Source organism: Pholis gunnellus, assembly GCF_910591455.1.
Source record: "Pholis gunnellus genome assembly, chromosome: 9".
Lineage (NCBI taxonomy): Eukaryota > Metazoa > Chordata > Actinopteri > Perciformes > Pholidae > Pholis > Pholis gunnellus.
The window spans coordinates 14,454,205-14,526,293 of record NC_136535.1 but is presented as its reverse complement, the minus strand read 5'-3'; the positions used below and the strand labels follow the sequence as shown (position 1 = coordinate 14,526,293).

Sequence of the window (72,089 nt, the reverse complement as noted above, 5' to 3'; positions counted from 1 at the left end):
CAAACTCATAACATAACTTTATGAGAGTGTGTGTGCATGAATTGTACATACAGGAGCCCCAGCGTGCTGAAGAGATACTGACCGAGTGGCGTAGGCTGGCTTGACTTCATGTGGGTTTCTGCGGTCGGACCAGAAGATCAGCAGCCGGTCAAACAGAGGTTCGATGTTGGCTACCACATTTTTGCCTTCAGGGTAGATCTGCAGCAACCCTCCTTGTTTCTAGAAAGGGCACATATACACAAAGCACACGACACGGTCAAACAAGTCACACAGACATTTCCTCCTATCATAAGGTGTGTTTCTCGCTCTTTCCCTCTGACATGTACTCATGTTTCTAAAGTTTTTTAAATGAATAATTTTCAAAACGTAATTAATATTGATCTGATAAATGATGCACCTTGACGTCCCAGTTCTTGTTGAGATAGTAGATACATGTGATGCAGCGTCCGTCACCGTTCGGGTTGTCAACATGGCGGACGTAACCCGCTCCATTCCCTGGGTAACAAGCAACCATAGCCTGAAACAGAAGAAATGGAATTGTCAGCTGTGTTCTCCCACCATCAACAAAAACACAGTAGCAAAAAAAAAAAAGAATCATCAATCTGGTTGAGATGGCTGTGATTTAAAAAGGAACAGTGTGTAGCATTTAAGGGGATCTATTGACAAAAAATGCCCAGAACAGACAAAGCAAACACCGGCCATTCAAGTTTTCACGTCGGACACCATAGTTCTCCGACACGCTTGGCACACGGGAAGTTTCAGTTGGTTGCAATCTGCAACCAAACCCTACACACTGCTCCTTTAAGGTACCTGTTCTCCCTCACCGTGTGGCTCTCCCACTGCTCCACCGTAAACTGTTTACCAGATGTACCATTTGCATACTTAACACAATATCCCACGATGTCATTTGTGATAAACGCACACGCCAGTCCAGAGAGGGAGACGGAGCAGAGAAACGCGTCACGAGTTCGGCTGTTGTTTCTCAGCTACAAAATGATCTGCAGATAGAGTATACACGTTCAAACAATGGTCTCGCGCCGGTATTTCCCCTGCCTGGTGTCTATGTGTTGGGAGGCTGTGAAGCAGGAGAGCTCCGCTTTCTCTGGGGGGAGTCTGAGGGAACTAAGACCTGCGTGAGAGCTCCTCAGTCAATGTGCATTCCAGACCAGAGCCACTACAGGACCATATACTGACAATGCACTGCACCCGGGTGAAATTGAGCTGAGCCCGTGTCACTATCAGTTCATGTATTCAGGCCGGAGTGTCAGTCTTTTCCTGCTCTGGTGAGACAGAGAAGGACCATGTGATTCACGGACTGACATCAGCCTATGTTGGCAGAGAGAGAGATTCTAGGTCATGATAGTTGGCAGCTTGTCGAGTAATAACCTCTCTTTTATCTCTCCGGGCTGACTATAAAAGAAGATACTGTCACTGTCTTGACTTATAACGTTCTGCACGGGAAGCAAAAGTTACAATATGAGGAGTCACTGCATCACTTCAGCTCTGTTCTGGGACACTATCATTCATGACTAACAGGCTCTGCACTGCTGCAGTATCGATTTAACTCGCCCCGACGCTATCATTCCCGCTGTTGTAATACAGTGGGAGAGTCTCAACCCTGAGGACATCAGACAGCGCTCACATAGATTATCCAAGACAAATGCACCTGTTCTTGTGATGTTTGTGAAACTCAAATAAAAAGGGACGTTTTGTCTAGGTGGTGGTTTTGCACACTGCCCTCCCCCCTCCTCCCCCTCCCGCGGTGTTTCTCTCTCTCATTCACAGCCAACTGAGTTTGGTTGTGTGGCGTGTGACTCTGTTCAGCCGCCCATTGTCGTCTTTCATTACTGACCAACGCTCGCAGTCAGAGCTCGTTAACCTCCGGAACCTTTGGCTCACATGTGCACGTAACTCATTTATGAAATTGAATACAAACTAGTGCAGTGCCCATTCAAGGCGTGGAGCGCATGCCGGGGGCCGATTGCTTGGCCCCAGGAAGTGCCGTTTTCAGCGTTCTTGAGGACCGCTCATCATTCAATGACTCCAGGGAAACGAAGACGAGTTCGGTTGCAATGTTTATCCAGTATATCCAGCGTCCAACAGCACACAGTGAACGTGAACAGTCAATGAGTCGCGGCCTGTGAAGGCCCACTGCGGACGACATGCTCGACTCAGTCGGCAGAGCCCTGAAGCCCTGCTGCCCCCGCCGTTACACAGAGTGACAGTGCTTGTTTATTCAACGTTATTCGTGTCTAAAAAGCAACAACTGCACCAACACTGCACATCCCTGGTTCCCCAGCAGTACACCCGCCAAGAGAGAAGCAGTGTAGATGAATGGCTCTCAAGATATGCGAAGGACATGCACACAAATGCACAGATTCCTTGCTTTGCTTTATAGTTAGATAAACCATGTTCAAGGATGTATTTTCTCTGTACATATTATGAGGATGAGTTTATGGTGGGCATGTATTCAAAGACGGGTGTTTTTTCCCAGTTTACAGCTTTTATCAAACTGGTAACTGTCGTTAAGTACAATTAACATGATGTAATATGCCACAACAGACAGCTCAGCTCTAGCCTTCAGCATAAACACACAGACACAGACACACAAACACACAAACAATGTCTACATCAAAGCTTGCACAGATTCAGTCAGACAGCGTGACACGGCACGTCTCGATCCTAATCTGTCATTTCTGTCCTCCTCGCTCCTTCGTCTCCTCCGCTCACGGATCTGTGCCCACAGCGGGTTAAAGTCTAATTGGCACCAACCACCTGTCTGCCAGGCACCATCGTTAATGGCCTAATGGCATCACTGTGTACATACTCAGAATGCCAAGGTGACGGCTGGGCGGGCAGAACAGGCTGGCACACTGCGACGATCATCAGCACCGAGCAGAATTTTATACAAATGTGGATAAATTAAACTTTGTCACTCCCAGCTTCTGTCTGTGCTGTACTTCCTGGCTCATATCATGGCCCATTAATAAGCAAGAGTCACCTCTTAGTTACTGCTTTTATAGGCCGGATAATGGTTATAGTAACCTTTGATCCAAGTGAGTGCCACTCTTACACTTAACATCTGCTAACATCTGCTAATGTGCCCAGGCTCTTAACAGATTTATGGTTGGACCGGTTTAGAGAACTGATCTGTGTGTGTGTGTGTGTGTGTGTGTGTGTGTGTGTGTGTGTGTGTATATATGTGCGTATGTTTTGAAGGTTGGTAATGTCCGTAGATTGGAAGTGTATTGTTTGCACTGATACATGAGAAAAAAGGTTTAAGTACTTGAAAGTTGCTCCCATTTCAGAAATATTCAACTGTAATCTAATTTTCATATTATGTTCGGAAAAAATGTGCTCAGCCCCTATGAGTCAATTCTGCCATGGCCCCAATTGCACTCGTTATGCATGAGTCACCTCTGAACATTAGCATGGAGAAACGCAGAGTGTGTGTGTGTGTGTGTGTGTGTGCGTGTGTGGGTGAATACATCTTATACTAATGCTAACCTGTCTAAAGTGTGAAGTGCATTTTAAGGCTGTAACTAACGATTATTTTCATTATTGATTATTCTGATGATTATTTCTCAATTGATCAGAATAGTTTTTTTTATCAGAAAATAGTGAAAAATGTTTATTAGAATTTTAAATGGCTACTACATTTAAACAGAAACAGAAAGATACAACAAAATAAGAGAGAAAAGCAGGTGGGGCCAGATAATCTTTTACATTTTCTACCAATCGACTAACTGAGTAATCTACTAATTGTTAATGCATTTAGACTGTAAAAATCACAACAAATTATACTTTAAAACACCAACTGGACTACTCAATTCAACCAATTTTTCATTGAAATGTTTATTGACACTAATGTCCCAAAATGCCATGAGCAACGAATATTGAGAAATTATTGTATTAAAACGATACACGAGAAACTCAATTACGAAACGTCATCGATGCAAATTCTTTGCATCAAGTCTTTGTTCCAACCCCCGGCAACACAAACTGTGGGACGCGGCAGGAGGAGAACTAGTTAACGTTAGCTGTTAGCAGCCGGTGGGCAGCACAGTCCTGCTTGACAAAATCACAGAGCTAACAACTACAATTAAAGGAGGTCCCATTGAGTTATATTGTCATGAGTTCAAGCTCCGCTCAGTTAAAATACAACGTTATCAAGGTGTGTTCCAATGTAATCTTGTCTTTGGCAAGAAACTTGAATAAATACAGCTATTTGAAGGAGATGTGTTCACAACAACACAAAACATATATAAGAGAGGAAATTAGGGCCTGTTTAACTTCCTAACACTAGCTCTAAGCGGCCCATAATATATATGCGTTATAGTGTGTTGGTACTGCACCAAAGAAATAGCCAAATAAACACAAATGATGTCAGTAATACAATCTTGGAAACACATATTAACTGGTAATGATATGATGGGTCTTAATTTATCTGAACTCAGACTAAACTAATACCAAAAGGTCTCTCTATCCATCATCCGTCCTTCTATAGAAGCTAGGTCTGTAGCTGCATTGTGTGCGTTAGCATATGACTCCTAGCTCCTGCCTGCATGGTGACACAGCCGAGCTCTAGGAGGGGCATCCGAGGACAAGCTGCTGCAGCAGACATTCTCATTATGCCGATCTTCTGCTGCATCGCCCCGTTCAACGCTACCCTCCCACTCCTTGCTCCATACCCTACCCCCCCCCCCCTCCCCCCCTCCTCCACCCTCACTTCCAGACTATCCCCTCCCCTTCATGTCTCCTTCCCTGCACAGAGTTTCGTCTCTTCCCCACAATACAAGACTTTTCCACCTTCGCCGTTTTAAATGAATTACCATTGCATTGTTGACGCCGTAATCCCTCCTACTCACAGCTGCTGACTAACAGGAATCAGGGTACAGAGGTCATTGCAGCAGTATTTTAGGCATTGCCAGCCCCTCTTCCTCTTCTTCTTCTTCTCTACATCTTTTTCATACACAATGCAGAGCTCCACTCTGTATGGGCCTGTTACCAAGGTAACGGCTGGGAAATATTTGGTCTAAGTGGCAAACAGGGCGGTTGATAAGATGAAGGAGAGAGGGAGTAAAGGACAGGAAATGGGAAAGGAGGTCAGAATTAAAGACAGGAACAAAAACGAAGGAGCGGGCAGAAGAAAAGGTTTTGGGGATAAGGAGAAAAACACGCAGTGACCTTCTATGTGGATGTACTTTCTCTCCCCTGCAGTCCATCATTGTATCTATTGCTACACTGTATCCTCCACTCCTCTACAGGAACACCAGCTAGGACATTTTGTACTGTGTGCAGCATTTCACTTTTTTACCACACTAAGGCTAAACGGAGAGATCTGGCCAGGGAACAGTTTGGCAATAGATCAACACACATTCAATCCTGATAAGCGTCTGGAAGGTATAGACAGACAACAGTGCAATCTAAAAAAAGTTGGCAACCATCAATACAAATTTGGCAACCGCAGAATCATCTGCCCGCGTTTTAAAATCCTGTTCAAGGCCCAAGAGACCACTTCTTCACCTCATTTAAGTATGACGAATAGCCGCAATCAAAAGGACACAAAGCTCGAGTGTTTCACGAAGCCGTCCTCTTCTTCAGGACAAGCAGGTGGATCGAGGCAACGGCTTTGATGCGTTGTTGATTGCAAGGATTGAATCCACTTCAGTCACGAAAGGATGCTCGAAGCGTCAAGAGATAAAAGAGGGCTTTTGTATCTTTCGCTAAGAAAAACAGTATTTGTGCACAGTACAATGCTACTCAGCTGAAGACAGAAGTTCCAAGTATTTTGCGTTTGAAAAGTCTTGATCTTGAAAAATGAGACCCGTTCGTTGTAGTCCCTTATCTTTCCGGTTTTGCTGTCATTGTGTCACAGGCTAGGCATGGATCTGACTTGAACAAAACTCATTCAGCCCATATTCAAGAGAGCAGAAGCTGCTGGTGTGAGGAAGGCCCAGCCAGTTGCTGTTTAAACACTACCTCGAGCAGACGTGCACTGAGGGCAAGATGCTATTATGTATATGCATTAAATGTGAGTGATGTATCTGTATGCATGTTTGTAGAAGATTTACTCAACACTCTTGTTTATGACTACAACACTGTTGTTGTTTGCTGTTGGTGATCCCTGCACTACTGTTTTTTACCTAGCTAGTTAATTTAATTTAAATACCTTTCTATTTTATTGTATATACTGTGCATTTTTTATTTTCTTTAAATATATTATATTCTGCTCTGTTATCTTATTGTATTGTATATCTTTCATCTTTTATGTTTACTCTGTAACTTCGCTTGCTGCTGCTACAAACACATTTCCCCCTGGGGATGAATAAAGTATACATCCATCTATCTATCTATCTATAGCTCAATTGATTATGCACACACTGCCCGAGGGACCTATTGTTAGCGTGCATGCAACAGCCTTCCCAGAATTTCCCCTTGAGGTGCATTAACATTGCGTCTACTTTTCAGATCGGATCAGACACGGTATTCATGAAGAGCCCTCCTGGATTTATTTTCTGCATGGGACATAACCACAGTTTGACCGGGTTTTACCTGCGTTAAACTTCTAGTTACAGAATACAGAGAGACCGTTTTCTCCATGTTACAGGGGAAAATATTAGCGAGATTGGGGAGCAAATAGATTCAGGATGGAGGATAAAAAAACGCGCTTCTGTCAGAGCGGCTCACCGACTTTACTGGTGTCGGTTAACCCAGGACTACGTCACTACAGTAAGTTTAGAGGTTTCTCTGTCCTGCACACAATGTCCATGACTGTGTGCAGGACAGAGAAAACGACTAACTGCCAGGTCATGTGGACTCTGATTAAATAGAAGAATTAAAAAACGTCATACGCTGCTGTTTAGTCCAGTCTCTGTCTTAGGTGGTGTGCGGCTGCATCTGTGCATGGCATTTGAAAAATAGCAATGGAGAGGAGAAGCTGGGGGCATGCAGTGTAGTCACGGTTAAAGAAAAGAAAACATGCGGCTCACCTGGCATGAGATATGACATAAAGGAAATAAACAAACGCACAAAAGCTTCAGCGCCATGTCTGCGTAGGGGGAAAGTTGTCTTCAAAGACAGAGATATAGTGATGGCAGAGGAGATACAGTGAGATTTTTTTTCATCTGGGTACTGGTACGAAGGCATGGACAGGCCCTAAACCCAGAGACATGGCCAGTTTAGGGAGAAGGCTCTCGGCCCGCAGCCCCCGGTATCAAGCTTGTATGCGCTAGAAACACAGCAGGGCCCATCCGGACATCCTACCTGACGCTCAGCGCACTCCCCCACTGTGATGTGTGTGGGTGTGTGTGTGTGTGTGTGTGTGTGTTTGCCTGCCTGCATTAGAGAAGCAGAGATAAAAACGGAGCAGACGTGACACAACCAACCATTTGCTCAAAATTGGTGATGGTGATGTCACCAGACTGACTGGCATGTTTGTAACTTGTGTTTTCTCCGGCACGAAGATGGAAAAACTGCCCCGACTTCCTCTCACCTGACCCCACCCTGTCCCTCCTCTCACCTTAGTGCGTCCATTGATGACACAGTCCCCCAGCTGTCCATTGGCAGCGCTGTGCATGACGGCCTCGTCGATGTAAGCCATCAGCGCCCCGATGGTCTCAGATCCGGGCTCTCGTCCCTCCACCCAGGCGATCTGGTCGCCCCGGATGTTCCGAGAGGGAATGCCCTTCTGGCTCACCAGCTGCCCGCCCCGAAATTTCCCGCTGCGGTTTAGGACTTCTACCTCCTCCAGCACCCTGCCGCCCAGCTGGGGGCCCAGGAAGTTGTCCTTCACACAGATGCCATAGTATTTCATGCAGGGGACGATGTACTGCTGGGCTATGTGATCTGCTGACCAGCCAGCCCCCGCGGGAGACGGCGGGGTCAGGATGCAGTGAGCCTCGATGGGGGACGTCTGGCTGGGTGCAGCTGGTGGGCCTGAGGAGGCCACTTTATGTTCGTTGTGCTGGTTAGTGTGAGGGGTGATGGGAGATTGGGCAGTGACACAGTGCACGTGATTGATAGTCATTTGGTTGGAACCGTTGCTACAGTTGACTGTGTCCCAGAGCGGGGCGACTGCTTGGGCCACTCTGGAGGCCTCTGAAGATTTGTGAGCAACAATTCCATCTGTCAGCCTTCTCCGCTTAAAGTCCGACTCGCCCGAAGCAAAAACCTGGTCAACAGAACTTCCCAACCCCAATGACCCCATTATGAGACCATTAAGAGTCCCTGACCCCGTGTCCCAGTTCTCCCCACCTCTCCGTTTCTGTTGTTGCGCCTGTCTGGCTTTCAGGTCACCATTGATCCTCCTCATCAGTAAAGGGCACTTCTCATGAGCTGTCCGGTCCCCGTTCTCCATCAGACAGGCTCTGCTGGTGAGGGGGTACATGGGGCCACCTGTAACCCCCGCCAAACCCTTCACTTGCGTCGGGTAGCCGTTCGGCGTGTGAGCCAAAGCGTTTGCGTGGCTCCCCTCCACGGTGGCAGATGGAGACACCACCCCGCCGTTGTAGAGCGGCACGCCGGTTTTGGGCTGCTTCGTCGGGGTTGTGATTGCAGCGGAGTCGGTCTGAGAGGCCAGACCGGAGAGCAACTCCGCGGCCGTTGGACTCCCAACCGGCGCCGCGCAGAAGCCGTTGAGCCCCATGTCCGCTCGATACGTGTGGTGAGTCTCCGCCGCTCCGAAGACGATCTGCTGGCCGCTCGTCCTTCTCTCCCGCGAGGCTGAAACGGCGACGGATCCGCGGAGAGAGCTTGGGTTTAAAAGGTCCGCGTGTCCCAAGCTCTCCATTTCACCTCGTCATCTGCTGGATGCGCACATATCTCACGTCCTCGCTTCATTTTCTAGCCGAGCCGCTGCTTTCTCCGATGGAGGGAATATTTGTCACAGCCGTTTGAAGTTTCATGTCAAAGTCCTCTTGCATTTATTTCACCAATCATGCTGCTGATTAATACCCTCAAGTGGAACACTTGTGTGTGTCCGTCGTATAGACATTTTGAGGCCGTGCAGGACATCTGTGGAGAGTAAAATGATACACTTTAAGCCTATTAATAGCACAGCGCAGACCACTTGTGAGGTGAAGTAAATACATCTAGTATTTATATGGTGCAACATTCATTGGCTACAGGCCCAGTGAAAACTAAACAACAACAACAACATAACTGAGTTAAGTGCATGTCTTCTCTACGTTATTTATTACAGATATCCCAGCTGTTAATTCAAGTCATTTACACTGAAATCAGACTGAAGTTAGAAATGTGTCAACAAATACAACATTCTTCTGTAGCCTAAACTTCTGCTGTGAAACACCTATTAAAAGTCACATTCCGTCTGTCCGCTATTGATGACCAACTTTGCTGCCTTGTGATCCTTAAAATTAAGCGTCAACATCAAATTATTCAGTCAGTTGAAACACAAATTTCAGAGTGTAACATATATCCGATGTGCTGCTGTGATGTCAAAAAACAGCATGTCCAATTTCACATCACTTCAGTCCACAGCTTACCTACGGCAGCTTGCAATGCAAATCCACAGTGAAGCGTACGTGACAGTCTGAGAGTACGCATGTTATTTCCGGGATTGTCTTGCCCGCGTGCTCCCCATCCAATTTTGTTGTCCGTTATAAATAAAACCCAGAGGCGGCCTGACACATTAAACTCAACCGAGGCACGGCTCGAGTCACACGAGGTGCCTCACCCACCCCCTCAAAAAGGGCTCTCTGTTGTATCGGCGAGTTGCCCCACTTTCTGCCTGTCACCCACAACCCTCCTCCTCCTCCTCCTCCTCCTCCCACAGCACGCTCGCGCGCGCGCTCTCTCTCTCTCTCTCGCTCTCTCTCTCTCTTTAAATAAATCAAAGTTAACACAAAGGTCTTCCCTACCAGCATGTTTATGCGAATAAGACATTAAATGTAATATATTAAAGTGTGATCATTATAAAGGCAACACCTATAGCCTAACCATGGCAATGCAGTCCCTTACAATAAATGTTACTTTTATTTGCAGTAGTAGAGTCCTGCAGTGAAAATGTTTCTTAAAGTTAGTATTATTAGCAAAACATGGTTTGTCAAAAAATGGACCCTGTGAAGGTTGTGCATATTTTATCACGGGATTGCATGTATAGGCTACATTGTATTGTAATTGGTCGAGATGGAGCCGGTTTGTACAAAGTAACAAATTAATGTGGTTAAGTAGAAAGTATACTTTTACCTCTGAATAGCAGAATAGAATTGTGAAAAATGTAATTTGCCTGGGAACAAGACGTGAGCTCTGTGTTTTATTCGTTCTGGCAGATGCATTTGCGATTTGGTCTTGCGATGTCAAGCTAGCGTTCAATGTGACGCATCAAGCGAAGCACAAGTACCTCAAATGTATACTTAAGTACAGTACATGAGAAAATGTATTTAGAAATTTGGGAATGTCTGACAAATCAAGATACTTCCTCACACTGAAGCACAAATCCTGTTAATCCAATAGCGCACTAAATCAGTCCTGTGTATTGTTTTTCCGCGCTTCCCATAATGGCCTTAATACAACAGAGCTGTTAAAAGGATGACACAACAACCTATTTATAGGGACAGTTGAGCAAAAATCATAACCAGTTAACAAACTTCTATTGTCTCACAATATAGACAGCCACATTGCCCAGTTCGTTAGGATGTATTTATCAGAGGACAGCCACAGTCAGCTGTTATATAGTTTGTAGCCATTTATATCCGTATATTAGGACTGAATGAGTTTGACTGACTGAATGCACTCTGGCACTAAACTCTAGGCTTTAACTTTGCCTATACAATTGACATTATTGTCCACCTGTTCGTTTGTGTAACATGAAATGAGGTAATGTGCTGTAATAAAGCCAGGCCTGGGTTTAGGGTGGTGGATTTAGTGCGTCATCCTGAGGGATTACAGACATAGTGTATTGACACAACACTGGCACGCCACATCCATTTGGTGCTTTCAGTGCAGCCCCGTCTCAGCCTACAGACGGACCAGTCACGTGAAGCCATGATGGAGGCCCACCGTACCACTCAGCATACAAGTATGCTGTCTTTGTCAATGCAAATATGGCACGTTTATCAAAATGCAGATTGAGATCATCTTCACTGTACACATGTACTGTACACATCAAGATGTATACATGCATAACAATGTGCATTATAATTAATTACATGCATGCTCATGTTTACTTGCTGTATGTAAAAACACAGTGAGTTGCTATTAGGTAAACTCATAAATTCGTAAATTAATAGTTTGAATTTTGGGAAATGCGTTGATTTGCTTTCTTACAAAGATGTAGGCACCAGAGACTGATTGAACCACCAGTGGAGGACGTCACTGCATTTAGCCAGGAGACAGTTGGACAAAAGCAAAAAATGACATTTCAGTTTTTGTATACAGTAAATTTTATGAGATCAAACTTGTTAATTAGTGAGCTTTACCTTTCGACAGAGCTATTTGTCTTTGTTTCCAGTCTTTGTGCTAAGCTAATCGACTGTGTCAAATTGCTTCAAATTTACGGAATTGTAACATTTCACTCCTTGTTTTTGAGACGAAAACATTTTCTGTTTGTGTTACAGAGATTACAACTACAGAATTTCATTGCAGACACTTGTAACTAGTTGGTAACACATTGTGATTGACTGGCTTAAAAGAGCTCCAAGAAACAGACATAAAATGTAAAAAATGTTGCCCCATGAGTCCATCAGAGTGGTATTAGCTACTCATCTCATTCTAAGCAAAAAAGCAAAAAAGTGTATTTCCTAAAATGTGGTACTTTTCCTTCACGTGGAGGAGGATAAAGGACACAGATTATAGTGAAGCTAATGAGAAGATGGGGTTAAATGTGTTTATAACAGACCCATCAGGCTTTGGGTCGATTGTGTCTGACCGCTTGTGGAGTCATTGAACTCAACATCAAAGTACAAAGAACACTTTACTGTAACTTTAGATTGTATTGTACAACTGAGGGTTGCCTCTGTGAAATAGGTAAAAAGATCATCTCTTGGTCAAGCTCCTGATCATAACTAGATGATATAACAGCAGGAGAATTTTCATACTGCTGTAATCAGAGCTGTAAACAGCATAACAGAGCACAATAAATATATATTAACAAATATATGACAAAGTCAAATCAGCTGGTGAAGGTTTGTTGGCATGGTACATTTTTGACAAAATGGAATACAGTTTAAATTTCCGGCCCTTCGAAGTTAACGGAGTGAACTAACGCTCGAAATCACACAGGAAACTAACAATGATTCCTCAGTACGAAAAAGCTGCCACACAGTATACATACTAACATGAACAATAACAATGATTGTCTTCAGGCAATAGGGAACTTGTTTGGGAAATGTTTCGTCTGTGGTCAGTAGATCGTGTTTCTGATAATTATCTCTGCCACATGACTACAACAGGTAACCTTAATGAAGGCTGCATCACCATGCAAGTCAAACAAGGCTCATTTGATTGGGTATGTGCAGCATGCACTGTATGTTTTAGTGTCGCTGATTTTTGTTGGTGTTGACAATGAGGAAAAAAGCAAGATGTGACCAGGAAGGTTAGTGTGATAGTAGTTGACCCTGATGAAGAGCGGAGAAACGAGGAAAGGTAGTTTACTTAAAGGAAACAAAGACACATTTTACCACCAATGTCAGAATGAGTTCATTCTCAAGTCCTACAGCTTACACGATGGGTAAAGTTGACAAGAAATCCCTCCAAGTTTTACCACTGCCAAGTGACGAGGGCAGTCGGATATTCCTGTAAGAATGACACCATTGTTTTCATAGCAATGAGAGATGAATGATGATTCAATATTTGGCTTTGACTGTAGTGAAGAACATACCAAGTTCCTGCAGTGCCCAAGGTAGTGTTTGAACAGCCCCACAGCATATGACATGCCTTGCATGGAGGTCAACATGATTTCATCAGACATAGGTGGTGATATATAACACGCGCATACAAGCACACACAAACCATTAGCCCGCGATCCAACAATGTAACGGACATAAGAGTTATAGTCAGAGAAAACAAGTCGCCTCAATATAAATCAGGGCTCCCACAGACAAAAGCTGTACCATAATAAAAGGAAAAAACAAGCACCTGCAGCATTAAATAACCCCGACAGCTTCCCGTCCTGTATCCTGTAGTGTTGGTACATTATGGTACTTTTCCTCAAAATAACTCACAATGCACAGGTTACATAATGAAAAATGATATCAACGGTATATACCCGTGTATTCGTAAAACGTATTTAGTTCATTTGAAATGTGTACTCTTGTATGCAGTTGACTCAGTTGTTCAGCAGTAACGTCTCTCCTTTAATTAATGTCGGTAAATCATTTATCTGCTGACCAGTTAACACTTGAATTCAACACTTGTTTGTCCCGGGGACTGAAAAACAGTGTACTCTTTGCCAAGGTCAGTGCTCCCAACACAGCTGGCTGCAATCCACTAGACTGCGTAACGCAGTAGTGCAGCTCTGCACGTATACACATCTCCTCCTCCTCTTCTCAATCCCTCTCTCTATCTGTCCTTCTCTCTCTCTTTCCTCTTTCCTGTCGACGCTGCAGGACTCAAGGAGAGAGGATAACAAGGAGTTAACGGTCAAGGCCTATGAGTAGATTTCTTTGCTGTGCTTTCTGAGTTTTTAAAAGGCCAATATGGCTTAAAAACATTTGGTGTAAATGTATGTTTTTTCCTGTAACTGTTATTGTAAACAAAATATTTAAATTCTCAATATATTTTACTTGAATCGTACGGGTTTTTTATGGTTTTTGTACATGATACACAGGGATGAGGTTAACTGTGAACTGTGTGAAAGCAAACAGTGAAGGAAGGATGGCGTTTAAGACAATAATGGGATCAAAAATGGAGCTGAAAAAAGACAGATTTGGTGTGAGATTAGAAAATCTGAGATGTGAATATGAAGTATTAAAGCTCTACAAAATGGTTTCAATCCAGAATTATATCACTATGCCCATAACATTTTAAAAAAGAAATAAAATCAATCAAAACATATGTAAAAAAGCATCATGATGACAAAGCCTGGTAATCTAGGCCTGCACAGTAAAGAGGAAGAGGATTTGTTGAGTAAGACTGAGGAAATGAGAGCAAAGGGGAAAGGAAGTGAGTGAAACGGCTTAGTGAAGTGGTAAGACGGGAGAAGTTGAGGATCAACTGTCACACTAGTCCTCCTTACGAGCTCACAGAGACATAGATGAATGATCTGTCTGCCGTGAAAATACCTTCCGCCTTCTGTCCACTTTATTTCAGCATCAAACGTGATCCTGAAGAACTGATAGTTCCTCAAACAGCAGAAATATCCATCATTAGTATCAGCACATCTTAAATATATAGTATAATACCTACATTACATTGTGTAGTAGTGTACTTTACCTGATGTAGCTTTTTTAGGTCCTATATGTCTAATTATTTTTGTCGCTTTTTGTTTTTTATAATTTTGCCCAATTAACTACGCTGCTTTACATCTTCGTTTGTCTAAGTACTGAGTTGCCACCACATGCAGACATTATATATATTAAAAGTCCAGCCTAAAGCTGAGAGCAGCTAATATCTGAGATGAGACAAGCAATGTCACTGTATGGCTAAGATCTTCTGTCAGGCTAAATATCTACAGAGTTCACTAACATGACATATAATATATACAAACCCAGTCTAAGAGAACTGAAATATTCTAGTTCTTCAGTGTCGCTACAGTCAAAACACCGACACACTGATCATAAGACAACCTGTGTTATTGGTGACATTCAGAACATTGTGTCTCAAAACATATATCATATTCAAGTTACAGGTTTTTGGAATATTTTTATTTTGGGACCTAATGAAGTGGGTGCATGAGTACACGCAGAATAATGTGTTTGTGTTTAAAATAAACGCGCCGTTTGAGAAGACACAGGCAGAATGAACCTGCGCTGCCACATGTTCACAACCACAGAGGCCTTAAGGAAATAAGGTTTGTCCTGGACCGCATCCTGGAGAGCCTGGACCACACCCAGTATTACAGCAATCTTATCACCACAATACAATAAAAACACATACTTTGGACGAATTAAAAAGAAATCAGATACCTCTGGTTGCTTTACCAGGCATTTTCTTTCAGATGTTACAGGAGTAAAAATAACTTTAAAAGGCTGATGATCCTTGCAGTTAATGGTAAGAATTAATCTTTTGTTGAACCTCACATGTGCCTAGATTTGGAGAAAACGTAAAACAACCCTTAATGCACATAGAACATCCATTAATAGTGTACTTTTTAACATTATATTTGCATATATGGAAGGCTTCTGCATACATTTTACATTTACATTTCAATACTGTATTTTCCTTTTTTTTCTCTAGAATATAGACACAATACAATGACTGTTATATCCCCAATTGTTCATATATTTGCATATATACTGTATGTATGGTACATATATCAAAAATATCAATCATTTTGTATTTCATATAACTAACAAACACCTACAGTATTATGCAAATATATGAATGTGAGTAGGCATCATTGGAGCAAAAGTCTCCTTTTCCAGGAATACACTGTTGCTGAAGATGGAAAATGTGTCATAATGCTGGATAACTTATCTGTATGTGTAAGCACATGCATGTGTGCGTGTATATGTATGTGTGTATACAAACATCAGTCCCCCATTGTGTTGGGGACAGTAGCGTGGGAGCGACCAAAGGGTCAGCTGCACATTACATCAAAGATTTGGCTGTTTGTAAAAGACCCCACTATCAACACACACACACACACACACACACACACAAATACAAACTCCCATCTGAGACCCTGCTGCAGCTCTCTGCGCTCCTCAAACTCAACAATCAGCTATGACAGGCGTGGCCTTTCTGGGTCCCGGTGGGCCAAAAAAGACAAAAGACCCTCAGGAAGAGGCTGTCCTATCATCCTCACTGAGGACACAGGTCTTTCCCTCAGACACACACACACACACACCACACACACACACACACACACACACACACACAGGTTCACTGGGTGTGCAACTATGGTTATACAGTTTCATCACCATGTGTCTATTTGATGTGATTTCCATAAAAGGAGGATAATAGCTGTGTGTGCATGTTTTGAATTGCATTGCTTTTTGAAAGGGTCCACTTTATGACAAGAGCTGTTAAAAAATATGTGTGCTCCATTTTCTGTTTAAGATATCTTTTGTATTATTAATTTCACTTATTTGTACGGCTGGCCAATTCCTCTTTTGCCTTTGTTTTTGTGAGCTTAAGTTTTTTCCTGTCTGTTTTGTATGGAAGCCCATTTCCAACACTGTGATGACATACATAAAGATTCTGTAAGTCATAATGAGAAACTTAAAATAATGACTTTGTATCTCATAATTATGACTACTATCTCATAGTTATACTCTCTTAATTATGAGATACTATATCATTATTTTGTGAACGTTTCTCATTATAATGACTGACAGGATCTTCATTTTTTCATCACAGTGTTAGAAATGGGCTTCCACAGTTCTGTACCTTTTGAAAATTGCAATAAAATAAATAAATAAATAAATCTGAACTCGTCACAGCCTTGTACTCTAGCGCCCTCGGGCGGCGTGCCTATGTAATTGCACATTATTTTATATTATTAAAGGGGAAATGTCGTTAACAAACGTCACCTACAAGACAATAAATGAAAAGATAAATCAGCTGTGGTTAAGAACTAACTCAACTTTTCTTTCATTCCGATGCGTTCATTTACCTTCAGTCGCACGATGGCGCTGAATTAATTCTGCACACCTTCTTCACAGCATCGTGCTTTCCGGGAGACTCTTCCGGGTTTTTGTCGTCGACCAATAGTGTGAGAGTTCAGAGTGCATGCATCGGTCGTGTTGTGCTTTTAACTTGTGTATCGTTTCGCTGGCTGGACGGCACGTAATGCGATGGCCTTCTTGAGTTTATTCATGAGACGGCACTTGCCGCCGGCCGTGTCCCACTTCGCGCGGAGTGTGACGCTGGTCCGTCCTCCCGCAGCCCCGCTGAGGAGGCTGCACGGTTCGTCCCGACTGCGGCTCGGAGAGAAGGACCCGTGGGTGAAGATCCGGGGTCCGGAGCAGCAGCAGCAGTACCAGCTCACAGACCTGGACAAGGCGGACGCTTTGGTAGGGAAATGTTGGAACGATATATTCAGTTCATGGTGGAGTGAGCTTTTTAAAATGTGAAATAATCACAGCTGCTTATACTTTCGTTACTCCTTTCCTGACGCAAATTGGTATCACAGTCACTATACACCCACAACAGATACGTTTCTTATAATACAACTTGCAACACTGATTCAATTAGAGGTTAATGTTCTTAATAATATTCTCAATTTTTTTTGTTTACAGATGCTGAGAAAGTCCCACGAGACAGGTAACCTGACAAAAGTCATCCTGGACATGTGTCTGGATTAAACCCTGAACCTCGTACATCTACGTTGATCATGTGCACGCATCATTTCGCAGTTGCCTTGTAGGTGTGGTATACTACTTACAGGAGTGACATCATTAGTAGGTAGAGATTGGTGACATGATTTAAGTCCCTGCATAACTCCACCCAGTGAGGCCCCGGACAGCCAAAGTGAAGAGGTCAAATCAAATAAGAGGGCTTTAAAAACAAATCATCACAAGATATTAGTATTTAAATATATGCTTAGATACACAGTGCACACATACACACACACACACAAACAAAAGTTGCACACACATGCATGCACATCAATGCTGAGTGTTAATTAATGCCAATAAGTAGTTGTATAAGTGTGCAGGGCCTTAACAATCAATCAGTCAGATGTACTTTATATTAGGCCTGTAGTTAAAAAGAAACGTTTGAGATAACAGATATCTATATCTTCTCTTTAACGACCCCATCTTTGCCTGAGATGTTGTTGTAAATACTGCAACATTGACCTCAGGTTGCAGTTATTTGGATGTGCACAAACCCAGCTCTGCCCCGATTACACTTCCTCGACTATTAACGCATACAGTTCGTACTATTCTGTCTGTCCCAGTACACTGTTCTTGAGGTTTTTTTTAATGACAGGAAATGATGCAACATGTTCGCTCGGCGGCATCAAACTGCAACCATGGAACTCTGCCGCTTATTAAACTTGACAAAGAGAAAGCCCCCCCCCCAAGTCCCTCACATCAACAGCATCAATGTTTTCCAGCTGTTAGGAACTCCTCCACTTCCTCTTTGCAGTACGTTGTAGAATAGCATACATCAACAGCATACTAAATACTGAATTAGGCATTTGAGTACGTATACTGACATCTTTGAGTGTACTTAATTTAGTCACAGTTAGTGTGAACACGCATAACCTGCCTCATAATAGTATGCACTGTATTATGAAATAGGGACACAGCTTCTTATCTAGGTATGCTTTTTGTAAAAGCATTTTTACAGGTCTTCGAATAGTCCAACTTACCACATGGTTTTTTGATAAACAGAGGCAGCTGAGGGCAGTTATTCCATCATCATATGCATGCAAACAGTGTGACTGGTTCTGGCTCTCTGCACAGATTTCTGGTCTGGCCGTAATGTGTCTGCCGTTTTATTTCTGGCTTTGACTGTTTTTCGCAGGATTCCTCTCGTGGTTCAGGAACGGTCTGCTGGCGACTGGGATCGGAGTCATCGCATTTGTCCAGAGCGAAGTGGGACGAGAAGCAGGATATGGTACAGGCTCCAACTCACTAATCAGTACACGTGTAGCAGAAGCGCTGTCCGATAACTAACAGCAGCTTGTGATTCTAGATGCGTAAAGGCTTACTGCTAATGTATTCACAGCTAGTGGATTTAAGAAAGAAAAGAAAAAGGTTTGAAAAAAATCAATGACTGGTTATGAAATAATACACTTTTTATATAACGATAGCATCTGCACCAATGGCTCTTTTTATCCTAAAAATCTATTTCTAAGAGAACCTTGCAATAGATTTTATTTTTTGATTCAGCAGATGAATAATTTCACAAGAACTTCTGCAATTGACTGAAATCACGAGTTAACAAAGAGCTGATGTCCTTAATATCTAGTTGTAACCGATGTCATGTTTACCTGAACAAAGATTATTTAAACCATTCAATAGTCCTTGAGTTTGAGGCACAGTAATGTGTGAAAAACCATGAAAACTAAATTTGCCAGCTATGGTACTAAATTGAATCATGAGGTTTACATTATTTAAGTCCGAATAAAAGCTTTACATGTATTAAAATTCTTGAACATCATTCAAATACTCTACACAACAGTAGAGATGCTTATGTACTTGTGTTCTATTTAAATCATTTTGTGAATAAAATTCAGTTTTTTCTCAGTTAAGAGATTATGTAGACGCAACCTGCCTCCCTCCAAGATCTAATTACAGTGAGAAAATGAATGGGATCTCTACAATTGTCCCGCGTCAATCTGTTTTTCCTCAGCCTTCTTTATCCTGGGCGGTGTGTGTGTGTCGTTCGGCGGTGCCTCGTACATTGGCAGCCTTTTTGCCTTGCGGAGGATGATGCTGCTGTCTGTGCCAGCGCTGCTGCTCCAAAGCGCCGTGGTGGGCAGCGTCGCCCTCTTCTGGCTCTGTGCGGTGTCCCTCTACATCGGCCGCCTGGAGGTGGAGATCATCCACGATGAGGAGGAGGAGGAGGAGGGGAGGGGAGACGATGAGGAGGATTGCCGGGAGTGCCGCGAGAGGCGCGAGCTCCGGGGTTACCGTGGCTCCCACAGCGGCAGACATCGCGGCAGGGACGACAATGACAGCAAGGGGCCGAACAAGTAGACACCTTAGATGGAAACGGTGTGTGTGTGTGTGTGTGTGTGCGCGCAAGTAAGCAGCCTACATATTCATATGTAGACTGTGTGACTCCATAAAGATACAGACTTATTGTTCACCGTTCTATTGATGTAAAGATTATTGTTTCGGTGAACGAAGACTTTAAGACCTTTTGCTCAGAAACATTTTGGTAGTTGGACTACCTTCACTTCTGGGGAATAACTTCTGGTCTCTTTTTTTTTTTGTTGTTGATTTATTATCAGATATATTCAACGCTGCTTCACTTGCATTATCAATCGGTTGGGGAAAATGAATTGACTTGTTACTTGTAACATCAGGCACAGTGCAAAGATTCACTGAGAACGTCGTATATCTGTTAATATAAGTTCAGTTTTCACTGCATTGTGTGCATTTGTTACTCAGCCAATTGTTGTTGAACGCCGTTTGTCTTACCTTGTTCGACATGATTTACTCCGACTACTTGAAGTTTTTATACAAGTCTTGAAATAAAACAAGCTGGTTGTGATATGCTGTGAGATGTAGAAAGAATGATCATATTATGTGCATGTTTCAGGTCTGTCTTTATCAATCAGGGCGTACAATGATTTATGTTTTTACAGAGGCTACCCTGTTAAAGTATGTTTTTTTTAATTATTATTTTTTTTAAGGGTAATAGCACTTTTGTCAGTTTGTTATTGTTACTCTAGATTTGACTCTAGATTTTTAAAAACGAAATCTATTTTTCACAGTTTATTCTGTGGCTATATATTTGGCTTTGTCTGACTATAAACTATTTTGAGTGAGTTCTGGTGTTCACTACAATTTCTATTTAAATGGATGTAAAGAAAGCGTCTAAATTGATGATACTGAGTTTGTGTGGGGACATACGGTTCACTTTTGTTTCTCTTATGTACATAGAATAATAAAGCGAGAAGATATCTACGCTGACACAGGGTTAAAACTTCAGTGTGCATAATTAGCTTTCACATTTAAATAGACCTGTGCTTCCCCACCTGTGGGTCAAGATTCACCAGGTAGATGTGAGGGTCATGAGAGGATTAGCCAGAATAGAAAGACGCAGGTCTGCTTCACAAAATAATATCCATATTTTCACAACTAGTCCAAATTAGCTTTTCTTAAAGAAATTCTGGAGGATTGTACCTTAGGTGTTGCAAGTAGACATTGCTTCATTTTACAGTGCGACAGGGCCAAAAGGTTGGGAGTTATTTAAATGTTCTATTGTTTTTGGTCATTTAATTAATTTCAAATTAGTCGGGGAATATTCACCACTAAGGTGAAAGCTGAATTATGACCTGATTTTGATTATTTTAATTTTTAATTAGATCGTGCATATTCCTGAATACCTATGTTTAATAAAATGAAACCAAACGGACACAACTTTGGGGCCTTTGTAGAATTCTTTTATTATATAATGAAGTTTCCATTTACAGCGGAATGTGTTCACTGTACATGAAGTTGGTTGCAGAAATACACAGCATTCATAAATTATTCAGGAGCCTTCACCTGTTTTATTCTAAAATATTTAGAAATGATTTTCTGCCCTCACATACACTAAAGAAAACAGGATTTTAGATTTAAGATTTTAAGCTTTGCATTTATATTAAAAACCCCAAAAGGGGACATTTTCTTAGTGTGTTGAGAGCCTTAACTCAGTTGAAGTACCATGACAGTGATAACAGCCTTTCTTCTTGCAGATCCTCTCGAGCGCTGTCGGCTTGGATGAGGCCCGCTGGTGGACAGCCATATTCAGGTCTCTCCAGAGAGGTTCGATTGGGTTCAAGTTCAGGCTCTGGCTGGACCATTTTAGGACAAACCTTCAGCCCAGTCCTCCGGTCCTGGACCAATAGACCAGGTTTTCATTGAGGCTATCTCTGTAATTGGTAAACACGGCCACAGATGGATGGCTGGATGGATGAATGAGTTGTGCTTGGTTTGCGGACATGCTATATCTTGGATTCATCAGACCAGAGAATCTTGTTTCTCATAGTCTGTGAGTCCTTTAGGTGCTTTCATCATGTGTCATGTATTTCAGTAACGGTTGTCCTTCTGGAAGTTTCTTCCATCTCCACACAGGATCTCTGGAGCTCATCCAGACTGACCATCGAGGTCTTGGTCACCTCTCCTACCAAGCCCCTTCACCCCTGATTGCTCGGTTTGACCAGGCAGCTCTCAGAGTCCTGGTTGTTACAAGCTTCTACCATTTAAGAATTGTGGATGTCACTGTGGTCTTGGCAACCTTCAATGTAGCAGAAATGTCTTTGTACCCTTCCCAAGATGATCTATGCCTCCACACAATCCCGTGTCTGAGCTCTGCAACCAGATTCTCTGACCTCATGTGTGCCTTTCCATTCAATCGATCCATGTCCAATCAACTGCAATAACCGCAGGTGGACTTCAATCAGGGTGTAGGAGCATATCAAAGATGATCAAGAGGAATGGGAGGCACTGACAATAAAAGGTGTGAATTAGAAAAAAATGAATTTATTTCCATTTGCACAGGTACAGTACAGGTACACTGGACATCTTGTACATATCTCTCAGTCAGCTTTATGTAAAACAAATGCAAAGAAAGGCAATTAATAAGAAGAGCAACATCGAAAAAGGTGTGGACAAAATGTGGATCTCTTTCCTAGACCTTTAAAATAAATAAATCAAAAACCCTCATTTGCACAAATAAAGACCTCATCTTGAAACACATATTTCATAAGGAATTGTAGAATAAGCTGCATGAACTGTATGAATATATGAAGTGAGCTGAGCAGCATGTGGTTGCTGTGTGTGTGTGTGTGTGTGTGTGTGTGTGTGTGTGTGTGTGTGTGTGTGTGTGTGTGTGTGGGAGTGTTGGTGATAAGGGGGCTTTGTCTGTGATAACTATCACTGACTGGGTTAGGGCGAAGGTCTGTGATATCTTGCGGCCATCGACACAAAGTGTTGCTGTTGAGACTCACCTCAGAGTCACCCTCTCTTCCTCTCTTCCTCTCCTCCTCTCTCCTCTGCTCTCACTCTCCTCTCCTCCCACCTCCCCTTCACCAATTCCCAGGGCGTTCCAATGCAGTTGTGTTTCACATGCAGGGTGTGTCTACATGGCTGCTGCAGTGTGACCAGCACCCTACCTCCTCTCCTCGAGCCCCCTCTCCTCCCTCCTCTACTCTCTCACTCAGATCCTCTTCTACCCTTTCGCCCTCGAGTCCTTACTTTCTGGACTCCTCCTCACGTTCGCGTCTCCTCCCCTCCCCTCCCCTCCCTCCCTCCCTCCCTCCCTCCTATCCTCTCCTCGTCTCTCCTCCGTGGCTGCATCTGACTGCACAGGTCTGTTTGGCATGCAGGAGGCTCCTGAGGCCTGGCGCGTCTAAAGGGCAGGGCGCCCAGAGGCAAGAGACGCGCCCTCACTGACAAACACCATCCACCCCATGACCCGAGCCCTCAGAAACCACAACAGCAGCCGTAGCTCCAAGTCCAGGTCGAACCTCATACATCTCAAAACCTCAACTGCACATCCACACTCCCAGCCCTGGAAGTAGGAGCCATAACCTCTGCTTATTTTGAGACGAGATTGCTCATCTGCTCTCAGGTGTTAAATGCCACACCTATGGATCAAAGCATCTGCATTGAGACCTGCATTAAGTATGGATTTGGCCTTCCCCTGGCTGAGAGGAGAAAGAGGAGATTGTTGGGGAAACATTGAAAAAAAGAGTAGAGGTAACAGAGGAAGGATGGAGGAAAGACAGAGTTGTGGAGATGTAGTAAGCCCATGTCAGGTGAAAGCTGTCTGGGTGTCTCCCTCCATCCCTCACTCTATTATTCCTCCCCATATTTTTAGCTCTTTCAAAAGCATTTACATGTGCGAAGGTATTTCCCCCGGGAGCGCGACTCCAATTCAGGGGGTAAGATAAGCCATCAAAGTCCGTGACAGAGAGGGCATATGGGTGACTCATTGACAGGCTGAGTAGACGACAGTCAGGAGAGCTGCCATGACTTGTGACCACACACACACACACACACACACACACACACACACACACACACACATGCACATTGACACAAATAGTGCACTGTACAAGCCGCACCTTAACTTTGCTTTAGAAAGACTGCACTCCACAGAAAAGAGGATATAAAGACAAAACCAGAGGTTATTGTGCAGCTCTGTCCCAGCACATCAGCGCACACACACACGCGCACACTAACACAGTTCATACGGTTTTGCACGTACAATGGCATTTTCTCCCCAACAACTGCTCTTGTTTAGTATGCGCTTCCTTTGGTCTTGAGGAGGAATGATCCTCACTCTAATGAACTAGGGCCTGCCACTTGAATGTAAAACAGGATTTAACCCGTCTTCAATGTCAGAGCCCCTCCCTGGGGCTGCTTCAGACAACACACACACACTTGCAAATTCATGGAGATGCACACACGCGCAGACACACAAGCAAACCCACCAATGTACACACACACACACACACACACACACACACACACACACACACACACGGTGATGCATGCCCGCATATAGTCTCTCATAAGTGAAATGCTCTCCATGTACTCGCTTCTTTTCTTGATCGTTTCAGACGAGTTTGAGTCTTTGTTCAATCCGACACACTCGAGCGACGTCCTGCTTCATGCCAGGGTTGCTCTCACCTGCTCCACATGTTACTTTTTTTAAATAAAGGATCAATATTATTATGTTTTATTGTGTGGGTAATTGTGGTTCGTCAACTCGCAGTGACATCTTTTATATCTGTTCTATCACTGATGTGTCTCATGTGTTTGTTATTCTTGGCTGTATGTGAATTCATGTTATATTACAGGTATAGTGAAAGGCTGTATATAAATGTCCGTTAAATGCCATCAAAGAATGAAATATTGATGTGTTGTGAATGAGATGTGGTGCAGAACAACCTTATTTACCTTCAAATATGTGTCCCACGGCCACATGATCTATTTGAATCACACGTGAAACCTTAATTAACTGTCATGCCATTTCATGTATCTTAATCGCTGAGTTTATGTGCTGCGCAGATGCAAGAAATAAACAACAAAGCCTCGAGTTGTGCTCCTCTACTGGAATATTTTATTGTTATCGTCATCTGTATCACTGGTTTTCTTTTTACATTTGTTCATTTTATTTGATGAGTGGGTGGAATATTCACAAAGATGGGAGGATAATGTTAAATTCACAGTGATGGGCAAGGGGTTAGCTATTTAATTAAAGAAAAAAAAAACACATACACACTTGGACAAGCATACACCATACACACAGGTTATACCATTAAACACCCGAGAATATGTGCGCTCACACATGTGACAGCTACAGTATGGGTGCGTAGTGCATGTCGGATCTGAACGATTAGAAATGTTTTTTCTTCCCACATAAAGTGAGACCTCGAATCAGACAGTCGACCATAATCTCAATTTGATAGCAAAAACAAAAATAACTTATATATGTCTGGCTTTATGTCCTCATTTTAAAGACTTTTAAAGACGATTTTATAAAATACGTGTATTTTGATAACATCGTAGATCAGTTTGAAGGACCTTATTCCAAAGTGCTAGAAAGCTATCTGATGTTTATTTCTGAGTATTTTGATTATTATTGTATTATTTTCACCATTTTTCAATAATGCATTTAACTGTATTGAAACCAACTTTTTGTCCAAAAGGGTCACATTTTCATATTTGTAAAATATAACATTTGGGATTTTTAGACAACCACTAAATTGTTTGTGACTCACTTCAGTTCAAATGCATTGTTAATAACATCCGAACTGTAATATAAATATTTTTTTTCTTTGAAAAAGTGGTTTGGAAATTCCAATCAATCAGTGAGAAACTGAATTAAAGTGTTTTATATTCCCACTTTGAAGTTTAAACTTTACAGTTGACTAAATTGAACTGACACCATTATCAGAATAATTCTGTTTATTTTTATTGACCTCTAACGGTCGCCTTTTAATGACCACATTTGGTCTGTTTATTTATCTGCTTTTTTAAATGACCATATATCCCTTCCACTACACTGTGGCCAGGCTATGATATTAGTGACCACACTTGCATTGTTTTCTGTTTTAACAGGATCACACAGTAAGTGTTAAGTGATGAAGTGCTTTGAGTTCACACCAGAACCAATTTCAGTAAGTGCTCAGTAAGACACAAAAAAAAATGTCCATTTCCATTTCCCCTCCTAAAAACATTTTCAGAAATATATTTCTTTAGAGAATAATAAAAAGGTATTTGGATCACATTGTACATCCAATAAAACAATGCTGTTTTGTCTGTCTAGACTAATTTTTCACATCCTTCCATCTGTTTTATCTGGTGAAAAGAAATTCAATACAAACCTTAAAAAGAAAAAACAAGAATATGGCTTTCATACACAAACACAACCGCAGCATCATACAGAATATACTATAATTAATACTCAGTTAAAGAAATTGCTCTCCTATAATCAAACAACAGAAATTGCGTCCTGTCAGCATTGCATTTTTTTCCCTTATATATAATGGAATGTCTGGGACTACATTATTCATATTTTTGTCCCAACAGTGTGCTTTAAGTATGGCTGACTGATGAAGATGTTTTTATCATTATCATTTTGAATCTCAATACAAAAACACCAGAGGGCTTTCTCCGTCTTTTTTAAGGGAAACCCTATAATCATATTCTCACCTGGATCCCAGTGTGATAGATGATTTGTATAATACTGCAATAATAAAAATGTATATTCCAAAGTCGCTTTCATTCCTACAGACAAGTGTCCATCTCGCTCTACAGGCTTTAGGGTTAATTGGGTTAATTGGAGTGACAGTGAGGAGGATGTGAGCTGAGGGTCTTTATGGTTTTATCTCTATATACAATATGGCTTCTCTGAGTGGAAGAGACACAGAAATCAACACAGTCATCTAGAGAAAAACACAGAGCAGAGTTCATTATTGTTGTAGAGACGGAAAGTCTTGAGGGACAACCAGTCAAAAGTTTCCATGTCCCGTTTTCTTTGAGAGTCACTGTCACTTGTCCACAATGGAGAGACACAATAATTCCCTATGGCAGCGACTTGTCACATATTTTAAATCGCAGTTATTCAACTCATTGTCCAATTAGTAAAGTCCTTAGAGGCTTAATGTCCTGCCACTTCTGTCTCTCCTGCCCTTTTCAATGTCTCTCTTTCTGGTCTGTCACTCTGCTCCGTCTTTCATTTTTTATCTTCTCCTCCCACCTCCTCCCGTCTGAGTCTCAGTCCTCCTCGGAGCCTGCAGCCCCCCTCAGTCCGTTCATACAGAAGGGCAGGCCGGAGGAGAAGGGGCTGTCAGACGGGGAGAAACCGCTGAAGGGTGGCAAGCCAGCCAACCGCTGTAGGTGGGGAAAGAAGGCTGGCGGGGGTCCCTTGTGGTGGTCCGAGCGTAGCTGCAGGCCATCGCTGTGTTCTATGCCGTGGTGGTGAGAGGGGGGCAGCTCAGGTGGAGCGTAACGGATAGTGCTGGGAGCGTAGAGGCTCTGAGGGCCCTGCGGGCCGAGGGCAAGGGGGTGGAAGAGGACCCGCCCCGCTGCGCCGCCTGCAGCCAGTCTCTGGAGCAGCTCAAAGTCAGGACTGCTACCTATACCACCACTGCTCCGAGTGACCAACCCCGACACAACCCTGTCGTCACGGGGCAACGGGGAGGACACGGACATGGCGGGAGAAAGAGCAGGGGAAGGAGGAGTGAACAACCCTTTTGGGGGGGCGTCGCTGCTGGAAGAAGAGTCAGGGATTGGAGTGGTGGGGCTGTCGCCGTTGAGGCTGCTGGAGGGTGTGTGTGCGTGCGAGGGTTGAGTGGTGTGTGTGTGGGAGGTGGCGGTCTGCGTGTGTGACCCCCAACGCCCCCCGTTGGTCAGGTTTTCATGTTCAGTCTTGATGCTGGGGCTGCCAGGCAGGGGAGACGGGGTCACTACGTTTTTCAGTTGCTGGATCACAGCCCGGCCGTTGTGCACCCTGCTCCCCCTCTCCCCTCTGGTGGGGGTGTCTCCTCCCCTACTCTGTTTACCTCCTCCACCGTCTTCCTGTTTCAGTCTGTCATTGTTTCCCCCCTGGTCCCACTCTGTCTCTTCCTCGTCCTCCCCCTCGCTTTCGCTCGCCAGGTCAGAGGAGGCCGATACACTCTCCTCTGTGTGACGGAGCTCCTCCAGTCTGCGACGGGTTTCGGGAGGAGCACCCTCGGGGTCGGACCTCAGCAGGCGCTTCCTCCTGTCCTCTGATTGGATGGCAGCGGTGGTAAATTTCTCTCTGCCTTTAGTGTCGGGGTCACTCTTCCCCGCCGAGCTCTTCACTGGTTGCGAGCCTGAGGAGGAAGGATGATAAAAAAAGAGGCACAAGAAGGTGTTTATGTGTGTCAGTGGGCATCATGGGAAGGTACAAATATGTGCGTAGCATCCTACCTCGGGCCTGGGGGGAACTGTCTGTGGGGGACGAGCTAACTCGAAGTCGCTCTGCTCTTACATTCTCCGGTAGCTGCAGTATATCCAGGGGAGTGTCGGGCAACTCTGTTCGACTGGATGGATGGATGATATTAGAAATAGAGATAGTTAGACAGACGGATGGATAAACAGACTATGACAATTTAAAAAGGAGAAAGGGAGGGAGAAAAGCTGCACGTATACACCAATGATCATCCACCACTTAAAAGCCACTTAAAGCCAAAAAAAAAAAAAAAACACTATTGCTGTGCTGATTTGAGTGAATACTTAGAGATGGAAACAACATATAATCTGCCTAATAACAACCTCCAATAGCCAAACTGCCCCTTGTAACCTCCACCTAGCACATCAACCCAATTCTCTAAACAACAGCCCTTATCACACAATACACAAGCACCGACACGCAAAACCGACAGATACACCGCCCTTCAAGACACACACACACAAGGACCCACTCAGCAGCCCACCTATACACAACTAAGCTCAGACAAGGAGGAGGCTGTTGGAGAAGTTAATGAGCTCTTGTAATTACAGCACTAATTAACTAAAACACCATTCAGCCCCAAAATTCTGACATCCATTTGTTGTAATTATATAGCTTCAGTCCAATTAGCATTGAAATTCAGCCTACTTGTTTTTGTCTCTGCCGTTGTGCACACATTTGTGTTATGTACGTGCGTGTGTACAATGTGTACATGTATCTTCCAAATGTGTGTTTGCGTCAGTGTCTGTCTGGGTGAATATGTGTGTGTGTATACAAGAGGGAAATAAGGGGAAAAGCCTATTTTGTTGAGGTTACTGCAGGTGTTGTGCCTGTTGAGTGAATAAATAAAGCCTTAAACAAAAATAATACTACATTTAAAGTGAAATTTGAACAGAAACAAAGGTGCAGAGTCTTGGAATTTCCTGAATCAAAGCCTCCTTATAAGATCATGCCTGCCAATTCAGAGTAATGACATGAAATAGTGAGTAAGTAATGCTAAATTGCTGTTTACAGACTCTGCAGAGTAATGACTTTTACTTAAAACTATTTGAAGAAAACTGTAAAAATAAAGAAATGGTTAGGGTTAGAAAGGAAGTGAATATATATAATATATAAACTCAGTTCATACCAGCAGTCCTGGAGCACAGGCTGTGGTTGTACTGACCTCAGAATGTAGTTGACCCAGATGACGTTGCGTTCATGGGGGGCTTTGTGGTTGATGGAGACGGTGGCACTGGACTGGATCCACAGGTAGCCTCCTCTCCTCTGGAGCCAACGGTAGTAACCGGTCACCACCTGGCCTTTCCTTAACACTGACAGGAGATGGGCGGAAGACGGAGAGAAAGGATGCAAAACAGGACACAGGAGAGAAAAAGGACAGGGAAGAAGCAAGTTATTGGTTTGGCAGTTCATGATGATGGCAGCAGAGGGCGCCTATCACAACAGGACAGGATGAGATTTCAACTGGCTCTCCCTCGCAAGTTCAGACCCTGTGTAGAATGAGGCGGGTGGGGAGGAATTACATATACTACACATGCATATAGATTTGACTCACAGTCCTCATGGCTCTGCCGGAGGTTTTCCAGGTCTTCTACATGGATGAAGTGGTAACAGGTGTGTCCCACCACCTCTGCTGGGGTCAGGTCCATATACTCTGAGATCCTGTAAAGTCATGCAACAGAAATACACTAATTTGTATGTATTCAATGTCCATACCTCTTAACCTCAACACACGGAGAAAAAAAAACCCCTACCTGTTCTCACAATATGTGACCTGTAGGTCCATGTTCACTCGGAAGACAAACATTTGGCTCTCCATGCGGACTTCATTAAGTGTGGAGGGCGGGAGGGTGTGTGCCAGCGAAACCAAACCAATCGGTCGACGCACTGAGCGTGTGGAGCCCGGCACAAGCGCAGGGCGGCAGCGGATCCGTCCTGTCACATGGATTACCTGGCAAACGGAAGACATCAGTATGTACTCGTTTCACAGGACATTTTTTTCCTTGCTAGACCTTACACAATCCAGGATATAGAACATAACAATAAAAAGCAATATTCAAAGGTAAAGAATGCAGCGGCACAGGCATTACAGCAGTGAGTGCAATAAACAGACTGTTATGTGCAGCGTTCCAGTGTAAAATAAGGTCACAACCATAAAACACACTGAAAACGACCAACTTGACAGAGCTATAAAACACTCGACCTGTAAAACAATATGACAAGACTCTTCTTGTTGTTTTACCATCCCAAAAACATGCAGGTGAATAGGAGTAATACAAGGCATTTTTTCAAATTATGAGAAATAATTTTCTCTGTACCTTGTATCCAGAAGACTTGACATGCAGGCCTCTTTTGGTGAGCGTGGACTTCATGCGGATGAAGTAGCCGCGGTCGACAGGCTCAACAGCAGGGGAATGAGGACTAGACGGAGCTGTTAAGGATGAGAGAAGACGTAAAACTATAAAACATATCCATCCTACAGGATTTGTCATAAATTCAATTGTTTTTGTTTTAGTTGTTTTGACGATGTAAATTTAGTTTTGTAGATTGAAAGTACCGGGTTCAGGGGTACCAGCCAGGGACGAGGTGGATGCGGAGCTGGAAGCGCTCTCGGGGCCCGTGTGACAGCCGGCCTCGGCCCTCAGATGCGGCCTGATTCCCAGCCGCTCGGCCATCTCCACGTGGTCCGCCGGGTGGATGTAGTCAAACACACTGCTGCCGGTCACCTCCACCTGGAGAGAAACACATACACTGATCAAAAACTGAAGCTTAGAGCACAAACGCCTGCACATGAGCGCCCACACACACACACACACACACAATCACACACAGGAAAAAATCAATATAAGTTATGGCAGGAAAATGAAAGCACTGCTCTGGGTTACAACTCAACAAGGATTGTACCGGTTGTAAGACATTCCCACGCACACACACACGCACATACATTTAAGTCCAGTCTCAGAGGACCAAGTGACTTCAGTATTACACAAATAAAACCAGGGTAGATAAAAATCAATTGTATTTGCTGATTAAAAACAGGTGAACTCCAAGTATCTCCAAAGGTCACATTACTATTCTTCTTATTCCCTGTGTCCCTCCCTTCTCCTTCATTCAGTAACAGTCTATCCCGGCAGGCATAAAGAGCAACGCAACAGCTCATACAGCTCTATATGATCCTATCATCATAATGCATCACAGTCGCATCTCTAATCATTTAAAGGTAATAATGGCGCTGCTCTTGCATGGCATCCATAAAAGCAGCACAATCGGAGCAGGCGTGATTCCATCTGAAGCTGTATACATGATTGTGTGTGTGTGTGTGTGTGTGTGTGTGTGTGTGTGTGAGTGAGAGAGAGAGAAAAAGTAATATGGGAGAGAGAGTATGCATGCTTACACGCTTGCATACAGTTTCTATTACATCTGTGAAAGTGTGTGCGTCTGTGCATGTGCGTGCCAATACCATTCCATCTGATAAAGCCGTGGCTGCAGCAGCCTCACACCCTTGTCTGTAGGACACAGCCATTTATTACCGGATTAGAGCCATTTACTGCAGGCTTTATGGGAGCTTCAGCAGGCCCTCAAGGACATCACAGCCGGGGGAGAGGAAGGAGCGGGAACAGGGAAGGTGGGAGCAGAGGAATGAGGTGGACGATGAGTGAACGGAGAGGGGTATAGATGGAGGAAACCCCAACGAGTGAGGGAGGATAAGCGAAGGGGATAGAGGTTCTTAGCCCCAGACATGCAGGGCTTAATCTCTTGAGGGATGTCCTGTTTTTGGGAAATTTGCCACCAAACATATAATTAAATACTAGGATTTGATAGGCACCATATGGAGTGATTTCCCAACATACTGGAAAACCTACCGTTGCTACCTTTGACATATGTACCGAAGCCAAAATATAAATCAGATTATTACTTCTTTGTCCTAAATTTGATGGAGATAGCATTACAGAAATTGATCAAGTCAAGTGTGATTTTGAGTGACTCATAAAACCACATTAACTGATACAGAGAGGCTCCTGTAGTAGCTGGCAGTTTGCAAAGACCTTGCTAACTTTTGAGCGATCCAATCACACATGGGAAAGATTTGATTTCCTTTTCACTTGTTACATTAGAGAAGATAAAGATACTCTTACTTCCGTTTCATTGACTTTAAAGTCAGCACCTGCAATAAGACATATTTTGGCCAATTGTGGGCAGCGAAAACAAGTTATGAACACAACATTGACATATCTTTCAAGTTGTAACTTGTTAGCAACAAGTTGCTTATTTTAAACAGTAGTTTACGGAGCAACGTGATCATTCATTTAGATTTGTGTTTCTGGCCAACTGGTGAATCTTAGTCCAATATTCGATCTCCTTTTAGCTCTTTTTTTGGTCTCTACCAACTCCTGAGGGATATATATATCAGGCTATTTAGCTGCAAAATATTCCACTGTGTTCACCTGCTAGTTGCTAAATGTGTCTATATGCTGTTTGGTACTGAGCAGGTAGTGTATAATGGGTTTTTCTAGCTTTGTCATTGAACCGAAAACAACACTATAAGAGCGGTGAGAGAGAACCAAAACAGTAGAGTTGCAGACGGACAGCTAAACAATGAGCTGAAATTCTATGAAACTCTGTAAAGTTGAGATGAGCAACAGATTCAATTGATAAATAATGACTGTTTGGTGTCTTAGTTATCTATAACTAATAATAAAGGCCACCATGTGTTTTCAGGTTCTGTCATATTAACATCTTTCTATTTTTTTTATATTTTCAGGAGTACAGTGATCACCATCTTGTGCTGTTTTGTGTATTTTGTTCTTGCTGTTTGCTGACCAGCAGATGAGAGTGATTTGAGTTGACTACTGCCTCTTAAAGAAATGCCTTTTCAGTTTCACACTGAAGATCTTGTATAGATCGAAACGTTGCTTTGAAAAGAAAAAAAGGACCAAAAAACTATGTATTTGGAGCATAATAGTCTGCAGAACTCCTTTGTGCTCTGCAGCGAAGTCTTTTTGTTGTCTTGCACCTGAGTTTACCTGGATGTGCACACACTTGGTTCCTCTTCCATAATGTTTATGGTCCTAAAAGATATCCTGTGTATTAAAAGGGTTACATGGAAAGCTTCACAACAACCTCCCCGAGTATTTTTTTCTCTCTTTCTGATCCCTCTTCTCTTCATTATGCAGATAAAACGTCAGCAGTGTAATTACTAGGTGCTGGATTTTTCTGCCGCATTCCTTTCGATTCTGACATCAAAACTGACTCGTCCATTAATGTTTAAAAATTAGGAGTTTGCATCTACGTATTAAGAGGCTGGGTATCTGACAAGTAAGTGGACTGGGGTTTGGTTTGTGAAACTCTGGATGAACCATGTTGTAAGCATATTTATGACAGATTATATCAAGATACGTCTGTCTGTGGTCAAGGTGTCTGTGTTTTATGGATAGCGATTCCACTGCAAAAGGAGTTCTTGTCATTGTTTAAACAAGGACTAAATTTACCTCAGAACACTGGACCAGCCATCTGAAAGAGACACAATCCCCTGGCCCTGTGGTATTGGAAAACAAGGTAGAGAGACAAACAGGTCCTTATGGGCTTTAACGGGCTTAAGACCTATCCGAATAATATCACTCCATCACAGGCAGGAGGGAGGGATTGAAAAAAGATCAGACAGAAATGAGAAGATGAGAAAGAGACGGAGCGATTGAGAGGATGAGTCAGGCTCAGACATAAAAACAGGTATAGAATGTGGCGCGAAGGGAAGACGTGAGGAGAGACCGAGATCATTCAAGTCTCTCCGAGTGTGTGTGTGTGTGTGTTTGTGCGTATGCAAGCACACGGCGCGCCTCTGTTTCCCTGCGTATGTGACTAGACTGTCTGTTTTTGTGTCTCCACGCGTCATTGTGTGTCATTGTTTGTGTGAGTAGTTGTCTGTCAGTGCACCTGCGTGAACCTGCTTGTGTGTGTGTGTGTGTGTGTGTGTGTGTGCGCAGTGTGCAGACATGCACGTGCATGTATGTATGGCAGTGTGGTGGGGGTGAAGGGAGGAGGAGGAGGGCAGCAAGCAGGGGAAGGAGAGACATGATATAAATAATAGCAGGGGGCTTTAATATGTATGAGGCATCCGGGCAGTGGTCCACAACACACTCTCAGCCCTCAGCCCTCACTGACTGATGGGAGAGGAGAGAGGGAGGGAGGGTTGGAGAGGGGGGAGGGGGGAGGGGGAGCGGGGGCTGCATACTAACCATTCCCGGATCAATTCTCTCCTCCCTTAATCCACCATCCTTCCTCCCTTCTCTTTACCCCATTTATCCCTTTTCTTTATTCTCCCGGCCCCTTCCCTTACTTCTCCATTCTTTTCATCTCTCCTCCCTCCAATTCTTCATCTGCTCCGGCCTTTGTCTCCTCTTCTTCAACTCCATCTATCCATCTCTTTCCTCCTCTACCTCCTTCGCTCCTCCTCCCCTCTTCTGCTTTGTGGCATTCCCGGGTTTTATCCCCGATGTGCTTCCGGGCCCGGAGACCCGGTGAGAAGAAAAATGATACCTGCAGGCGCCAGGGGAGTGGGCGGCAGGCTGTGCCCTTGGTCAAGGTGCCTGACCTGGGCTAAGCCGGCTAAGCAACCCCCCTGTCAGGGGAGAAGCCCAGGGTGTAAGCCAGGGCAGAGGGGTCAGACAGGGGGACAGGAGACGGCAGGGCAGGGGCGGTCCACAGGGGCGACATGCCCTCTAAAACAAACCACCAGTTACACTTTTTCACTCAGAACATCATTTGTTTGTCTGTCCTTCCTCTCTCCCCCGTGTCCGACTCCACTCGCCAACAAAGTGTTTTCGTCCTCTCCCTCCCACCTTTCCTTTCTCTCTTTTTGAATATTTTTTCTTTCTCGTCTTAGGTGTCTATAAACACACTATATCCTCCCTCTCATGTATCCCCCTAACTCATCTCAACTTCTATCTGCCCTTTCTGGCTGTCTCTCTTTCTCATCATAAACCCCCCCCACCCTGCCCGCCCGCTCTCATCTTTTCAGGAAGGTAAACGTGGCGTTGTATGTTCAAGGTTTTGAACGTAATCTTCGATCATAAATAATTTCATTAGAATGCTGATGGTTCAGGCCCTGTTTGAGTAGATGTGATGGGTTAGGCCATCTGCTCAGCTGATAAGAACAGCTCTGTTTTATTAGCATCTCCACCAAAGCCTCGGCTGTCTTGTTTACCTAGGCAATCCCAAGGCGAATTTCATTCCTTCTGCACATTTAAACTCTATTTACACACTCAGACTCTCTCTCTCTCCTCTTTACCACTGTCTCTCATTCTCACCCCTTTTCCACTCCTTTGTTTTCCTTCTCTCTCATAATTGTCTGCCTGGTTCTTTATGTTTCTGTCCGTATCTTCCTTTTTTTTGCTCCATATTCAGACTTCCACCACTCTATCTTCCTTATTTGTCTTTGCAAAGTAAAGACCCAAGAAACTCCATGGCAGGTGCACACAAACAACTCTCGTCCTGGTCGCTCTATTCAAACAGGATGGGTTTGTATTTTTTTCTCAAGTCATGTATAATACAAACTTGCATGCCCATATGTACATTAAACAAGTTGTTATCGTCTCCATACTGGCTGTGAAGAGAACTCTTCCTAATGTGTTCTAATAAGCAGCCTATGCATGTTGCTGCCGAAGCTGATGTGCCCGTCCTGCAACATGTAAGTGTACGACCGAGCTATCGAGGCAACGAAGATTGCATACAGAGAAAAACTGTGACTGGTCTGCTTGTGTTTTTCCCCACAAGTTTATTATACCAGTACAGATAGTTGATATTGAATACAACATTAAAAAGTTAAATCTTGTTTTACTCCGTGTCAGTACACAGTGACATTAACGTGGTTACATTTGCAACAGAGCACATATTTGACCACACCCAACTACACTTTATGCTACAGTTACAACCCCCAACTTATTTGAAAAAGAAAACGAAGGTCAGTTATGCCGTATAAATCAAAAGGTAAAGGTATCGATGGTGGGACTCCGGTTAATCCCTTGTGTCAAATAGCTAAAGATATCTGCCATCTTTATTCTGTGAAATAAAAATGCATTCTAAAGTTTAGCAGAAAGTAAAATAAGGCAATCTGAGTCAGACAAACCAAGTGAATATTCACTTGGTCCTTGTTGTCACATAATGTTTATGTGGTGTCCTGGAAACAAAACTACATGCAGTCAGCAGGAAGTATCCCTCTGACAAGGCTCAGCAATGAAGCTCTGCCCATATTATATTGATACATTACAGTCATTTCATACTAAAATAAACTTTATCAGATACCCACTTGACTCTAGAATATATTTCCACACAGAGCGAGGTCTGTGGTTCCGAGGTGGCCGAACAGTGACCAATGAGCCTTCAATTTACATATAACATGTGAGTATTGTACTAAGGAGATAGAGTAGAAACACTTCCTTCCTTTAATGTAAACGTGGGCAAACCCTCAATCACAGCACATTTCCACATAAAAAAAAAACACATTTTCTTCCGTTATTGAAACACTAACTTCCCTCTTTCTCACCCTCTGTCGTGCTCGTACCAATTCTTCTTACTTCGAAACATCTCTCTCTTATCACACCTCTCCTCCTTTCCTCCCCCTCTCTTTCTCTCTCCGGCTGTCTCTATCTATCTTCCCATCCCCCTTGGTGTTTTTCCCCCTCCCTACAATCAATGTGGCTTTTAAGATGCCTATCGATTTGTTCCCCTAGACAGGCCCAGCGCGCTGGGGCGACACTTTGATTGCTGGGCCAGTAATTACTGTTATTATTTATGCATCTGGGCAAAATGGCAGGACTTAACATTCACAGTACAAGAGGCCACAGGCAATCAACAGAGGTGAGCACCTGGAGAGGGAGACAAGGCGGTAGAGAGAGGTAGACAGAGAGTAGCATTGCCCCCATGAGAGTTGCACTCCAGAGATGAGCGCGAAGAGTGCAGTCAAAGATATTCACACTCACACGCGCGCAAACATACACACACACACTCCAGGGAGGGGGATATGAAAGCGTAAGCAGAAGATAGGCACATGTGTGCAAATGTGCTTGTATACAAAGGATTATTCCAGTGTGTGTGTGTGTGTGTGTGTATGTGTGTATGTGTGTGCGCAATGAGGTCGTCTTACCTGTGAGAGTCCCAGGTAGATAGAAACTGTCTCTGAGATGTAGAGGAAACGTCCCTCCTGACTGACCACGAACACAAAGCCATCCAGGGACTGTGCATATAAAAAACACACATCACACACATACACAAACACACAAACACACAAACACACACACACACACGAAGGCAAACAGAAACAAGACAGACAAATTAGAGCAATTAGTGTGTATCGAACAAATTACAATGAGCTAGAGAACAAACAACCCGTCACCCCTCGGCCTCTTCTCTCAATTCACAAACACACACACACACACACACACACACACACACACAAACACTCATAATCATGTGCACACACAAACACACACACATGCACAAATGTGAACAGACACGAAACAAGGGCCTTCGATGCAAGCTGCAGCTCCACACAACAGCTGTCGACAAGGCCTGCATAACTAAACACACAGAAAGCAGCACAGAGACAAAAGTACCACATGTGCGTGCACACACTCACTCACACACACACACACACACACACACACAGTCAGACATTTAGACAAGCACACGCACAAACATACATGAACAAATAGAGCAAAGAGACATGAGAAACTGAGCTTATAGACTGGAGCTGTTTCAATCAACTGTAATAAACTCAGAGTCAGAGCATCATCCTGTAGGGCCACACACACACACACACACACAGAAGTAAACACACGCCCAGACACTGGTACAGACACAGACACAGATAGAACCAGAGTCATTATAGTCTGCAGTGATTCTAATGAGAAGTGAAAGGTATACAGCCAGGCCATTAGAGAGGACTGCTTCAGAGAATAATATTAATCGTCATAACAAGCATCCAGGAGTGAGCCGACACAGCCTCAGTCTCACACACACAGACCAGGGCCACTTTGCTCTAGAAGAATGATTGCTATTTTGGCGGCCCAGTGCTTAAAGTGGCAGAGGTAATTTATGCAACTGACACATCCAGTATGCAAATGTGTGGCCGGGGTGTGGGGCGTCGTGTGTCGCGGCGAGGAGAAACCAGCCGCCTGAATGTCGGAGAACTAAAGTGCAATTATCAGGCTATTACGGCGGGAGGACGGCTGGGAGGAAAGAATCATACAGTTTTTCTGGAGCGTTAATTTGATTTCTATCAGCGCCGTTCCCTAAGCCTCTCTTCCTCTTTAAAATGCCAGAGGAGAGCAGACATATGCAATGTTTCTTTGTTTTACCACAACCTTCTCAATTATCAGCTGCTATTCTTTTTGTCTCTCTCTCTACCTGTTACAACTCCCGCCTGTTTCCTGCTTGGCAAATGTATTTGTTCAATTCGAAGGCCTTTACATAAGACATAAGGCATTAAGTTCAGTTTAGCTTTTCTTCAGCCTTCTCTACTCTCGTTGCTCCCCCAACCATCTCTCCTCCCTCAGCCTCCTAAACCTGCAGTGTTACCTTCATCACACTTCCTCCGAGTCTTTGTCTCTACATCCTGCACTTCGTCATCCCTGCAGCCCCCCTCTGCCCCAGAATCCCCCTCAGGCTCCATTCATCTGTCAGTGCAAACGGAGGCATTCTTTGGCAGCCAGCGATATCGTCCGAGCACCTGAGGTTTATGAGATGTGTGGGTGTCCATGTGTGTGTATGGGAGGGCATGCCATAAGGAGTTTGCTTGGAAATGTATGTCTTGAGAGACTGAGGTAGGAAGACATGAGCTGGTACAAAACTGTGTTCGCACACAGCACCTACACACCGTAGCACAATGCCGCCATTTACGTGACAAATGTGCTTCTCTGTCAAGGAATATACTTGATCAAATTGACCCTGTGATCCATTCTGAAAAACAAAGGTTTCCCTGCATAAACATTAGAGCATAGCTGGGTAAGGAAAGCCATAATAGATTGGAAACCTTTCAGATAAACAGACGGATTATGTGTTGATTTATGGTTCGAGAACATTAAAGTTATCCTAATTCTCAAGATGAATAAACCATTTAAAAATCCATTGTACTATCTGACCATTTTCCCAAAGCCGAAAACGGGGCAATTTGACATTTTTTGAGACGTGGTTTGCACAGGATGGAGAAGACAAAATACTCTCACAAAGCCACCACAGTGAAAACATCACAAATACATCACGTGAACACATGTAGTTACATGATATTATAATCATTACAGAAGACGAAGGAGGGTGTATGTGCTGTGGTCTTTACCTGCAGGAGGTGCGCCCCTAGGTGCTGCTCAAACATGTCAGTGGCTAGAGAATGAGATGATCGTCTTACTGCAGAGAGAAAGTAGACAAACACACATCAGACACTGACTGACATAAACATGTACTTGATACTACATGTTCAAAAGCTTTGAGAGTGATCATCAAAAGTGTCATTATGAAGGGACTGTCTTAAGATTCCTGGTCGCTCTTACCACTCAGATACAAATCTTAGTTTTCCATCTTAAGTACCGATTTGAGACGGTATCTGTCAAACTACCACATACTACACTGCAGAGTGAATACATTTGCAGTTAATATAAAATACTTAAATATATAAGAAATACATATTGCTACGCTTTAAATAAAAAATGTTGTAAAAAGAGCTTTTGAGGGGAGTCTTGCTGCATGTTGTTCCTCTCTCTCCTCTGATTGTCATCTCTCTACTTATACTAAAAAAGCTTAAAGATTGGTTTGTTTGTATCCCTCCATTTTGTAGAAAGTGAAAGAAAGATCGCAGCAGGAAAAGAGATGTATAATGTGGAGCTTGTTTTCTCAAAAACTGAAAAACTCCAAGAAAAGCTGAGTATTGTAACTCAGTGGACATTTACAGACTTGTAGGGATCAGGAAGGGAATATCAATCAACTTGGCAGTTACTCCCCTTTCTGATTGGGTTAATATAGATATGTAATTATACAAAATGATCTGCAAAGATGACTTGTTCATCAGTGACTGTAATGAAGTTGCATCTCAGTGAAGTATGTAAATCTGCACTGAAATGAAAAGCAAACGAACAAATCAAGTCTGATAAACAGAAGAATCGACCGAAGCGGCTGCATGTCTAAAAGAAACTGAGCATAAGGAGAGAGTGCGATGTGACGCAAACCACTCAATTGCCTGCAGACACGCAAAGAAACACACACACATGCACACACACACACACACACACACACACACACACACACACACACACACACACACACACAGTGTCTGCATCGCCACTCTTAATGCATCCCAAACACAAGCTATCAGAGCTGCTTCAGTGCCAAAGTGGTGCTGTTTACCAAGGCAATTACAATACAAATAGAGTTGGAGGTGGTTAGGTGGGGAGGGGGTGTGAAGATAGGTACGAGAAGAGCAGAGAGGGTACGGCAGGGAAAATGAGAAAACACTAAGGAAGGCGAGAGTGATCACTTTCTCCCAGGCAAACCTGGGCACGAGGGGCTGCAGTGACGTGGAAGATTAATTTAGCAATCAGTCCTATTTACTGTTTTATGTCAAAAAGAGTGGGTGACAGTGTGTGTGTGTGTGTGTGTGTGTGTGTGTGTGTGTGTGTGTGTGTGTGTGTGTGTGCGCACCAGCGAGTGTATGATTGCAAAAGCAGGGACCATACGTGAGAAGTAATCTCACTCCCAACAGGGCTGCTTTTGAACACAATGTTCCTTATCCGGCAGAGACAAACTATGTATGTGTGTACGCGAAATGTGTGTACAAGAGCATATGAATGTGTGCATGTGTGTGCACGACTTTAAGGATCATCGGATATCTGTGTGTGTGTGTGTGTGTGTGTGTGTGTGTGTGTGTGTGTGTGTGTGTGTCGCTGCAAGGCTGAGGGAAATCAATACACGTTATGACAGGAAAATGAAAGCGCTGCTCTGGGTTACAACTGAACACAGAGGGAGGGTCGGAACACACACACACACATATATACAATCACACACACACATATATATCGCACAGCTGCCTGCTTGTGATGTGGGTTCGGTGAATAGAGGATGGAGGCATTCCATTAGAGCTATAGAGACACACACACATACACACACTTCAGGAATACACACAGCAATGAATTCTCATGCACAGACTACACAGCGGCAACATGCCCTCCGATTAAACAACACAAATAGCCCGCGCACGCACACACAAACTCACACACACACACATAAATACAGAGTTGCCGGACAAAGCCACAGTGGCATTGTGAGATTGGGGTCCCCCTGTGTGACAGAGTGTGAATATAAATAAGGCAAGTCCATTCAGGGCTATGAAAGGGGGTCTGGTGCTGGGACCCTTCAGCCTAGCCAGTCACTGCCTGGAGGGGGATGGGGAGCCCATCTCGCTCTCCGCCTGCCTATCAGGCTCCCTTGTGGGGCTGCGATGGAGCTGCAGCGCTGGGGAAGTCTAAGGGAAGCAACCCCCATCATGACCATATGAGAATGACTCTAAAACAAATGCACACAGGCACACACACACACACACACACACACACACACACACACACTGTGATGTTAGTTTGTGCGTGCCTCACAATTGAAGAAAAAAAAAAAGACAAGGAGTGTGCATGTGTGTCTTGAGTTTCATGCCAGAGATCCCCAGACGAGTGAAGGTGATGGCGGGCGATCAGTAGTGCTGAGTAGTGTCAGCATGGTGAAGGAAACGCTGGATGTGACATGTGGCCAGGAGGGCTGACGGATGAGTCTACACACTCACACACACACACACACACAGACACACACACACACACACAAATACACAGAGGACCATTTATTAAAGACTACCAGGGTACAATAGGGCAGCCAGGAAACCAAAACACTGGACCTGGTGTGTGTGTGTGTGTGTGTTTGTGTGTGGTTGTGTGGACGCATGCACAAACGTGTGCACATGTGAAGAGAGAGAGAGTCTCACAGCGGTGTTCGTATCTCACCCTGAGAACAAAGATCCTTCTGTAGTGGTGCTGTGAACCCTTACTTCTATATACGGGTGTGTGTGCGGGGGCCTTGCATGATTCCGTTTGTTCCTTAAATATGATCAATTCTAATTATATACTGATTAAGTGTGTAGAAAATAAATACAATTATCTTATTTCTGGAGTTTTGGCCCTCATTCCTATCTGGAATAACAACATTGTCGTCACAGGGTTAACTAAAGAGATCTGAACCAGAAACACGAGCAGTCAGATAATCAGACAGATTTTAACAAACCGACAGTGTAGCCAGATTATACATTTCCAACTTGTTTTGTAGTTAAAACTGCAAATGCATGCAGCCAAAATGTTGGTAATGATAACACCCAATGTAGCCGACTTATTTGGAAGAGAAAACAAAGACTTCCAATAAAACTATTGCCTAAACTGTCCCATCACACTTTACGTCCTGCTTCAAATTTGACCTCCCGCTCTTATCGTAGTTAAAACAGTTTTCTTATGCAACAAGCAGTGCATAAAAAACGGCTGCATGAATCTGTATCTGTAAGTGGTGAATGTATGTCCTTCCTCATAAATAATGTGCAAAGACAATTTTATGAATAAATTGTGCATTGTTAACATCCATGTTTGCTAGCTTGCAGTTTTCTTCGTTGCTGCCTTGTGGTCAAAAACTCCACAAGGTAGCTTTAATTTGAGGGTAAAATATGTGATTTGGGTTATTTCCTAATTGAATCATGTCATACTTTCATCTGATAGTCATGTGAGCCAATTGCGAAAATTACCCTTACTACCTGCTGGGCTCTGAATAGACCACTTACAGTACAGACAGAGGATTTTGAAAGCACTAGTGGAAATTTAAGGTCTTTTTCAGCCGCTGAACTACATTACAGTTTTACATTTTTGCCTCTCAGTTTACGCAGATATCAAACCTATTTTGACCAAAACCTAGTAAATAGACCACGTGTATCTACATTCAATAGAATTCAATAAAAGAAAGTGCTTTGTACCGGTGACTACTGGGCAATAAGCGTTTATCACCAACCTTCCGAGTTTTTAGGTAATCAGGCTAAACTGTTGTTTATATCCTGTCTGATTGTCTGATGACTCATCTCACTGTGTTGCAGCATTGTTGCCATGTTCCCAGAGCTCAGCAATTATCACCGCCATGAGGATCATGCAATCGGTTGCTTGTTTGCGCGCGTCTGTGAGTGAGTGAGTGAGTGTCCGTGGCTAATCTTGCATTTTGCTGCAGCAAACTGCATAATATATTTGCGTGCCCAGTTATAGCTGCATACACAAAGACCTCTCGTGGTTGCAGAGACTCACTTTCTCAAAACACCTTTTAATGTTTTAAATGTTTGCTATTGACTGCCTGCTCCTCACTCACTACTGTTAACTGGCCCTGAGTACATCGCCGCCACTCAGCCACTGCTGCATGGGGAGAAAGCTTGGTGAGTTTCATTTTTTTTCTTTTTCTTTTGGCAAGATTGAATTAAATGTATATAACGACTTGGAGCCGATTGCCTGCATACATTGCCGCTTGTTTTTGAGTTTGAATAAAGTGTCTTTTTCCTTACAGCCCTTTATTGCCTCGACAGACGGGTTAACCAATTGTGGGACACTATTGAATGCACCTTTCTAGTGACTTTGGTGACTTCAGTGTTATAGACACAGTGGACAAAAAAAAGAAAATAACATACAAGTTGAAATGAACTGGAATTTTCCTTTTTTAATTATATTTGTGAATATACATTCATATTTCGTACTGTTGCTTCTGTCCATGCATGTAATTTGATTGTGCTAGTGTACAGACCCGGATGCAGACCCTGAGGTCTTTGATCGCTCCTTTCTGTCACACTCCCGTTTCATTAGCTGCCCAGGACTCTGCTGCAAGGTTTAATTTCATTGTGGGAATAGGAGATAGAATGGGCCGGGCCCCGATCGGACACGTTAATTATAGTCTGACTTGCAGGTCAGTTCTCGGGGTCTCCCCAGCGCTCCATGAGAAGAAAAGATAGAAATTTAATTTGAATGATTTTCATTATACCTCTGTCGAATACATAATTTAGTCCCAGTTAAGTCCTAGAGTAATGGCCGCACACGCGCACACACCTAAACATCCCCCTACCCACATGCACATGACCATATACATGCACATCGTCCTTCTCTCCACCCCCACAGTGTCAACCTTTTAAACCAGGTTAGGATGTTACCATGGGAACCAAACAGATAACAGACGCACTGAACCCCTCTTTCCTTCTACGTAGCTCCCTCTTTCTCTGTCTTCTTATCCGTCTTTGCCTCTCAAGTTGGTCTCTGCAGCCGTAGTTTCACCCTTTCAAAACAAGAGCCTGATCACCTGCCAAGTTGTTTACGACCATCCAAATGTGACGTTTGGGCTGTTCGACAGACAGAGAGAGAAAGAGTGACCCTAATCGCAGCGTCCCTCTCTGGCGCAATTATCTTCTCACTCTGACATCCATCCCTCCCTCCTTCTCTCTATCTCTCCTCTATCTCTCCATCTCTCCCTCACTCCTTTTGCGGTCGAACATAATTTGAGTGCAATTAACTTCCCTTAAAAGCCCCGGCTGCTTTAAACGCCGTGAATTAGAGGGGAGGCAGATGCAGGGAGAACGCAAAGAGGTGGGGAGACGGAAGGGAGACGAGGGGAAAAAGAGGCAATGAAAGAAAGGAGACGAGAAAGAGAGGGAGCGAGTGGAGGTGGAATGAAAGTCAATGTCACCAACGCTGGGGAGGAGAGAGGTGTGTTTGACCTCACTAACAGAGACAGTAAAACACTTGAGCTGGCCCTGTTGCTGGCAGTGAATTGTCATTGTACTGTACCTTGTAAAAGGCTGAGGGGGTTCTCCAGTTGCCATATTGCACCTGTTAGAGGTTGAGGTGCTACAGACTCGCGGAGAGAAGATTTATGCAAGTGATATGGAAGCGTACTCCAGGGTGTGTCAGTACACAGTGACGTCACAGTTGGGCGTGACGAAGACACGGGCCAACGTTAAAGTTATTACCAAAACCCACGACATTAACATCAATCACACTGAACAGACTGAACTTCGGATTCATGTTTGACCTTCTGTACTCAGCGGAGTTGTGCGCGCACCTTTTTTTTCCTGTCCAATGAGATCTCTGCAATTAGTGTAGTGAGTACAATCTTACCGCAACCGATAGAAAATAAGGCTCTGGTGAAAATAAACCGGAATAATCCTTTAACGGGACATTTAAAAAGGCAACTGTACCCCGAAGCAAAATTTGCTCAATAGAGACAGATTTTGAAAAATAAATGATTACAAATAAAAAGGGTTTAGTCCTTCAATGCGCTGTGCAAATAGGTACAAACACACACACACACAAACACACACACACCAACGGGAATGGGAATGAATATCATGGGTCATTTTCCTTTTCCTCCCTTCAGCCTTTCCCTTTCGTTTGCTCCCTCCTTCCATAATCGGTCTCTCTCCTCCTTCTTTTCCCCCTCTCCTGCTCTCTCAATCTCTCTCTCGTTCTCTCTGTGAAGGTCATGCAATTGATTTTCCTCTGTCTATTCATTTTTCAAGACTGGCTTTGAAACGTGGGAAGCAGACAAAAGCCACATCGGCCCCTCCCCTTCCCTCCATCCCTCTCCTCGCCTCCACCTTCCTTCCCTCTCTGCTGGCCCTCGCGCGTCCAAAAACCCTCGGACAAGAGGGAGCGTAGAGGAATGCAACTCACCCACCCTTTACCCCCTCTCTCCTCACACTCCTCTCCTGGTTCTCTCTTTATTCCTTCTACATTTGTCCCCTCCCCTCCGCTCTGTCCTCCTCTCCCTTTCAGCTGGATCTCTGACCACATTCCACTAACGGAATTAAAGTCATGCATCACACTTAAAACCCTGCCAATGCATTGTGGGTAGACTTGTTCAAACTGATGTCCAAATTACCATCGCATTTTCAGCCCCTGGCCCCGCCGAGACCGTGTGACTTGCTTGTAAAAATCTCCAAACATTTAATAAAATACTCAAGATATCAGATCCCGACCTATTGGAAGAAATGTTCAAGATAATTCAGACTGTAATACCGTTCGTAGCTGACATGCGATTCGTTGTGTTTGTCCAGCGCCTCGCAATTTTCTACGACCTTCGCGTAGCTGCTGCAGGATTCTATATATTTACAGTTATGGATCACATTTGTAGGAGAAGTGCTCTCATTGTAGTGTAAGCAGCATACCTCGCATTTGTCTTTTTGCCACACTTCCAGTTCATGCACAGGACAGCACGGCTAACTGCACACCTACTTTTCTAAACAGGTATTTTCTATCAAGGCCAAACAAAAGCCTCGAACACCGAGGCAAAAACAATTCACTACGCGTAGAGCTCAGTCAAGGCCACAACTGCGCATAAGTGCATGGATATCACTCAGACAGTCACATTGTGCAGTGCTGCACGGCTGGTTAGTTATCAATGGATCCCAATGGATTCACCCATAATAGCATTTGTGATACTGTGGTCAAAGACTGGGCTCACTATGTCAGTATTATAGAGATCTCTGAGTGGGATACTTTTAGTCAGATACGTATGGCTGGGTATCTAACCTCAATACTTAGTAAAAGTATACACTGAAAACAGTATGTAGCACTGAAAATTGGAAACTGTTAAGTCGGAGAAATGAAGACCGTGAGCCTAATAAGATGATGTGTCTCGGGTCCATGCTACCTGCTGATTGTGTACAGTAAGTGTCTTGTAATTTCTGCAATTGGCATACCAAAAATCTATGTACCTTACTTGATCAATGTGCACAAAATGATTCAGTACAAAAACAAGTGACAATGGATGCCGATACCTTTTCATGTTAGACATTTTGACATGTCAGTAGGAAAAGCACAGGTGTAAATTAAATTAATGTTGGCTGAATTCCATTTAGCTGATTCAGTTTCAGGGTCCTGGTATTGTGTATGCAGGCTCACTTTCACATTGACATTTCCCATAATGCAGCAATAGCGTCTTTCCTTTAGAGAATCCCTGTCTGGTAAATATCATGTCTTTCAAGCTCTACACCCCGACTTTTTAACACACTTCCTCGGGTATTGCACTGGCACCACTATTTATACTCAGCCCAACTTATTATACTATTAAGACTATTGTGTCTTATCAGGTATGTGTGGTACATATTGTGTGTAAGCAAGTCCCACTCAGTGGGACTCACTCACAAAACATGCTATTAACATGACTGCTTTTTGCTCACATTACCTCAAATTCGACAAGAACAGGCATGAACACACTCAGAAGCACTCACAAACACACACCTCTAATTGTACGGTAGCTGCATCATTTCCCCTCAGTAATAGTAGCAATTAGACAGGCTGTATAATTACACTGTCCTCGTTATATAGTTAATTTCTGTAATTACAAATCACACCAATAGTTTCCTCCCTCTTTCTGTAACATCTATCTCACACACATTCATCTCACACCAGCCTATGGAAAGTCTTTATGAATGTAATGTAATATATGCACATGTATGTTTACAGGCCTCAGAATGAACATTGTGTTTGTGTCACACACACAGCACAAGTAATTACAGTCGCCAATAGAGGACTGGATTTTTTGTGGTGGGGTGTCTCTGTGAGCGGGCGTACATGGACTTGGATCGGGCGGCTGAGGATTGCTTTTGATTGGAAGAGATATGTGCGATGGATGCATGAATTTCAGCGGTTTCTGTCCATTGACGACAAACATCAGCAGATGTATCTCTGCCGTGTATTTTTTCTTACAAGCTTCCTTAGTTTAGAAATGATCCTCCAACCATGTGTCATTTACCTCTGCATACTTGCGCGTTGCCATTGTCAAAGTCCATGAAAAGTGTAAATATTGAACAAGTTATAAAAAAGGGCTGTAAGCAGGATTTTAAAAAATGAGTCCATATCTCCCCCACCCCAAGAGAAGTTTGAGCAGACAATAAAAGGCTTGTATTATTTGGATTTTTATATTTTATGCAATTATTCACAGAAATTTAATTACCCAACACAAAGATTCTCAGAGGGAGTAATGAGGACATGACCTCAGTGTCTTCAATAGTAGATATAACTGTGTTTCCTGCTGAATGGGTGTTCAGACAGAATGCAAATCAAATCAAATTTTAGTGGTGGCGTGTTTGCATACAAAGTAATTGGAAAGATGCGATTGATTGACGCAAAGACAAGTCTGTGCAAGTAGTTGTAACGCCAGTGAAAACTTGCAGTGTATCCCGAGGCTTTATATGTATATTTCATGAACGTACAGAGACGAGATGAAGAAGGATAAAGACCGGAGGGAGAAGCAGTGATTTTGGCTGTAAGAGGCTGAGCGGAACACAAACACGCAGGCACACTCAGTCAGACACGGTCAGTGCGTTCGTAGCTAGCTGCCTTACAGCTAACATACAGTTGGTAAATTGTCTGTTTAGGGCAATAAAACAAAAACGGGCCAGTGGTCAGAACTGTGCTAATGATGCAAGGCAAGAATTGCTTCATGTTCTGTCTGAACACACCTAGTTTTAGGTGTTGATACATCCTCTCTTTGGTTCTAAAAAGGCAATATTACAAATGCAATCAAAATCAATTTCATGTACAGTGAACTTTAGTGAACCAAAGCAGTTTGCTTCACAGTATTTCTTTACTGTATTTTTCCCTTTTTCTCACCTTTTCTGCAGTTGTTGTCTCCCTCCCTCAGAGGGCTCCAGGGTGGGTCTCCTTGGCTGGCAAAGGTGCGCATGTGCAGGTAGCTGATGGTCAGCCGGATGACTGAGGCCTTGTCCAGCTGGCTGGTGATGGCTCCAGGCAGAGGCAGCATCTTTGCCAGCTCAAAGAACTCAAAATTCTCCTTCCCCCGCCGTGAACGAGCCGCATTGCGAGACTTCTCTTTACGCAGGTTCTGGAGACTGAGAGGTGAACAAGGGGAGGGGGTATTAATGGGAGACATAGATGAACACAGGGAGGAGAGAAAAAGAAGAGAAGGCCAGAGAAATATTCTGGATCAGCTCTGTGGTGGGAGGAACAAGTAAGGTGTGTCATACAATGGCCAGTTACTGACCACCTGTTGATTGATTCATGCTCTGTATAAATGACCTGAGCATCAATCTAGAAACGTATTTTAATAAATACAGTACATGTAATGGTAATGGCTCCTGAAATTCAAGTAAAACAATCTCCCTTCTGACCCATTTCTTGCAGATTGGCCTGTAATTACAGACAAACTCCCGTCTTCTACCTGGCAGAGCAGAGTCCTAATAATGCCATTTGCTCCACAATCCATATGTGAGCACACACACACACACACACACACACACACACACACACACACACACACACACACACACACACACACACACACACACACACACACACACACACACACACACACACACACACACACACACAGTCTCTCGCTTCGTATCTCTCACTTCTCCTCCCTTCCTCCCTCCAACCCCTCGCTCTCGCCCTACCTCCCTCTCTCCCTCTCTCTCATCTGGTCCCGGGCTAGTGAGCTGAAGCCGTGATTGAGGGATCAATAGGAGAGGGAGGGGCAGAGTGACAGAGGGGGGCCGGGGCTCAGGTAGCCTGTCTCTCTGATTGGGTATTGACTCTCTTCAATGGGGCCTGAGTGGTGGAATTATGTTGTCACAGCCACTTCACAATTTGTGTCGGTGCTGCGCTGGAATAAAGTGTGTTTGTGTGTGTGTGTGTGTGTGTGTGTGTGTGAAAGAGACAGAGACAGAGAGAGAGGGAGCTAGAAGAGAAAGAAGAATCTGCCTTTCTCCCTTGTGTCTGTATTGTTGATTCTCATCCTAAGAAAGACCACCAGTGGTGTGTGTGTATGCATGTGCTTGTGTGTGCACGTGTGAGCGAAAGAAAGAACAGAACAAAGAAAAGGGCTGTGCATCGTGTGTGTACATATGTTTATATCTTAATCAGCTGACCCAGTCGTTGTATTTCTCCCTGCTATTCTCGAAGTGTGTTTGTGTGTGTGTGTGTGTGTGTGTGTGTGTGTGTGTGTGTGTGTGTGTGTGGGTGTGTGTGGACTCATGCTGCCAGCCCTCTGTAACATCTCATTATTATACTGCCTCGACCCCAGCCACCGAGAACAATCAATACACACACATTGATTCTGCTTAGTTTTTATATCCGCCTTTAAATGACTGCCCATTAATAATTCCAGCCAAATTTACTTAATCTCCCACTAAGGGGAGGGGATTCACAGCTCTGACAGGATTGGCAGGTGAGCAACAATGCAGGTTATATGTAGCACTGAAGAGATCGGACTTATGTCTTCTGGATTGTGTTTCATTGATAGGAAATTCTTCTTCAGGCCGTCAGTGTGTGGAAGGGTGTTAATGCATGGATTTCACCTTGCAGAGATTAATTCATGGGCATGCACGCAGGCTTATACAGTATCAGCCTGTGAGTGTGTGTGTGTGTGTGTGTGTGTCTCACCAGGGAAGGGTGGGTGGCTTGGCCAGTAGTCCTTGTAGGAAATCCCACTCCACACTCACACACTTCCCCTCGCTGACAAACGGCATGGTTGCCATCCTTCTCCCAATCACGTGCCGACGCCGCTGTTAACGAAGGCTCTGATTGGTTGAGGATGTGACAGACTCAGACCTGGAGATCCACGACAGACGGGAGGAGCATAAAGAAAAAACAGAGAAAAAAATAGTCAGTTAAGGAAGTCAAGGAAGTATAGTTCCCCAATATTCGCCATAAAATAGTTATGAACTACCTAAACGTTTACAGCGGACAGCCTTTGATTCTTTCATACGCAAACGTGTTTCCATCACAATATATTGCATAATGTATTTTTCAATGAAATACTTTTTAAGCTTGGAGTGAGCACAAAGCCTTTTTTTAATTAAGGAAATTATGACATAATATCTCCATTTGCAGTTTCCATTCAGCCCTTTTAATTTGAAAGAATGCAATTTGCATTAAAATGCTTGGATGGAAACCCATTCTTACTTCATCTATCAGAGAGAGAGGGAAAGAAAAAGAAAAAAAAGAAGGTGGTGAGGGTGAGAGAGAGAGAGCAATTAGGTACTGTACTTCCTCACATAAAGGTCAGAGACTGTTCCCAAGGTAATAGACATAAGACAAAACACTGAGCCTCCTTTGAGGTCACAATTAAGCGGAAAAATCACAGATCAAATATCTCCCTTCGTCCCTGAGAGATTATTCAAACTTGTCTGCGACTGGAGTTTAAAGCAAACATCTCCGAAGATGAAGCACATGCTGTCCACTGCCTACTCCCCATCTAATGCCGCCTTCTGCCAGTCTCCAACACTACCCTCCTGCAGTGGAAGTTAAAGTTGCCAATATTCCTCCCTGTCCTCAAACAGAGCGCCGCTCCTCACCCGTTTTTCTCCCCTCCCTCCCCTCTGTGCTGTGTTGACATTTAAAGGGCTCGTGTGGCCCCGAGCACCGCGGTGTCATGCCCTTGGGCCTGGGATGCCCTCTCCCTCTCTCTTACTGCCTCTCACTCTTAAACTCTCTCTTTCTTTGGCCCGGCTGGGTCAGCACAATCAAGTCAGTAGAGCTTTGCCGGGGCAGTAGAAAATGGATTATGCCTCGAGTTTGAGCATGGCTATGCTGACCTTGGCTAAGAGGGGTCAGCAGAAGCTGGGCAGGTTTGGCAGATATCATTTCACAAATCTGGGCTAAAACAGCCAACATTAAATGTATGCATGAGACGTTCTTAGATCAATTTCAAAAGCAGCAGAGACGGTGAGGGATTAAACACAGACAGAAGAGTTGTTGAAAGTGGGGATCGGGTCATTCACTTACCTTTAGTAGCTTTAGGTAGCGATAGAAAAGCAAAAATGTATGCTTTCTATTGCTAAATTGTCTAAAAGATTGGCCTCGATGGAAACTGAGGAGTGGGGTATAGTGTGAATGTTTACCTCCAAAATATTTCCTTCCACCATGCAATGTTTGATCAGAACGCATGCTGTGTACTCAAAGCTCAATGCTCACTAAACAATAAGTCTACAGCTATGCTAGCGGCTCTGTGACGCTGTACTTCATATTCACAGCAGCACTTTGAACTAAATGCTAACGTCTGCATGCTAATATGCTCACAATGACAATGCTAACATGCTAATGCTTAGCAGGTATTAATGAATGGTATGATATGGTATATTTACCATGTTCACCATCTTAGTTTAGCTTGTTAACATGTTCATATTTGAAAATTAAACATACACAAACAATGCAGCTCAGGCTGATGGAAATGTCATTTTAGAAGTAGGTAGTTGATCATAAACCAAAGTTTTGACCGGACGATGGCACTACAGGAAAAGTCAGTGGATATCTGTCCCACATTTTATGGCAATAGATGGGATACCTCCGTCTTGAGCAAAGTGACCGCCCGTCTGTCCGACCGACCGACCGACCGACCGACCGATCTTTGTCGCCAAACATAGAGAACAATGGCTGCTACACGTAGAGAACTTGTATTTACCGTGCACTACTCTAGGAGATAACTTGGGCTGGGTGATATATAATGTAAACAATTTTTTTTGCAAAAATACATCAGTGCATGATTAACAACAGTATGACTAATTCAAGTTTCTAGGCTGTTGGACTGAACTGTTGTGTGATTAGATATATTTAGTTGTTGGTAGCTCTTTAAAGTTCTATTACATGGGATTCTGAATATTGACTTTGAAACTGATTGCCGTACGATTGTATTTAAGTCAGGCAGAGACTTTATCAATCTGTTTAATATTCCAGCCCCAGATTTAACCTTTTACGAGGGCCCTTACAGTCACATCACTTTTTGTCCAAGGCTTATGTGTTTGGCTCTAGGCTTCATTCATCTATAGGAAACCTATATTCTTTCCTCTCAAGCAGCCAGCAACATTGACAGCCCTCTTCTCAGAGAGTATGGCGAAGAGAAGACCGGGTCGAGGAGAGGGCAGCTCACCTCTGTCTAACAACTTCACCTTTGTCACCTCCTCTATCTGACCGGGATAAATGCACTACATGCCAAATTAGGCTGCGTACAGTATAGGACGGTGGGATCAAAAGGAGGCACAGGCAGGAAACAATTTACTCTTACATTTTCCCTGCCCAAACACACACATGCACAGCCTTTTTCCATCCCATACCTGAATGTTTATCTCTTAATTGACCCTATCTGTGCTTATCTAATCTCTCCCTCCATCTTTCTGTCTCAAACTATCGCTCCATCTCTCTCTGCGTCATTCTCTATCTGGGCACACACAGGGGGCGTAATGGACAGGGGCCTCCACAGTAATTATTCAATCAACCTCATAACCTTGTCGCAGGTTGGGCGGCCCATTAATGCACTCACCCAAATGGACCCCGCCACTTTGACTGCTAATGCTCCGGCTAGCTAGCAGCACAACAGGCTGAATGTCATCTAGACAGAGTGTGAAACAATCCGCTCAATAGAGCTGAGTCGACTTATTCTGTGATGGCACAGTGGGAAATATATAGAAAAGGAAAGTGTGACTTCTGAGAGCACTGAGGGAAATAATTTACTGCACCCACAGCTTCTAGAGATCAACCTGTATCAAGTGTGACCGCAGGTGTTCGCAATATGTTGCTGCAGTGCTACATATTCATAAGTGTGGTGTATATGTGTGTGTGTTTCAGACCCCTACCCTATAGAGCCATGCTCTCTTGGCACAATCTCAACAGCAACAGAGCGGAGGGCACTGCGGCGAGCGTTCGCAGCCGCTGTTTGCCGTGCGTTTTTGTCTGGCTGCTTGCTTGGCGCCCGCTCTGTTTATTTTCAGCAGGGACGTTTAATTAGGGCCTCCAGCTGTCAGAGGTTCGTTAGCGTGCCCCTCCTCTCCCAGAGCCGCCCCTCTCCGTAGGGAGTCAGGGGCATGAGGCAAATGAACACATTTAAGTCAAACAGCACGCAGACAGACAATAGCCCCACCGCCATGCCACCAGCTCCCCTAGGTAGAGATATGGTTGTTTTATGCCTCATCTCCCCAACCCCTGGGGCCTGATACAGAGGCTGGCCAAGACTGAGAATGTGGAGGCAGAGGAGCTCTCATAGCCCACAGGAGACGACATGCACACTGCGATCATGTAAAGGTGAAGAGCAGGATCAAGACTGTGCAACTGAGGGAAGGACAGACTAGTTCCACTTATGGGGATTTTTATAATTTTTGATAAATTACTAAAATGAGATTACTGAAAAAAAAAGATGTAAGAACCTCATCTTAGGAAAACCATTCAAAAGTCTCTGTTTCTTTCTGTTAAGAATGTCAAAAAATACATTGGATATATATATATATATATATATCTTTAGTTATGATCGTAATGTCCGTTAATTTTGACTATTGTCACAAATCGTACTAAACAAACTTAATACTTGTGACGCATACATGAGCATGCAAGAGCCTTCTCCTGAGATCTGGGTGAATTCCACAGAATGACCTTGTCACCATTTGCATTGTGCTTTTAAGCAGTGCTCGCATATCATAATTGCGTCATTGTGAAACAGGACCCTGGTTTGGTTCTGGCATTAAAAAGGATACTAAAAAAGCTGGCATCAGTTTCCAACTCACATAAACACTATGTATAGCGGGAATTCTGGACATTTTTTAGTATTTCCCAAATAAAAATAAAAATAAAAAACGGTTTTTGACAGCTATCTTCTCTTCTTCAAACCCCCACCCGTCTTTACTCTATCTAGAGGTAAAAGTGGAATACACACACAACAGCGATGCAAGATATTGCTGTGAATAATATTTTATCAAACAGAAAACGTTCAATATCATGGAAGATGTGGAAAACATGGTTGGAAATAACATGAACAGAATATTTGATGTAGCTAGTTTTCTATCTTGCCTTTCATGTTGTTGAGTAGTTGTAAATGAGTGTCTGGAGCGTCCGGGGAGATGAAGTTTGGTATTCTGGTTGGAGGGCTGAAAACTACTTATCATGCATTACGGCCCTGGTTGGACCTCAGGATTTGGAAGTCAAAAGACTTTTTAATGTACAATTTTTCAGCCGCTGATCAATCGACAGCTGCTGGACATGAAGATCTCCCCCCCCCCCCCCCCCCCCCCCCCCCTCTCTCTATCAGTATTCCATATTCTGACTCGCTCGGCATTCTGCTTCCGTATCGGAGAGCCAGCTGTGGTTGACCTTGACAACTCTGGATCATTCCCAACCCAAGGTTCTCTCCAACTCTCAAGGGCCTTGGCGTCCCCCCCCCCCTTCCTCCTCCTCCTCCTCCTCCTCCACCACCCCCTTCGCCTCTCCCATCATCCTCACCCCTCCATCTCTCCTAACCCCCTCTTTGCTCCTCTATGGCCCCTGCCTGGGTCATTAATTATCTAATGGAATCAATACAGCGGTAGATTGGACCAGAGTGACCCCGCCCGCCCCCAGGTATCTCCGCGGTGATGAGGAGGAAGAGGAGGGTTCGGGAAGGGTGTAAAGGAATGGTGATAACAACATGTGTGAGCGAATCAGCATCGGACAGTCACAGTGTGGACCGTCCCGAAAACTGGAAGAATAAAGAATAAAGAGATTAGCGATAAATAAATGATTAGAGAGGGGGAGAGGGGTGGATGGTGGGCGGACGGGGGAGGGAGAGAGCATAAGTTGATGCGGAGCGAGGCAAATCAGATGGCAAAAGAGAGAGAGAGAGAGAGAGAGAGAGAGAGAGAGAGAAATGATGGACGGATGAAGACATAGATGAAAAAAGGAGAGAGAAAGAGATTTGCTAATGTTCACCCTTGGTAATCAATATCTTTCTCCTCCTCCTCTTTTATTACAGAGGGCTTTGGTGAGCGTTGCTTTGATGTCCACTCCTCACGGGCGTGGAGCTACGCAGAATCCAATCCATGCCTGTCATAATTACCATCTACCGCAGCCTGAGTATACATGAAGAAATACTCGACTTCACCTGCGCTGTATAAAATATGAAGTTGAAAGTATCAGCGTACAGAACCCCATATATATACAATGTTTACCAGAAGAACTGCTCAATCTCTCAAGATTGCTCTCCAGTGATTTTTCTCAAATACGCTGGATGTCATTCCTCGCTCAATATTGAAAGTAATGAACAACATTTAAGCAGCACAAGTGTAATAACTTGATGAAGGGTGCAGACTTTATCCCATAAACTGCCATTTTCAGCAACAATGTGCCTTTTATGGAGTTTATAGGAGTAGCGATGTCTCGTCACAAAATAATCCAGGTAAAATAGACACGTATGTGAAATGAATATGCTATTTATATGAATGTACAAAATATTAAATCTTAAATGCATTAACCCTGCAACAGAAGTAACACAGTGCATTCTGGGGTTAGTTTTCCCTATTAGTAACGGCATAAAGAGACGCAGGAGCAACCGTAAGAGCTAAAAATGTAAGTGGTTCACCGGAGCAACTAAAATGTCTAAATAAAAAATAAAGAGCAAAACATCTAAAATAAGTAGAGAATCTAAATAGCACTAAAAACAAATGCATAAAGTAAAAATGCTGAGTCCATCATGGAGTTAACCATCCACAACCCTTTATTCTGGGGTTAAATACCCCGACCTGCGTGTGAAGCTGGGCTGAAGTGACTAAAGCGGGACTCACAGGAAAGTCAAAGATAAAAGCTTCTTGTTTTGAGCACTTCCACAAAAGGAATGCAGATGTGGTCACATGTACTGTAAGGAGAATGCTGATAATATTCATATACAGTGTTCCCAAAATTGTAAAAGTTAATGGTGAACAAACAGAAAAAAGGGTAGAAAGAAACTTCTCCCTCTGACTCTGGAAGAGTCAGCTAAGTGGATGCCGGTTCTATAAGGCAGAGGATGGTAAATCCACTCCCGCAGGCAGAGACCACATCAGCACTGACCTCCACAGGCCAAAGAACAGCACACAGGGTCACTCACTCTCGCCAACACATTCACACACACACACACACACACACACACACACACACACACACACACACACACACACACACACACACACACACACACACACACACACACACACACACCAGTGTTTGTACTGAATAGCAGGACTTGAAAGCACACTCATTCTGCACACCAGCACAGAGATGTCCACATGCTAATACAGACACATCAATTAGCATGGTGCAAATGTCAGAGTTCAGGGCAGAGTCAAACTGTTGATAAGAGTTGCACAAGTTGTGTAGGTGTCTTGCAGCACACTGGGGAAACCAGGATACCCGCTGGCCTCATACTATATTCCCACACACTGCTCGGAGCTTGACACTTTGTTTGAATATCTCCAGATATATCGTTCATTTCTAAACTTCTTCGTGTCACGGCTTAAATTAAAGAACAAGAAAGAAGAAAGACTTTTGCTCCTGATCTGACGTTCGATTTTAGAGGCGAATGTGACTTTGAGTGCGGATGACTATACATCACGTGCACGTAACTGCACGTGTGTGTGTGTGTGTGAGCGTGTGTGAGCGTGTGTGTGTGCGCGCAGCCTGGTGGATCCCTTCAGGCCGACGTGTGAATGACAGCGGGGGTTATGTAAGGAGCCACAGCGGGGCCGGAGTGGACAGTCCGACCGGAGATCAGGTCAGCAGAGTGTGACACTAAACACATCTCCCTGACACCGCGCTGACACCCTCTGTCACAGACCCACACACTGTCTGTCAACGCTCCTAACACACACACACACACACACACACACACGCGCGGCGAGAGCAAGACGTGTGTGAGCGGCTGTCTGTCAACACACCAGACACTGACCACCTTAGTGTGTGTGTAAGAGAGCAACAGAGAGAGACAGAAATATCAAGAGAGGAAACGAAAGAGGAAAGGAGAGAGCGGTGAGGTGTCTGTCTACCTGAGAACTTGTCAATGAGTCACGGAAAGTGACTGTCTGCTTTTTTCTGCCAACCAAGATACATTTTTATATTACTGATATTAAGTTATCCCCTCATGTGATCATGATTCATGCAAAAGGAATTCAGAAAATAAAACAAACAGAAAACCAGATGTTAACCTCACGGCATAATCACAAACACACTTCAGCGCTCATCTTTGATGGCCAGTAAAATAAAAGTGTCTGCCTGCCGGTAGAACAACAGCTCAGACTACGTTTTATTACTGTAAATTCATTTCAACTTCGTTTGATCTGCGGTCTTGAAACGGGACACTTTGTCTCCGACATTCTTACTTTCACAAAGCGATCCACGTCAGGATCTGTCACACGGTCGCATGCTGGCATGAACCGCAGCTCCTTAAACCCAAAAGCCAAAGAAGAAACGTCTGGGTCTAATAAAAAAGGCCTAAACGTGGGTCACGACCGAAGCGCCCTGCACATGCGAGAACTGAAACGGGATAGAGAGGCTTAGTGGCTCAGTGGGCCGGGTATGAACTGTACCAGGGCGATGTGATGACACGGTCTGACCCTGTTTTTGTGTCAGTACGTTGCTGCTGTATCCGATCTTTATTGGGTAAAGTAGTAATGTAGAAATTTAAAAAAGGTTCCAAAAAAGGTTTTGAGTAAGTTAGTACGGACTGCTGAATTACAAAAAAAGTGTGGACAGCAACCTTTTTTCACTGACAGAAACACGGTGACACCTGAAAGAGCAACTCTGTACCGTAGGTAGTTATTTGGTTTGAATTAATCTGAAGCGCCAGCTATCTCAGCAGCTGTGTGTGTGTCAATGATGCTGCCGCCGGTGTACGAAACACAGCAGAATTTAAAGCAGATTTTAGAGAAACATTCAGGTGGTGTGAAACACAAATATCTACATATGGACAGCCACAGACTCACACAAGCAAATAAAGGAAATCATACAAATACCTTTACATCTGCACACACGCCAGACGTTCACACACATGTTGTCCTTTGTGAAATAACTATTCTGACTTGTGACAAGCCTACGACCACAATCGCTACCAATTCCGAAAAGAGAAATAAAAAAAACCTGACAACCTGAAATCACCAACGTGATGGTTTGATGTTGTTATTTACTTTACAGCAGCAGCGAACACTGTGCGTTTGTCACAGTCACTCTGCCAATTTGGACCACCTGCTGCAAACACCCTGAAGGCACCGAATGTTACTAAGCCAGTAAACTGTGACCAATTCTGCCTCTGCAGGTGGAGACGGACATGCAAACACTCTCTCTCTCTCTCTCTCTGCCTCGATATCTCAAACTCCACCACACATACACACACAATGTATCAGAAAGTGTTGGGCCGTTATTATTGCGGTAAGGCACAGAAAATAAACATTCATAATTATTTGGCTTATCTAATAAAGCAAACATTGGAAATTTGTTGGGAAAATGTTTTTTCAAGAACTTGGTGTGAAAGCAATAACGGTGCTTTCAAGGAAGAGCAAACGTTTAGTTCAATTATCCGATGAAATGAGACATCAATAATAATTTGTAATATATTATAAATCTATATGTTTATAGATATATCGTAATCAAATGTACATTCAAACATGCTGTCACAAAGTAATAAAGGAAACCCCAGTAAGAAGAGGAAAGGTCAATTTCAAAACAAAACTCTTAGTTTTATTCTCATTTCATAATTTATTTAAGAAAAAAAGACTTTTATTTCATTTTATATTACAACTTTCTACTTATTTCTAATGTGCCAATTCAGTACAATATGGGATAAATGGGAATTATTTCAGTTCTGTCCTTAATTAGACTCAGCAAAAAGTTATCACCGCTGCATACCTGCTGATATTTTATCTCAGATAAAGAGAAAAACAACTTCAGGTGTAAATTTAACGAGTTACAATAAAACTGTCTTCCACCTGATTTCATCTTCATCAAGATTTTTTAAAAGATAAAACGATAGATTTGACACATCATTTTAAACGAACGGCAAAAAATGTGATAAAAGGCAACAACTTTGTAACTGTGCGTACATATGCGAGTGTCCAGCTAGTGTGTGAGAAAAATCAAGCGAGAGAGCGAGAAAGTGTGTGTACACTCATGCATGTGTGTGTGTGTGTTGACCGCAAGTTGTTAGATCCATTATCTACTCACCTGACGGGCATTTCCTGCGTTCAGTCTGCTGCTGTTGATCTGATCCACTTTGTCTCCCTCCTCCTCTTCTTCTTCTCCTTCTTCTTTTCCTCTCCGGAGCCCCTGCCCTGCCCTGGCGGTGGCCCCCCACCACACCACCTCCACCGGCACCTCGAGCTTAAACACAGCAAACAAACACTGTGTGTGTGAGCCAAGAGGGCTGGGACGGGGGCAGCTTCAATCCGCTCACTTTCACAAAAGCCGTGTCCGTGCAGCCGGACACATCGTGGACTCCCGTTGCAAAAGTGTGTGTGTGTGTGTGTGTGTGTGAGAGAGTGAGAGAGAGAGGGAGAGCAAAAAAGAGGGTGTGTAGGTGTGTTTGTGTGTGAATGGAGCTAGCTGATGCAGCTCTCCTTGGCTCTCAGACTCACTTCACCAACACTCTGCTCCGCTGCTTCTTGGAGATGGACTCGGATTAGGACACAGCCAGTGTGAGAATCTCTTTTTCGCTCTCTCTCCCTCACTACGTCGCTCTCTCTCGCTCTCTCTCTCTCTCTCTCTCCAGCCGGCATGCTCCCTCCCACCCTCCCACCCTTCCTCTCTCGCGCTCACTCATTCACTCTCCTCGCTGAGCTTCTTTCTTTTCATTTCCTCTTGGGAAAGCCGTGCACACCAGTTGTCTCTGCCTTCAGCTGCTCCCTCTCTCCCTCTCTCTCAGTCACTAGTAAATATAAAAGGCATGCTTGTACAGCCCCTCTCCTAAGTCTCTCTCTCTGGCTCTCGCTCCCTAACTCGCTGTGTCTCATGCTTTCGTTTACCCCCACCTCCCTGTGCCCCCCTCACTTTCTTTCTCACTGTCAAAGCTGCCTTTCAAATGCTGATTAGCAGTCAGAGTAAGAGAGAGAGAGAAGGGATGACTGAAACAAGTGGGAGATTCCATCACATCCACACGTATTGTAAACTGTGACTCCTGTGCCGCACACACACACAGAAACTTGTTTTTGTCACAAAGGAGGGCTTGACGTTGACTTACATTAATTCCTTGAGATTTACGCTAACCAAAAACAAGTTTTAATCATAGAAAGTTAATGTTTTACATTTTGGGTATCATATTTTTGGTCAAAAAGTCCGGCAAATGAAACGGAAAACCCAACATTTGTGTTTGTCCTTCAAAATAACTCATATATCTGACGCCCTTATCAGAAGCCTGATATCGTTAGTCAGTCAACTTAAAACTGTTAGATCTGTTCAAGGTTATATTCATTCATCCATAAAAGATGGAAATTACAGTTCTCCCATTCAGATCAACCAATGCTGCCACAACTATTGCTAAGGAGTGGTTAGATTTAGGTACAACAGCTGCTTGGTTAAGAAAGGATTCATAGAAAGATTGATGGAAAAAAAAAGCAACGTTGGCTACCAGTAGGGAACAGGATGTGACTGTCGGGCTTTTGTGTCATAGTCATACAATTTATTGACCCATCCATCCATAATCTGTAACAATGTCACACTACTTTTGCCTTTGCTTCTGAGGCAAAAAAAGATGAAATCATTACTCCGGTTATGGGAGTGATTGCCGGTGAAAACAGCAGTGGAACGTTTCTGGACCTACAGGATTCATAACCAACAGCACTGGTTGGCCTTTAATAACTTAATGCATTTACCATTCAAACCAAATTGCTCGCAAGTAAAAACAGTGCTACTTTTTCTCAAAAGCACCTTTAAGGTCCCCTGTGGAGCTGTTGACCTCTATAGCGCGACGGAGCTTTTTTCTATGAGCGGGTCATTTTGTTTGTCTCGTCCATGCACATGCACGCACACAGGGATGACACTCCTGCCAATGGTTTCACACTATCCCGCTAATCTACAGGTGTATGTAACGTGTCAAGATATGCATCAATGCGGCAACAAAGGCAGAGAAGAAGAAGACTGCAAGCTAGTAAACATGGATGTAAACAATGGAGGATTTAGAATACTTTTTTTCTTTAATCTGCTTTGTCTTTTGTGAGGGAGGAGATGCTTTCAACACATTTGTCTGAGCTCCTAGATACACACAATGCATTGTGTTGAATGACCCTGAACGAAGACACAACTTTTGTTTTTTCACAAAAAAACTCCACAGGGCACCTTTAAGGCTACGACGATTTTAGTCCTATTGTTTGTCTACAGGCTACGGTCTTAGATGCTTTTTGGAAACGGGGCCCATGTGCAGTCATTTGATGTGAGCACAAAATGTCCCACTGCTTGTTGCAAACACACCTGAAACGTTGAGTAATCTTAATACATGAGTTGAAGCCTTTAAGCCTGATTGGTCCATTTGAAAAGGGTGCTGCTCTTGAGAATTAAAAACACGTTGACCTCTCTCAGTGAAGGAGGATAGGAGTATCACATGAATGATCAAACACATTTTAACATGGGTTCTGCTACCAAACGTTTGAATTATTCTGCCTTCACACTCTGAAATAGTCTATAAAGTGACGTAGAATGGAAATACTCGTGTAAAGTACAAGTACCTCAAAATTGTACTAGAGTACAATGCTTGAGTAAATGTGTTTAGTTACCTCACTGCCACTGACTGTATGTACAACCTATAGTCAACATGTGCTCAGACCCACAACCACATACACTCACGATCGCAGATGCACGCACACACACACACGCGCACACACACGCGCACACACACACAGCGTATACGTGAACAAATAATCACACTCAGAGACTCACTCAAGTACTCTCTCTCCCACCAATCTACCTCCCTCCCCCCTTCCCCCTCTCCTCTGTTCGTTCCCCTTGCCCTCAAACACTACTCAGAATATTGATACATCACCCCCTCCTCCTTTCTCTCTCTCTCTCCGTCTCTCTCTCTCCCTCCATCACTCACTTTCTCTACTGAATACTGATAGGCTGTCTACTCCGTGGTCTGAGTTTCAAATCTCTCCCTCCCTCTTGCTCCCTCCAGTCGCTGCACCCGCTACAAAAAAACAGCAACATAAAGGAGGAAATAGCAGAAGTTAATGCACTGAGGTAGACATAAATTCACTTAAGTACCATTTCAGATTATGTCAAGCTAAAAATGGGCTTAACATTGGGGAAAGGAGGGGAGAGGGGTGACAGAGGAGGGGTGGGGTGGGGGGGGGGGGAAATGTGCTCCTTTGGTTGGCTGTCTTGCCAGCGGAAACTGGCCGAGCGGCTCGCTGCACGGTAGTGAACGGGCGGCCGGCAACAAAAGGGAAAAAAGACGTGTGAAAAGTTCAGGCAAATGAAGACGCATTCAGTGTTTTTTTTTGTCCAACTCCCACCCTCCCGCCTCATTGTTGGGCATGTCGGCTGTGCTGTGGCCGAGGGGGAGAAGAAGGGAGTGAATGAGGTCGTCAAAGAGTCCCAGTGAGCCCCCTCCACTTCACATACACACACACACACACACACACACACACACACGCACGCACTCAACAGCTTGAAACAGCTGAGAGCAGGAGACAGCAACAATGACAGAAACAACACAGACAGAAATTGTCTTGCTTTTCTCCTATGGAGGGGAAGGTGGAAGGGCCTTTACGGGTATTTGTGTGTTTAAGTGTGTGTAAGTGTAAGTGTGTGTCTGCTCGGGAGAGAGTTTGTGTGTGCCTATAGTCTCTTTGGAGGAGGCTTTCTGTCTGCATTAGAAGTGCAGCGCGTCTGAGACACTGGGAGAGGGAGTGTGTGATTTTGTCCTCCAAGTCTTCCCCAGGCGTCCTTGAAGGAGACTTGCAGGGAATATCTGACTCTCTCTCTCTGTGTGTGTGTGTGTGTGTGTGTGTGTGTGTGTGTGCGTCAGTGTGTGTGTTTCAGCGTGTTTGAGCCCTCACAGGCTTAGTTTAGCACCGGAGGCTTGGCTCGCGGAGCAGTATTACAGGTGTTCCCTTCACAAATCAGGGAGCTCCTAGAAGTAACAAAAACAACAACCTCAGGCTAGAGAATTAACCCGGCCTGATGTATTGAGAAATGTAATTGAAATGAGGGTTGATAAGAGTAAAAATCAGTTTGTGTGTGTTTGTCTGTGTGTGTGTGTGTGTGTGTGTGTGTGTGTGTGTGTCTGCACATGCATGTGGAATAGCGTGTGACGACTGTTGCAGTCAGCGAGACAGTCACACCCATGTCTGGCCTTGTTTCTCCGCCTGTCTACACATCCTATCGGCTGTGGTCAGTTCGATGTAGTGACAGAAAACACAGTTCAAAGAGGCCAGTGACGAAAGCAATACTCAGATCTTTTACCTCAATTAAGTAGCAATAGCACATGGAAAATAATCAAATACAAGAGCACCATTTCAAATCTTATCGAGGTAAACATTTAAGTAGTCCCAGCTAAATATCCTTAAAAGTAAAAGTACTCATCCTTTCAATTATTATTGATTAACTGAAGCTGAACGAGGTAAAACTACTACTGTTGGGTATTAAATCGTTATAGTACAAATATTATATCTTAGATGATTATCACATTTTCTATGTAAAATCGTAATCTGCAAAGCAACTATAATTGTCAAATAAGTGTAGTAGAATAAAATCTATTACAATCTGAAATGTTGTGGAATAAGAAGTAGGAAGTAGCATAAAACGGATTTACAGAAGTTAAGTACAAGTACTTCTAAGTAGTACTTTAACAGATAATGCACTTACTCCACCTCTGAAAGTAGGCAAAGAACGCTATTGAGCTTCAGCTTTATGAATGGAAATTGAGCATAAATGTTCATTTTTAATATTGGAAACAGCAGTTTGAAGTTTAATCAAAAACTACGTCAATGAATAACACCTTTGTCATGTCTTGTTGCCTTTTTGTCTATATGTATATTGTCTCTGTGTCTATTCACCCTCGTCTGTTAATGTGTGAAGTTCTGTTTTACTCTGTAATGTGTTGATTTGTAATGAGTTGATTTGGTGTATGAAATCAAACCACACTTTGAAATGAGGAGGTCAACAGGAGAACAAAAGTAGCAGTTTAATGTTAAAGATTGATCAGATTTACTACGTGTCTTCTGAACCAATAGAGAACCAATACTGCTTTCTGTTTCCGCAGGAAGTAAACACGGTGAGAACTGGCAGACTCGTTACAGCTAAAACACACTGTGTTTGTGCAGTGAATCAAAATGAAGTCGCTCTGTTGAAATACTTCCCAAAATAGACCAGCTTAGACCTATACATATTGATGTCAACATACAGCAAATAGATAGATAGTATTCCTCTTTCTGATTATACTATTTCTTTGGATAGCATTCAGAAGTTGATGCTGAAAAAAAAAAAGATCTACAGCATGAAACTATGTTCTCATCACATCTTTTCCCGTCATCAAGTTATCTAATTTCCCCCAATATTATTCTAACTCCTGAATAATTAAGAGATGGTTTGTTCCTAATATTCAACTAGTAATTGGTGTATTTTCACAGAGGCAACTTCAAGGGGATGTCCGATAATTTGAGTAGTTTTGGGAGGTACTTCTTAGACTAAAAAGACATCAGGCTGCAATATGTGAGGAGTAGGATCCAGCATTGTTTTAGCTTGACTTGTAACAGGAAGCAAAAGCTAGGACCAACTGCTGGAATATGCTTAAATCAGAGGGACACTTAACCTTGATACAAATCTGTTCAAAATAATGTTTGTCTTAAACGATGACTGATGGCATTGATATGACGCAGTCATCTCTGCAACATTGAAAATAATTATTTTTCCCCTGACATCCGTATCTGTCGAGAGATGAAATACTTGCCTCCGTAGCTGTCAGTGTAGTATTTAAGACTATGAACATTTTGCATAGCGGTTCACAACGTTTTCTTCACCTTCCCCTCAGCAGCTCACATGAATGATAAGTATAAAAGGGTGTTTAAAGATAACTGCCATAGAGTAGATAATATTCCAAATCTATCAGACAATAATTCTTTGAGGGCATGTGGCCATTAAGAAGCTATTTCGCCTTTTGTTGAGTATGCTGCTCCATATTTCATTGAGATGCATATCTGCCTTTCACACTGTCTGCCTGCTCCGCTATTCTCTATTCAACAGTGACCCATTGCTCCCTGCCATACAATCCTTCACCTTTCTGGGCTTAAAAGTAATTACCACTTTAATTTGCTGTCCGCTTTTGTGCATGCCTGAGTGTATTTGTAGCTGACTGGAGAGCTTGCGGTGTGTGTGTGTGTGTGTGTGTTAGGGTGGGCGTACATGTATGCATACAAGAAGCAATGAAGTGTATGTACAATGCAACAATGAATCAATGACTGAAACAATGAGTTGATGAATTATTAGATAGACAAAATTATAAACGATTAATTGTTGTAAAAGCCTTCTAAAGTAAAACTGCAGTCACCGGCTGCAGCATCTCAAATGTTCAAGTTCTCTCATTTACACATTTATAAATTAAATATCTTTTTAGGTTATTGTTGGTCAGACAAAACCTTATTCAACAAAAATGAAAACAATCATTAGTTGCAGCCCATAATGTGAATATATGAAGGTTTTGTGTGCGCAATGAGTGTTTGTTCATTACCTTTTGCATGGGTTTAAATACAAGGAAGATGTGTGTGCCCGTTTGCTATTCACTTACACACATAAAAATGTACATTTGTGTGTCTGTGCAAATAAATCTGTACACACGTGTACTTAAAAGTGCATATGAACATGTGTGGTTCTGTATTGTTTAATGTGTGTGCGTGTGTGTGTATAGTTAGCCTCCCATTGGCCCAATTACTCCAGAACCAAACCCCCTCTGCTTCCCTGCTCCCCCCCTAAAATCCCTCACCCCTCTCACCTCACAGTCCCAGCGGTGGACCCCCCAAACACCCCCAACCTTCCAACCCCCCCGCCCTGCATCCCCATGCGGCCAGATTGTCCATCACAATACACCCGACCCCTCACAGGACCTCCACCACCTCTACTGTACCTTCTGCTCCCCTTGTCTCCAGTAGTCCCTCTAAATCACTCCATCTTTTGCCCCCCCCCCCCCTCCCTCTCATATCTCCCCCCACCTCACCCCACCATTCTTCCCCCCTCTGCCCTCCCCAGTCCCAGGTGAGCTGACGACACAAGGAGAACAGAAACACTCTGCGAATATTAATGGTTTGATCTGAATATTAATAAACCATGCATCTTAATGATCTTCAAAAAAAAAACAAAGAGCCACAGCCGAGCGCTATACTGCCAGCATACACACACGTACACCTACACCCACACACACTCACACAGAAAGGCCGATGCAAACACGCACGCACACACACACACACACACACACTGAGCTCAACTATCTGCACTGTGTAGATTAGTTAAAACAGGGCCTTATCCTCCAACCTGCTGTTTAAATGCTGAGCATCACGTTCAAGACAAATGTGTTGTCTTTTTTTTCCTCTCAGTAAATGAAGACACCTCTCCTTTCCCACGTCCTTCTCCTCTATCTCCTCCTGTTGCTCTCTTCATTTTCTTTTTATCTCCTTCTGCTCTTTTAGTTCAGGCGCCCCCCCCCCCCCCCCCCCTCATCTCTCACGGTAGCCCCATTCCCCCCCCCCCCCCCCCCCCACCTTCCTCTTTACTTACTCCCTCCCTTTTTCCCCCCCTACTATCTCACCCTCTCTCTCTATCACTTTCTCACTAGATTACCCCATCTCTCCCTCTCTCCCAGCCTCACCTACTCGATATTCCAGCCTTGTTCTCCTGCAGTCTCCAGCACAACTTTCTGACCCACTTCCTCTCTCCTCCCTGGCCCCCTGATCAAAGCCTGCAGGACGGCATCGCCTTGGGCAGAGGAGAGGGAGAGCGCGGGATGGGGGGATGAAGGGATCGGAGCTGAGAGAAGAGAGGAAGAGACAGATAGAGCGGGGATAGAGCGGCACGAGAGAGAGGGAACAGAGAGATCACAAGTAAGGGAAGAGGAGCCAGGTGCCCTCTCAGCCCAAGGACAAAAGCTCTTCCTGGCTGATCACACACACACTCAGCGAGTCCTGTCAGCGCCGTCATTCCTGGTCATGTACGTTATGTGTAAAGACAGCGTTGACATTAATGTGGTGTGATAAAAAAAAATAGCATTTTTTTTTCTGCGGCTCGAACTCCCAAAACAACTCAACTTTACAAGTGATGGCCATTAAAATTCAACAGGATGTTTAATAAATTACACTTTCAGATTACATGTTGTCCCATCTTGTTATTCTGTTTTGCATTCTGGCATGGCACAGGTGAGCACACTGACAATGTGTATCTGTATCTCAGCAGGTGTCAGTCAGGGTGTAAACTCTCCTTATTACTAAGTCATTTTTGTGATAAAGCCTTCTTTTTTTTTAAGCAGGTGAAAAAAATCTGCAAGTGGAGAAAGATTTCTTTTCTTGTTTCAACAATTCTTCATAATGAAGTTGCATTTTTCTTGATTCTAGTGCAGAAAACTACCTTCCCCTTCCCCGATACAGGCACTCACAGGCACAAATTATTACAAAAATCATTACAGAATGATTTACACTAACAAAATAAGTGTTTTAGGACTCAGTTATAGACTTGACGAGATGGAGATTTCTTGCAGAGAACATCCTTCTTCTCCGTGGAGTCGTTCGAATTTTAAGAGTCTGGGTTTGGGATGTAAGGTCTGTCCATCCCAGTGGCCGTGTCGGTTGGGCAGTGGGGCGGGCGGGGAGGATGGTGCCAACACCAGCCCATTTGTACCCAGAGCGAGGTGGCTTGTACTTTAACATTCCCCGCGCATCCCGACAAAGAGCACTAATTATAAATAAATTAGGGACACGACACGGTGTGCCACAGGGGGACCAGCCAAAGCAGTCACAGAATAGAGAGACTGATAGAGAGAGAAGAGGGTGTGTAAAAGAAATAGAGAGAGGTAGGAGGGAGGGAGAGAAGACAGAGAAGAGCAGACAGGAGAGATTTGGCAATGACATAGAGGAGCAAGTAGGAGAAGAAAGTAGATAAGAAAATAGAGGAATGGAGCACGGGGAGGCCTGGGGATATAGAGGGAGAAGAGGGAGGGAGTGTAAGCGAGCGGGTATACAGGGCCTGAATTCTCAAAATATAGCTTGAACATACATCCGCTGCCAAAAAAGTGACAAGATTCTCTCTAGATGACAGAGGCAGTGCAATATATTTGAACAGAGATAGAAAAAAGGTGGCAGGAAAATTAACAACCGAAATGAAAGCGTCTTAAAAAAATATATAAATATACACATATACCGGATACGAGATGAACTCTACTGAGGGAGCAAAATTGAAAAAAACAATCTGGCCTGCATCCGTTATAAATGGATTCCTGTTATTTTAGAGATAAATAATACAAATCTGATTAAGTAAATACTGTATAATACAATAATCATAAGGTGGCGATATCTACCGGAGTGTTCTACACACACTAGCAGTCAACACTCCCTACCTGTCACTCAAGCTTATCTGAGATGACTTGTCAACCAAGCAAGTGTATGTCAAGAGACTGTCTTGTGTGTGTGCGTGTGTGTGTGTGTGTGTGTGTGTGTGTGTGTGTGTGTGTGTGTGTGTGTGTGTCTGAAGAAAGATCTGTTTCTTTGTGTCAGCGTGCACACAGGTTTGTGTGTTAGCGAGCACACCCGTGTTTGTTTGTTGCGTGGTGTGTGTTTAGCCTAAGTGTGTATGCGTGCGTGTGTGCAGGGAGAGAACCTCCCCACTATCTAAATGGATCACACTTCAGAGTGTGCCGCCATTTCTCAGAAGCTGCCATCTCTGTGCAGACAGACAGACAGACAGACAGACAGACAGACAGACACTGGGTGGGGGTGGGGAGACAGGCTCAGCCGGCTCACTCCACTCAAGGTTATGTCCTGCCTGAAGTTGAGAACTGATGACTGTCGCCACAGCAGGAAAATGTGACGGAGTCCCAGAGGAAAAACAACCGTTGTCTTTACGTGCGGACATTTCTCTATGTGATGTGATGCGAGTGTCTTAAATGATGGAAGTTAACAACCTGCCCGGACGATAAAGCCAGGAGACATTTATCGTCCGCGAACAACTGCTTTGTGTCTCTTCTGGGCCGGGGGTCAGAGGTCAGAGGCCTGTGACACAGACAGAGAGGTCGACTGACTGACCTGCTATTGGCCCCTGACACGGCCCCCCCCCCCCCCCCCCCCCCCTTCACTGACACCGCAGTAGCCATGGCTACTGAGCTGCAGACAAACATGATGTCAGTATAAGGTTGTTGGTTGGGAGAGGGGGGTGATGGGGGGGGGGGGTGCAGGAGAGAGGTCAAATAATTACTCATCTAATATTCCCGTCAACACACACATTCACACACAACTAATCTCCCATTAAGATCTTTAGTTTCCAGACGACAAGATGCTCACTGCGCCCGAACATGCAGGACCAACATGCGGAGACTGCAGAGTGCAAATAATATAACAGTGCCGGGGTCTCCATTATCAAAGTCCACGCTTGTGTCTATAGTGTCTAAACTTTCTGCACAGAGGATAGTTAAAGAAGAAGAAAGGTAGGGAGGGAAGACAAGAAAGGAGCAGCTTGTTGCATTAGCATTCCACCAGCAGAGAGGCTGTCTGTTTGCCTCTGGCAGCAGCCGAGAGAGGGGGACACTCTCTGCATCCTCACACAGCTCGTCTATCTCTCCCTCTGTCACTGTCTATCTCTCGCTCTGTCTGTCTCTGCCTGTCTCTCTCTCCCTCGCTCTCCCTGAGTCTGTCTGTTACATTTCTCCCTCCACTCTGCCACTGCCTGTCACTGTTTTTCTACACTCTGGACAATTTTCTCTGCAGTCTCCCTGTAGCTCCCTATCAGTCTATCTCAGACTGTCATCTTTCTGTTTGTCTTTCGCTCCACTAATTTATATGTTTTTGTCCTCTTTCTCTTCACATTACTTTCATTCAGGACCTCACGTGCCCCTCACAGTCTCCCCTAGAATTTACACAGTTCACTATTGACAAAACGGGCTCGAGCCGTGACTGCCTGCACGGTGTCTCATGATGTTGGCAGGTATGAGTGTGCACTTTTTCTTAAGCAACATAATAGATTTATCAATGAATAATGGCAGAGATAAAGTAAATAAATACATATTCACTCATGCACAAACAAGCAGCTTTTTTCTCAGGCGGTCAGCTACGTGCTAAGTGCAAGCCCCCTCCCCCTCCTTGATGCCATGGTGATTTTAATAAACACAAGCTTTGACCATTCCACGCATGCAGCTACATAGAGAGCAATCCATTAAATAATATCATGTTCTTTTTTTTTCAATTATTCATTGAATGTATTAAAGGTTGCATTTTTGCATTAATTATTAAATATAAGTCCTTCTGTAAATGAATACTAGGAGGAAAATGGAGCCAAACCAAAACAGGAAATTTCAATTTCTTCTCTCAGGCTGTACAACGATCTGAAGAAAAAAGATGTTTTAGCTTTCAGTAGTGTTTACGTCCATGTGAACAGTCTAGGAATCATTACCGTTTTTAGGACACCACAGCAGGACAAAGAATATAAATATACAGACAAGTCAACCGAGGAGTTTGAGGAGCAAACAGTGGAATATTATTGACTGGCCCAGTTAGTCACCTGCAGGAACCCCTGACACAAACACAAAGTGGAGCTGGTTTCAGGACAGATCTGGTAGTGTAGCACCAAGGATGATACCATGTATCTGCTGAGGTCTATGGGTTGTTATTGACTGCAAAGGCTTGGACACCAAATGTCAATAAGAGGATTTTATCTATATTATATGTACTGTATTTTTACATGTACAATTACTTCAGCAACTGCGTATATATACAGGGCTACAGTTGCTACACTATTCATCTGATATGAATGTAAATGATTAAAGTTAAAGGCAGCTTCAGAGTAATTCAAAATTGCTAAAGGTTTCTGGTTCTCAAGTCTCTC

The 72,089-nt window shown here is 43.7% G+C and overlaps 3 protein-coding genes across 3 annotated transcripts in view; 1 reads left to right on the top strand and 2 right to left on the bottom strand.

The window, feature by feature from the left end:
* egln2 (egl-9 family hypoxia-inducible factor 2) overlaps positions 1-9,639 on the bottom strand; it is a 12,511-nt gene extending 2,872 nt beyond the window's left edge. Inside the window, exons 1-4 of the mRNA XM_079165880.1 lie at positions 9,507-9,639; positions 7,523-9,015; positions 398-517; positions 83-219 (exon numbers count right to left, since the gene is read on the bottom strand). Coding sequence (XP_079022006.1) covers positions 83-219; positions 398-517; positions 7,523-8,791 — 1,526 coding nt within the window. The 5' untranslated portion in view covers positions 8,792-9,015; positions 9,507-9,639. The remainder of the gene's footprint in view (positions 1-82; positions 220-397; positions 518-7,522; positions 9,016-9,506) is intronic.
* A 7,210-nt stretch (positions 9,640-16,849) lies between these two features.
* tmem160 (transmembrane protein 160) lies at positions 16,850-21,157 on the top strand. The gene is made up of 4 exons (XM_079166758.1): positions 16,850-17,138; positions 17,364-17,388; positions 18,598-18,690; positions 19,429-21,157. The coding sequence occupies exons 1-4, from the start codon at positions 16,920-16,922 to the stop codon at positions 19,773-19,775; spliced, it is 684 nt and encodes a 227-aa protein (XP_079022884.1). The 5' UTR covers positions 16,850-16,919; the 3' UTR covers positions 19,776-21,157.
* A 5,860-nt stretch (positions 21,158-27,017) lies between these two features.
* On the bottom strand, positions 27,018-50,803 carry npas1 (neuronal PAS domain protein 1; the record flags this gene model as incomplete). Its single annotated transcript, XM_079166131.1, has 11 exons — positions 27,018-28,099; positions 28,197-28,309; positions 29,384-29,531; positions 29,774-29,880; positions 29,973-30,169; positions 30,537-30,649; positions 30,776-30,950; positions 37,358-37,447; positions 39,548-39,615; positions 48,918-49,156; positions 50,709-50,803. 11 exons carry the CDS (start codon positions 50,801-50,803, stop codon positions 27,018-27,020), a joined length of 2,427 nt encoding a protein of 808 aa, XP_079022257.1.
* Between the last annotated feature and the right edge of the window lie 21,286 nt (positions 50,804-72,089).

Excerpts from the sequence above, each read along its gene's own strand:
- tmem160 (XM_079166758.1), top strand. The coding sequence starts at position 16,920 with ATGGCCTTCTTGAGTTTATTCATGAGACGGCACTTGCCGCCGGCCGTG. Across the intron at positions 17,139-17,363 it reads TGGACAAGGCGGACGCTTTG|ATGCTGAGAAAGTCCCACGA; the intron begins GTAGGGAAATGT and ends TTTTGTTTACAG. Across the intron at positions 17,389-18,597 it reads GAGAAAGTCCCACGAGACAG|GATTCCTCTCGTGGTTCAGG; the intron begins GTAACCTGACAA and ends TGTTTTTCGCAG.